Genomic DNA, 72,089 nt, shown 5'->3' on the forward strand with positions numbered 1-72,089 from the left:
GAATAACTTTGGAATCTAAGTTAATAAGATGCATGGAAAGATCCCAATAGGAATCTGGGGATGTCCATTAGAATGCCCATCTGCGATTATGTATTTCAATTGGGTGGCTGGATGAGGAGAGAAGGGCTGTAACCACATTGCATGTGGCCTTTGTGATGCAGAAAGTGCATAAAAATGCTGCTTTTTACTGTGCATGTTACAGTGTGTTATGGATCTCCCTTCCGAGATTGGCCTCGGGGGATGATCCCTTCATTAACTAGTTGCTGCATGAGTAAACATCTTCCACATGCCTGAGCTCAGCCTGCCTCCTGAGTCCTCATTCTCTGTCAGGGAAAGCACTTCTACACTATGATGACATTTCAATTCAATACAAACTTTTATTGTGTGTGAAATGATTACATTCAGAGTGATTTAATTTTCATGATAAAATTGCTTTACATTTACTTTGTTTGGTGTACAAGAAAACGTTTTGATTATATCCATTTGTTCTTTTGTTCAACCAACACTAAATTTTAAATTATTGTAAAGACTACAATGGGGGAAACGGGAACGAGTCTTCAGCTCAAATGTCATATGAAATGACTGTTTCCTTTTTTCAAACAATGTGCCCTCCAAAATGATTTTTATTTTCATTATAAGAAAAAATTGCTTGGACAATTGTTGACAATTTTCCTTTTCCTCCCATATTAGGTGTCAGTGAACAATAATCACAAAATTATGAGAATTCCTTTCTGTATCAAATGTCAGTGACTCTATATTTTGTTCACAATAATAGTCACTTTTATGGCCTAATTCTTTTCCTCCTAATTCTGAAATAAATATCGAAGCATTTATTGTGGTAAAAATTACATCAACAAAATTGGCATGACTCTTCAAGAAAACCATTGGAAGCATATAAATCTTGCATTGCCTGCATTTTTAAATAAAATCATTTTTTTTCAATTGTTGCTGAATGATTTTTTTACATCATACAGCTAAGTGTTATGCTTTAATTTTCAGTTTCTTAATCTTAATGAATATCCAATCAACATCAAATCAAAGTGTTTTCAAAATATTAAGTCAATTTATCTGTCAGGATTCTAAAATCAATTTATCAATTACAATAATTGCACAGAAATTTAACATAGACTTTGTAAAAATGCAGTTTTTTAAAAAATTTCATTCATTATTTTTTATTAATACCTATTTGTTCAGGCCCATGCACATACCAAACTACCAATAATATCCCTTGCAAAATTCTTTGTAAATGTCTGATTTTTGCTCAGGTGAAATATAACAATTATCTCAGCTTTTGAAATTCAGAGAGCTCCAATTGCTTTTCCCTGCAATATTACTCTTCATTTCTACATATTACTCAGTCTAATATCAAGATGGGATATCTCATTATTCTCAAATTCACGAATATGATTTTTAAAATCCGTTTGTTGCTAATATATCTTATATCTAATAATTGTGCAATCCAGTAAGGGCTACAAATGTGGAATTATGCTTCAGTACAATAAATACTGCAAGGTCATTACAAAGTACAATCTCTCAATCATTGTGAAAATTGTATTTATTTTAAACTTGCAAACATTTTTAAAATGATTTGATTATAATTTATTTCGATGCTGACACTTACTGTATATACAATCACAATATCAGTAGATTATTTGGAGGTATCATCGTCCATTCCAATAATCACAGTATCTGCTATATTCTTTCTTCTGGTCACTCATAGCAAAATGTATCTAATTGCACTCAATCAATATGCCTCAGAAAATATTTGAGAATGTTGTGGTCATAAAGCTGAAATATACAAAGTCACGATAGTCATTAATTTTCTCTTGTTCTGTAGATCTTAGTTAAAACAACACAGAATTTTATGTTCCAGTGCTATAAATATGAGAAAAGATCACTTACATATCAGTAAAGTAAACAAATGTCACTTGCTATTATTTATCAATTAATAATTATTGGTCAGTTTATGAATTGTGTGAGATTTAATTTTAGTTTTCCAGTCATCTATTTACATTGAATGTGATATTGAAATGGTGAGAAAATATCAGGGTTTGTTCATTTGAAAGTTCAATTTGCATATCTCTCACTTATCCCGTTGATTGCATGATGGTTTAAGAACGTTTCACTCAGCAATCCTCGAAAAAATCAAAAACTGTCTGATTTTAAATCAGATCATTTGCACCCAATTATCACTTTGTTCTTAATTCATACAAATACCTCAATTTTATCGAACCCAATGTTAACACTATACAATACACACAAAGCAACACAAAGACTTCCATCGCCATCTGATTATTTTTCAGTAGAATAACCTGAGTAAGTACCTTATTGCTCCTGAAACCAATGACAACAGTAAACATTTGTTTACTATTCCATGCAACAAGTGCAATTGATATCTTCTATTTCAGTTCAGTAGTTAAAGATGATTTATGTTGCTTAAAACAATGCTTCTACTTTATTACGGATATTGACTGTAATACAATCATGCAAACAACAAACGTTTGTCATTCTAAAAATCTTTAAGTTTACTTATTTTAAATTTGTTTGCAAGAGATATTTCAAATTACAACCATTGTTGTTGCATAATTCAGCAATCCTAAATTTGAATTTGGGAAAGTCTTCATTTTTGCAAAACGGAAGTAGTTTTCAGTTTATATAACACATTAAATAACAGTTTTTTTTTCCAAATCACGCGCTCTGCAAAATGATTATTGGTTTCATTTAATTGTAAGAAAATAACTGTTTTGAACATGTCGATTCTTTTTGTCTTTTCTATACCAACACTATTCATCACTGTACAATAATGAACAATTATGATAATTCCTTTATGTACCAAATGTCATTGACTGCATCATTTGTTCACTTTCATGCTCACTTTCATTATCTATTAACTTGCTTCCAAATTCTAACACAAATGTCTGAACTCTGATCATAACATTAATCATCTAAATTAAAATAATATGTCTGTATGATGAAACCATTTGATAGAAATTCATATTTCTTGTGTTACCTTCATTTTTTAGCAATGAAAGAAAAAAAGTTTCCATAATCATTGAATGGCTCATTTTTTCTTCAATTCATAAAGCTAGTTACTATATTTAATTCCACAATTTACCAATTTTAATAAATATCCTATCAACATAACAGCAAAGTGTTTTTGATATAATGAATCATTTTAATTGCTCATATAACAACATTATCAAGTCATTGTCATAATAATAATTGCACAATTGTTTGAGAAAATCTTTTGAACAAGTGAGATTCACATTTTAATTTGACCAATTGTTTCTAAGTACCAACACTGCAATATGAAACTTTATTTTCAGGTCAAGTTTCCCACAATGGATCCAATGACTTCTCATCCAACATTAATTGTGAATGCCTAATGTTTGCTTATTTGAATGATCTCCATAACCACAGACTTTAAATTCACAAACCTGCAATTACTTTTCATTGCAATAATTCCGGTTTGTTTGCACATATTCCTCAGTCACATAGCAAAACGAGATTTCTCATTGTTTCTAAATTCATTTGTCGAATTTTATAATTCAGTTGTTGCTCAAACCTAAAAATTATTCAATCCAGTACATGCTATGAATGTGGAATTATGGTTCTTTACATGAATAACTATTGTAAGGTGCAATCTCTCAATCATTGTTAATATTAATTCTTATTTTACCTGCGGAAACATAGCTGAATTCATTTAAATATATTTCACTTTGATGCGAACATTTACTATATTTCTAACCATAATAAGATTTAAGTATTTTTCATGACACAATATCATGTAAAATTCCTGCGTTTTGTTAAGTCAAATGAAAAAGAATTAACATTTCTATTTTGTTTCATTAGCAATGACAATGCATTTTGCATTTTTCGAAGTTGAGCATTTTTGCAAAGAAGGGATATTGCCTTCAGCTGAATAATAACATTGAATGACTAATTCACAGAATCTGCTGTTTATTCTCTTCGAGTTCCCAAGCAACCAAATTAATTAATTCTGCTGGTTCTAAATTCCTGGAAAGTATTTGATATTGTTGCAGTCTTAAAGCTGAAGAAGTCAATCTAATTTTATTGATTTTTTTAATTGGAAAAAGCTAATTCAAACATTTCAGGCACATCAATTTCTATTCTGCAGTGTTACAAAGATGAAAAGCAAGTAAATTTAATCATCAGTGAAATAAACAAATGTCAATTTCCATTATTCTAAGTTAGCTAATTCCCAAATTTTTAATTAAACAATGCAATTCACGTAAATATTGTTGTGCCCGTTGATCACATTAATTTTCTCATTATTGTACATTAATGCTTTGTCAGGGGTTTTTATTTTTTGTTTTCCATTCACCTATTCATATTGAATGCAAGATTGATATGCTTTGGCAACATCAGAGAGTGTTCATTTGAAATTTGACTTTGCACGTCTCTCACTTAACTCACTTCTTGCATGGGGTTGGGCATTGAGAACAGAGGATCAGTGGTTAGTACGCCTGTCTTACAGTGTTATGCACTTGGGTTTGATTCCATCCTCGGCCACATGTTTGCGTGGAGTTTGCATGTTCTGGTTTTCTCCCACAATCCAAAGATATGCAGGTTAGGTACATTGGCCATGCTAAGCTGCACATTCTGTTCAGGGATGTGTAGGTTAGGTACATTAGTCAGGGGTAAATGTCCAGTAATCTGAGAGCAGAATGGTGCTGAGTGGATTATTCTTTGGAACGTCAGTGTAGACTTGTTGGGCCAAATGGCCTGTTTCCACACAGTAGGGATTCCATATAATTAGAATTGTGTTTTGCTAAACAAAACTGACAATTTTTTGAAATGTTGCATTTAAAACTTATCTTTAACTGTCACTTGTCAATCTTGTAAAATATCTCAATGTTACTGAAATCAATGTTCAAACAAAACACTGCACATAAAGCCACACAAAGATCTTCACGACCATCTAATTACTGTTCAGTGGAATAATCACAGTAAAATTTTATTGTTACTGAGATCAATCCCCACTATCACAGTAAGGATCTGGTTATCATTCCCTTCAATAAATGTAGTAGTTGTCCTCTGGTATTTCAGTTCAGTCGTTATACACCATACTGGTTGTTCAAAGCATGGTTATTCTTTATTATGAATGGCCAAGGGTTCTAACGGCAAGAGATGTTGTTCGACCTGATTTGTTGCATGTTCTCAAACAAGTTTTCACGATAAATATTGTAAAAAAATTTGCATTTATTTGGTCTTGTTCAACTGCTGATGCTAACATTTTCAGTTCATGTTCATTAAGCATATTTGGAGAAAGTGAGGAAAGCTGTGGTGTTGGAAAAGTGCAGGCACATTCAAAGAGCAGGATTATTCAGTGTATCGAAAAGATTCCTGATGAAGGACTTATGCCCAAAACGTCGATTCTGCTTCTCCTTGAATGCTGCCTGACCTGCTGTGCTTTACCGGCACAATGCTCGTGCCATTAGAAATATTTGACTGAATATTCAGAGACAATACTAAAAGTTACTTCTGTCAATTTAATTTACTGTGCTTTCTATTCACTGAAGTTTTCATGTTAATTGCACCTCTTTTTCTTCTTAAATCTGATACAAATTTTAAAATACAGAACACATTAAAATTCACATGAATTATAAATTTACATTCTCGACAACAAAACCAATGGAAGGCGTGAAAGAATGCTTGAACAGCCTACATATTTGAATGAAAAAGCAATTCCTTCTAAAAAATGTTTCCACGTCTGTATCTTTTTCTAAATTCAATAATCCTGCAAGTAGTTTATAATTGTCAGTTGATCTTTCTGAATGAGTACCTAATCAATGTCAATGTAACAGCTGAAACATTAACAACAGATGGATAACTGGATGTTAAAGACCTTATTTGAAGCCAACAAATGTTTGGTCTTTACTAGAATTCCACCAGAAAACATTCTTGAATCATAATAAAAGAAGTGAGATATGTGAGAGATGTGCAAACCTTATTTTTAAATGAACAAACTCCAATATTTTCAAAGCATTTCAATCTTACGGTCAAAATGAACAGGTGAATGGGAAAATAAAAACAAGTTTCTGACAATTCATAAACTGAACAACAGTTACAAATTCACTTTCATCAAAGGACAGAGTAATATTTAGATGAATCACAACATTTAGTTACAAAGTAGATAATCAGCTGACTGACAAGTAATAGGTGGTAGCATTCGTTAGTTTACTGAAGAAGATATCAACTTTATTTCAAATTTATAGCACAAGAGAATAATGTTTAAAGTGTTTCAATTGTTTGGACTTGCCCCTTTGCAACAAAAAAAGATCAATCTCATTACTTAGACATCGTAATCTTTAATTCTGCAGCATTTTCAAATACTCTCCAGGAACTTATAAGCAACAGAATTAGATACAGGTATCCCCACTATCCGAAAGTCGAGCGTTATTATGAAACCTTACATAAACTGAAAAGGGGTAAATCGAAGAAGCATTAATTTATATGGGAAACACCTCCCCTTTTTTCGTAAAAGTGAAAATCCTCTTCAGATTTATTTCAGTTAGAGAAAAGAGGGACAGATGAAAGTCTTTTGTAAAAGCAAAGTGGCTAAAACGAATTTTCCAACACATATTTCTTGGTAACCTGACTCAAATAAGTATCAGATTTTGTGATTATTGATATAATAGATAAAAGCAGATCTAATGTTGAATTGAAAAGCAGTTCAATCTGTGCTTAGGTACTCTCTAATCAACATTCAGATAGCTCTTGATATATTTGTGTTGAAGGTGTGATTTGAAACCTTCCCTCGGGTCTAGTAATAGAGACACTGCCACAGCTCCACAGGCTCCTTTCATAATGTTCCCACTCAGGACGGTCAGAACTGCAATATTATGTTTAATGTGGTTACACAAATGAAAACTAATCAGCTGTTTATTGTAGTAATTCGATTGGGAATTAATTCGTTGGTTTCTGTGTGTAATGGACTGGAAATTAAACAATATTTTACAATAACAATAGAATAAATGAATGATAGTCTTAAATAAAGAGGAATCTCATGGCAATTCTTTGAAAGACAAATTGACAAAACTGCATGATCATTGTACTTTAATTTTAAATATACATCAGTCATTCAATGTGAATATTCAGCTGACGACAAGTTCCCTTCCTTTCAACAATGTACAACTTCCACAATTTCAAAATGAACAGTCATTGATAAAGGAAGGAACAAGGAGATGTTAATTCTATTTTCTTCACATAAACGTGTGATTAATTTAAGTAAGTTTCATATATGTAAAAAGGAAACTCTTATTGTTGTCCTAAATGCAATAAATGTTAGCATGAAGTGAAATATAATCAAATGAATTCAACTGTGTTTTCTCAGTTAAAATACCGTTCAATATTCAAAGTAGTCGAGTGATTGTACACTGCAATATCTTTACAGTAATTCAGTGCTGAGACATAATTCCACATTTATACGCATCATAGTGAAGCAAACTTGTGCCAGGAGTCTGAGCAGGTTGGTGAGGTCTTTAATGAGTACTTTGCTTCTGTATTCACGAGTGAGTGGGACCTTTTTCCTTGTGAGGACAACATGAAACAGGCTGATATGGTCGAACAGGTTGATGTAAAGACAGAGAATGTGCTGAAAACATTTAAAAATAATGGGGATAGATACGTCCCCTGGGCCATAGTTTGTTATGAGAAGGGAGGCAAGTGATTGCTGTGTTTTGGCAATGATCTTTGCATCCTCACTGTCCACTGGAGTCATAACAGATGATTGGAGGGTGGGAAACGTTATTCCCTTATTCAAGAAAGGAAATTGAGATAATCCTGGGAATGATTGATGAGTCAGTCTTACATCAGTTGTGGGCAAATATATGGAGAGAATTCAGAGAGACAGGATTATGATTCTTTGGAAAAGCTTAGATTGATTAGAGATAGTCAGCATGGCTTTGTGAGTGGCAGGTTATGCCTCACAAGGCTCATTGAATTATTTGATGTTGTGGCAAACACATTGGTGAGGACAGAGTAGTGGGTGTGGTGTATAAGGATTTTAGCAAGGTGTTTGATAAGGTACCCCATGGTAGGCTCATTTAGAAAGTAATGAGGCATGGGATATAGGGAAACCTGCCTGGTTAGATAATAAATTGGCTGACCCATAGAAGACAGGGTGAGATTGCATAGATAGTTTTCAGCTTGGAGCACGGTGACCAATGGTGTTCTGAAGGAATTAGTTCTGGGATCTCTGCTCTTCGTGATTTTTACAAATGACTTGGATGAGGAAGTGGAAGGGTGTGTTCGGAAGTTTGCCAATGACACGAGGGTTGGTGGAGTTGTGGATAGTGTGGAAGGCTTTTGTACGTTGCTGGAGGACATTGACTATGCAGAACTGGGCTGAGAAGTGGCAGATGGAGTTCAACCTGGGAAAATGTGAAGTTATTCATTTTCGAATTTCAAATTTGAATGCAAATTTTCAGATTATTTGCAGGATTTTTGACAATGTGGAGGAACAGAGGGATCGCGGGGTGCACGTCCATACATCCCTCATAGCTGACATCCAAGGTGATAGGGTTATTATGACGGTGCATAGTGTGTTGGCTTTCATTAGTGGCGAGATTGAGTTTAATAGCCACGAGGTTATGCTGCAGCTCCGTGGATCCCTGATGAGACTACACTTGGAATATTGTGTTCTGTTCTGATCACCTCATAAGACATAGGATGCGGAAGCTTTAGAGAAGGTGCAGATGATATTTATCAAGATGTTGCCTGGACTGGAAGGCATGTCTCATGAATAAAGATTGACAGAGCTGGGGCTTTGGTCATTGCAATGAAAGAGGATGATAGTTTACTTGATAGCTTTGTGTAAGATGATGAGAGGCATAGATAGAGTGGATAATGAAAGACGTTTCCCCACAAAGTGGCATAATTTTAAGATGAATGGGGGAAGTTGTGGGGAGATGTCAGAGATAGTTTCTTTATAGATAGTGGTGAGTGTGTGGAATGCACTGCCAGTGGTGGTAGTACGTTCAGATTCATCAGGGACATCTAAGCGACTCTTGGATAGGCACATGGATGATAGTAAATGAAGGGCATGTTGGTTAGTTTGATCTTAGAGTATGATAAAAGGTCTGAACTACATCGTGGCCAAAGGGCTGTGCTGTACTGTTCTATAGTCTATGGATTGAAATGAACAATTATTATATATTAGCAACATAGAGATTTTCAAAATTCTACTGGCATACTTAAGAATAATGATAAATTTCATCTTGCTATTTGACTGTGCTATCTGCAAAAAAATGAACAGGAATTGTTGCAGGGAAAAGTAAATAGGATTTTCTAAATTTATAAGGCTGGGATTACACAGATCATTCAAATGAGCAAAAGTCATATTTTGAACAGTGCGCATTGCATCAGAAATAATGGATTCTTTTGTAGGTGTGTTGATTGGAAATAAAATGGAGTTTTATATTACTATATAGGTACTATGGAAGATTGGATTAAATTCAAATATAAACATCACTGTAGTTGTTAGCAAAACTAAACTAAAGCATACTATAATTATTGTCGTACAAATGCCTTAACAATTACTGTTAGAATCCTGAAAAAAGGATATATTGTACCAATTTTCAAACAATCAATAAATTAAATTGTAAACCTCAGTATACTTGTTACCCAGACCAATTATTCTGCAATTGTTGTAATTGTAATGACGTTATAACTAATGCTAAAACCTAAACAGATAAATTGTTTCAATACTTTGTCAGCATGTTGCTCTGAAATTGATTGGATATTTATTAAGATCGGTAAACTGAGGGACAAAATATAATAGCTCACTTGATAGAATTGAAGGAAAAAATGAGACAGTGTTTATTGAACACAATGGATTTTGTTTAAAAATGCAGTTGATGCAAGAATAATATATTTTCCTCGATTGGTTTTCTAATAGAGACATGTTTTTTTAAAAAAAAATTGTCATGATTGTCAGAGTCTGCAAAGGGGAGAGTGAGAGAGAATGAAATTCTAAAAAAACAAAAAGGAAAGGAATTGGCGAGCAGAGGATCTCCAACTGTACTGTCTCACCCTGCCAACATCTTCTTGGGTGAGCTGGAACGCAGACAAGTCAAGCAACAAGCCGACACAGTCATACGCACAGAATCATAGCTTACAATGTCCTAGACACCATCGTCACCATCCCTGTATGTCCTGTCCCACCGGCAGGACATGGATGTCACTGAAATACTGGAACATGCAGGGTAATGGACTAAGATGTGCAGAATGTGATCAATGTGATTTATTTGACATTTCTCCAGAAATTTAAACTCCAGTCCAAATTGAAAAGTTACTAGCGTCATCAGACTTGAACTACAAATGCCAGAAAAAAAATTATCAGAAAATGACAGCACACTTGGCCAATCCTGGGTAAGTGTTGGCTGAAATACAACTCCCCAGGCGTTACAGCTTTTTTACTCATCATTGAGAGCAAAGATTTCAGACTGAACTCTGCCCTCTATGCTTTTATAATCTGTTTTTTAACATATTCCTTTGGCAGCTGCACACCTTATTTCCTTGTTTCTTTCCCAGCTCTAACTCCATTCTCCATGGCCTTGAGGGACGACCATTTCTGCTGTTGAACCTCTCCTGCCTTCCCCCGTGTGACAGACTGTCTTTGTGTCCTTGTCTCACCCCCACCTTGCTCACAACCTCTTACATTTCTGATGGTTCCGAGACCTCTGTAACTTTCACTGCGCCCCCTGGGTCAGTGGCGTGAGTTTTGAATTCTCTTCCTCCTAAGAAAATCAGAACTTTTTCCGGTTGCAGTGTCCCCCAGATTTTATTTTGAAAAGCAGAGCATTTGTGTCAGAGTCTAGTATTTGTGAGCCATCTTCCACAATTCTCAGCATTTGTATGTAATTTGTGACCTTCCCACAGATGTGTAACGTCACTGGATTGGCCATGCTAACATGGTCGCAGTGTGCAATTTAGGTGGGTTGAGCTAGCCATGGTTAATGTGGGGTTATGCGGGTAGGGTAGGTGAGCAGGTCATTGCAGACTCGATGGGCAGAATAAACTCTTTCTGCACCCACGGGATTCTGTGATTCTAACTAGTTTTGATTGTTGTTCATTCAACTCAGATACATATGATTCCTTTATGATTCTGTGGGTGCTCACTCACTCATTTCCTTCAGTTTTACATCAATTTCACACTGTATGTGAGGGTGGGAATGGATTTGTAAATATAAATACTCCAATCAAAACCCCTCACAGGTCAGGAACTGTTTCTGCTACTTTCATCACTCACAAGGAAGAGGAAAATAAAGGTTCAGTCACAAATCTCACAGGAACATAGCGATTATAATCACCAGGAAAGGCTGAACAGGTCGAAACGCTTTTCACAAGAAAAGAGGAGCCTCAGAGACAGCCTGGTACAAACAGAAAGCATTGTGTCTGTGTTTTCAGAGTTTTGAGGTTGAAATCTTTGGGTTGGAAGCATGTTTCATTGCCCCAGATCATCAAAGGTGATATCTAAATGTGCATCTTTCTTTCTATCTGTCTGAGTTAACAATCAGTTGGACAGGTCAATGTCTGAGTGTCTTACCAAATCCCTGATTGAAACTGTCTCCGCCCACAAACTCAGCTGCCTCACCACTCACTAGGTCATGGAGAAACTCTGCTGTTACAATGAGAACTGTCTTTGCTGTCACCGCTCCTCATGCTTCCACCTAATCCCCACTTCCCTTCATTAAATCCCAGCTACCTCTAGTCCACCCATGTGGACATGTTGAAGAGCATGACAGGAGATTGGATTGAAACCAAGAGTTCAATAGCCAGAATGAAATAGGAAGAAGTCAATAAAAGGTGATTGTGGATCCTAGGGGATACAGACTCCAGGATTAGTCTTTGTGGGCATTCCTGCAGTAATACACGACAGTATTCCATGATGAGAGTTAAACCCGGGTGGCAGGAGAGGGAGCCACTGAGCATTAGTAAGTTTATTTCAAACACAGGAGGTTTGTTCAGTCAGTAACAATGTGTTCGATATGGAGGTGAATTGAGCAGTGACGGGAAATGTTACCACAAGCTGACAATGGAAAACTTTCCTTGGAACAGGAGGAGGCCATTCAGCCCCTCGACTTTGCTCTGCCATTCATGATGATCATAGCTGATGTGTGACATAACGTACAATTTTCAAAACCCTCTAATTTCATCAATAAACTCCTCTGCAACAGACAAGATGAGAATTGGAAAACTAAACATCTGCACATGCTGGGAAAAACTGAAAAAAATAAAAGAAATTGCTGGAAAAATTCAGCAGATCTGGCAGCATTTGTGGAGAGTGAACCTTTCAGGACCAGTGATAAGTCAGGTGACCAGCCGCAGCTGACCATTCTGCCTGTTCTGGAACACTCTCTGGAACAAGTTCTGGTGTGAGATTGTCAATGATAACTGAGAGAAACAGGAGGACGGGCTCAATCAGAATAAGGAATTCACTTCACCCGAACAGTGGGACACTCACCGACACAGTCACACTGCAGAGAGGCATTTCACCTGCCCCACGTATGAGAAGGGATTTACTCGACCTCACAATCTACTGAGGCAGATCTCATTCAGATGCTCAGTGAAGAGAAGGGATTCAGTTATTCATCCCACCCCCTGAGACTCCAGCGTGTTCACACTGGGTAGGAGCTGTTCACCCCTCTGTGTGACAAGAGATTTGCTGCGTCTTCAACACGATTGAGAGCCCAGTGAGTGCTCACAGGGAAGTGGTCATCCCCCTGCTCCATGTGGACTGCAGGACTCTGATTCTGATGTTACTGTCCATCAGAGTCAGGAGTGGACCTTGTACATGATGACACTGTTGGAGTATTGATGTTGTTGTTAACCACATTAACTGGGCTGGAGGTGACTGAACTTACATTGCCACTTTCTGAACCTCAGGATGTCTCTCTGGGCAGTAAGTCCCCACAAACAGCAATGTGACAATGAGCAGGGATCATCTGTTTTGATTTAAATTGTGATTGTAGCACAGCTGCTTCACAGCATCAGGTACAAAGTTGGAGTCCAGCCTTGTCCAACGGCCTGTGTGGAGTTCCCACATTCTCTCCATGATAGTGTGGGTCCCCTCCAGGTGTTCTGGTTTCCTCCCATAGTCCAAAGATGTGCAGGTTAGGTGGATCAGTCGTGCTAAATTGTCCACAGGATCCAGAATTGTACAGACTAGGTGGATCAGCCATGGGAAATGCAGTGTTACAGTGATGGAGTGCTCTGGGCGTGATGTTCTTCGGATGGTCGGTGGGGTTTGATGGGCCAATGCTCTCCTCCCACACTGTAGGGATTCTATTCTATGATTGAGGATAAATGCTACACAGAAGGGTGTCCTTGGAAAAGGAGCATGTGGTGTGGATCAATGCTCTCGATGCCTTTAGATAGAAGTGGGCACCGCAGGGGATATAGTGCTTTATCTCCATCGCTGCCCCCTCCCCACAACTCTACTTTGATTTAGTCCCTTCTCATTCTGACACTTGTAATGGTTTGCTTGGCCCGAAATGGGCTTTGTTTGGAAATATTCAATTGGTTACACAAATGGTTGACTGCTGGTGATTATATGTCTAGATTAGAGTGGTGTTGGAAAAGCACAGCAGGTCAGGCAGGATCTGAGGAGCCGGAAAATCAACATTTCAGCAAAAGGCCTTTTCCAGCATCCCTCTAATCTAGGCTCTTGTTTCCAGCATCTGCAGTCCTCACATTTGCACTGCTGGTGATTATATGTTAACCAAAAGCAAAATGGCGTACTGATGATTTTGATGGTGGGTAGATTGCTGTGCTCACATTTCTGGGTCGGAGAAATGGGGAAAAAGAATGCTTCACAGCTAACAGAACGAGAACTGAAAAGCAGTTAAATCAAACCAAAGGTTCAGACAGGGAGGGAATATTTCCCTGGAGTTTGAGTAGCTGGAAAGTGATTGTGTCCAGGAATAGACAGGATTTTGTTTTACAAGGGTTGAAAGTTTTAAAACTGTTATATTCAGACAGTTTACGTTATTTTCTTTAATTTTATTTGCTGTGCAAAATAACTTTTACAACATTTTAAAACCAAAATTTACAAACCTTTTGTTAAAGATAAATGTTAAATAAAATCCATCAAACCATCCCTCACTGAAAACTGTTGTGGAAGTGCAATCTCCTGGAGAATCCCTGCGAACTCCTTCCTGCCCAGGCTCCATGACTATATACAGACCTGGGGGATAGCAGCAGGAGGAGACCATTCAGCCTTTCAATCCTGCTCCACCATTCAATGGGAAACAGCTGACCATCCAGCTCAGTCTCCTGCTGTGTTCCAATCCCTTTTCATGACTTTACCTTGAAGAACTATATCTAAGTCCTCCTTTGGCTTCACTGCCTTTTGTTCCAGTGATGTTGCTGTGTTACTGTGTGGGTGTAGGCAGGGGTAATGTGATGGTGCTACCTCCTGGAGGATGCACTCAGCGTCCCTCATCATCCTGCAGGAACATCAACTGGGGTTCAGCAACTAGAGATAGAAACCATTTCCAGGATATGGGCATCACTGGCTCAGCCAGCATTTATTCCCCATCTCTAGTTACCCTTGAGAAGATGGTAGGGAGCTGCTGTCTTGTACAATTCACAGTCCATTTGGTGCAGAGAGATCGAAAATGCTGCGATGAGAGTGTTGCAGGATTTTGGCTGAGTGATTCTCTGTCTTTGCTTCTTCAAATGCTGGTTAACTTAATCATGATCTGCACATGACTTTGAGATTTCAGTCTGCAAATCTTCACCATCTAGCACCCTGTATAAAGGAATATGTACATGTTAGAAATTCAGAGCAGACAATTCTACTTACTCTTTTTCCCTTTCTTCCCTCAAAGCTGTAACCCTCCAGCCCACTTACTCTCTCCCACCATTCTGACTCTGCTACCCCCTAATGTACACCCTCCACATTCTCATGGAGTAACTGATAAACAGATCCATGCCACCACTTCCCGTCCCTGGTTAGACTCTGCACCCTTTCTGGGTTCACTTCCTTTCCCTTCAGTTGCTGCAAGTGAATAATGTAACAGCAGAATGAAACAAAAGGAAAGAAAGGGAGGTGGCAGATCCTGGACAGAAGAGGAACCTTCAATCTGGGAGAATGGATCAGATCCTTCTTCGTTCCCCATTAGTTGATTCCGACCATTACAATGAATTGGGGATGGAGAGTGGTCCTACATGGATGTAGTGATACTTTGACCCCCTCCCCCAACAGATCAATACTATGAGTAAATACGTTCCTCCTCCAGCCAATCACAGTGTGAAAAACTTTCCGCAAAGCATATTTACCCAAAGCACATGCTCCAAAACCCGCACACATTTTGTACATGTACAGTGCCGTGTTTCCCCACACACGTGTGGTCCCTGCCTCAGGGATTGTGGGAGTTGTAGTCCCCATGACGCCATTGGAGCCCTGTCTCTGGAAAGTCAACGAAAAGTGTAGACTGGAGGGTGTTGTGTATCTGATCCCCATTCAGACACACATAACATTTGGATTGTCTCTGGGTTTTATTGAAACATCTGCTTCCACAACCTGATTTTCTGATGTAAGGAATATAGATTCAGCCAACTGGGGTGTGGCGAGAATAATAGGAGCAGGAGATTTTAAGCAGAGGTGACTCAATGGTTAGCATTGCTGACTCACAGCGTCAGAGACCTGGATTTGGTTACAGCCTTAGGCAACTGTGTGGAGTTTACACGTGCTCCCTGCGTCACTGCGGGTTTCCTCTGGGTGCTCGAGTTTCATCCCACAGTCCAAAGATGTGCAGGTAAAGTGGATTGGCTATGCGAAATTCCCAGTGCCCATACCTGTGCAGGTTAAGCCATTAACCATGGGAAATACAGGGAATGGGTGAGTGTGAATGGGATGCTCATGATAGGGTTGGTGTGGACTCCATGGACGATTACCCTATTTCTGCACGGTAGGGCTCCTATTCCATTCTCATATAGAAGAATGTACCTATCTCAATGTGCTGTGTATCTGTGGAATTCCCTATTCAAAATGCGGTAGATGCTAGGACAATGAGCAAATTTACTGAAGAAATACAGATGTTGAATTTGCAATGAATTGAAGGGTAAGAGAGAGCAGGCAGGAAAATCCAGCTGAGACCGAGGTGAGCTCAATCAGCATGGTATTAAATGGTGGAGCTGCATTGCCTCTCCTGTGCCCAGTGCTTATCTTCTTGCGGTAATAACGGAAAAGCTGAATCCAAAACTCACCACCTTCACCAAAGGAGATTTTTGGAAAAAGCAGGATAGTCAGGTGGATTAGCGTTTCAAACTTCGAAAGTAAGGAAGCATGTGGGAGAAAATGATTTTTCAATTTTAAACTGAGGTGAGTTAGACCGGTTATAGTCCAACTTATTTAATTGGATCATGATGAAGGAGCAACGCTCCGAAATCCAGTGTGCTTCCAATTAAACCTGAGGGACTATAACCTGGTGTTATGAGATTTTTAACTTTGTACACCCCAGTCCAACACCGGCATCTCCAGATCATGTAAACTGAGGGGAGACAGTGATTTATGGTTTTAGACTGTTCAGTACATTCACACCGTCCAGAATACTCTGTTTTGAACATCTATCCTGTACTTTATTACAAAGCCAAGGTCTCTGACAATGAAAACCAAAACATCCAGGTAACATGGCCTCACCTCGTAATCTGATAAAAGACTTGTGATAAATCTGGTTGAATTTAGAATACAGTTGGAAAGCGGGAAGATTAAATCCAATCCCAAGATCCTGTGTTTAAACAAAGGAGACTACAATAGGATGAGGCAGGAGTTGGCTAATGTAGACTGGAAGCAAAGACTTTAGGGTGGGACAGTTGACAGACAATGGAGGAATATCAAATAATCTTTCAAACTGCTCAGCAAAATTATATATCAGTGAAAAGGGAGGACTGTAGGAAATGGAATAATCTGCCGTGGGTGGATAAGGAAATAAGGGAGTCTATCAAACTGAAATAGAAAGCATTCAAATTGGCAAAGACCAAGAAGAAACTAGGAGATTAGAAAAACTTTAAAGATCAACAGAAAGCTGGATGGGATTGGGGGAGAAAAGTGATGAGTAGCTATCCCCAGGGCTGGAATAGCAGTTTACACTGCTAGAGGGGAACCTATTATTTGGGGAACATATGGCCTCTGTAATTGTTGAAGCACTTAACTGTTACCATAGAGATAATCCTGATCAAGTGCAAAATCTCAGCACACTCCAAAAGCTTGTACTTCCAAATAAACCTGTTGGACTATAACTTGGTGATGTGTGGCTTTTAACTTTGCCCACCCCACTCCAACACCAGTTCTTCCACATCAGAATCCTGATAGACAGCCCCACGGAAACTGAAGTGCCTGTCAGATACCTGACTGAGCCACAGGGCCGTGAGGGAGGGGTATGTGGTTTAACCACAAAGTGCTGAGCTGAACTCGACTTTTTTAACTGCCGTTGCCATGGAGATAATATTGAGAGACAGCGTCCATTCAAAACACAAACCACAAAGGTATAAGAATGGGAGCGGCACATCGGACAGGCGGGGAGTTACCTGATGCTGCCTGGAGGTGTTCTGCATGTACACTATCCAGGTAACTGCCATGTCTCATCAATAAAGACTCAAAGAAGACCTCTCAGAGTTCTGTGCCCAGTTATTCCTATCCAGCAGGGTTCAGGAATATGAGTACACAGCAGTCAGTCTTCACAGTGGAGGATACGAAGAACATGCCAGTAATTGATAAGGAGACTGAGGAAGGTGAAGACCAAGGAACAACCATTATCACGAAAGTGTTAGAGCTGGGCAAGCTAATGGAGCTAAAGGTAGACATGTCTCTTTGCCAGGATGGAATACATCCCAGGGTACTACCAGAGGTGGCGGGAGAAATAGAAAATATATTTGGAGTCAGAGTCCTACAGCAGAGACAGGCCCTTTGGCCCAATCTGGCCCATGCCGGCCAATATGTCCATCCACGCGAACCCATTTCCCTGCACTTGGCCCATCTGCATCTGACCCTTTGCTATCCATGTATTTGTCCAAATGTCTTTTACATGTTGTTAATGTACCCACCTCAACCACTTCCACTGGCAGCTCAGTCCATATACATACCACCTTCTATGTAAAACAGTTGCCCCTCAGGTTCCCTTTCATAATTTCTCCTCTCACCTTAAACTGATGCCCTCTACTCCTTGATTTCCTGGGAAAAAGACTGAGTGCATTCACCTTACCCAAGCCTGTCACAATATTATACACTGCCAGAAATAGATCTCCCCTCTGTTTCCTCTGCTCTAAACAAAAAAGAATCCTCGCTTGTCCAACCTCTCCCTCTAACTCAGACCCTTGAGCCCATTTCTTCTGCACCTTATCCAGTTGAATAACCGAAATCTTCACTGCATTCATCACATTTCCAGTGTCTCCCCACGGCGCTGGAACAGACGTGACATCCCCAACGGATTACAAGCCATGATCGAAAATTAACCCCATTACAACAATCCCGTTTTCATTGTATTTTCCATGGTGCAGGTATCCTTCTGTCTTTCTGGTTGCATGGTTAATTAAAAACTTGTCCTCATACAAAACAAATCTGTAACTTCATTATTCCTGGGAAATGTGACATGTATTTTCAGACTTTTAAAAACAAATGAAAGCTCTCTCCACATTCACCACGCTGACATGGACTTGGCTGTGTCTCAGTAATTTTTCCAGTCACATTGACACTTGAAATATTCGCCCACGGACAGAATACACACCTTTCTTTCCACATGAAAAGGCCAATGATATTCAGATCGGCACGGATTAAGTAACTGTCAAAACTGAACATGAAGTTCAATCTGAATTTCTCATTCACAAATCTGCCCTTTCAGTACCCTACAACAGAGAAAACAAGTCACCACCATTAACACAGGATGGAAATTCATAAGACAATTATAGTATTAAATTGTAGTTTCTTTGTTCCCCCAAAGCTTTAATTCTCAGTCTCACAATTTCTCCCTTCTGTGAACTGAAATCCAAACCAATCTCCTCACCCCTTTCCTCCACACCCAGTTCTAATGCTCTCTCCTCTCGTTGAATTCAGCTTCTTAGCTCCTGCCTGCAGACTAAGGACCAAAACAAAGGTGTGGCACGATGGCACTGCTGCCTCACAGCGTCCGTGTGGAATTTGCATGTTCTCTCCGTGTCTGCGTGGGTTTTCTCCGGGTGCGCCGGTTTTCTCCCACAATCCAAAGATGCATTGGTCAGGTGAATCGGCTAGGCTAAATTGCCCATAGTGTTATGTGCATTAGTCAGAGGGAAATGGGTCTGGGTGGGCTACACTTCCGAGGGTCGGTGTGGACTGGCTGGGCCGAAGGGCATGTTTCCACACTGCAGGAAGTCTAATCTAATCAAATCAATGAATCTGACTCGGAGTCTCCTGGGTGTTGGTGAATCCTCCCCCCACCTCCCAAGGTTTCCTAGTCAGACCAACATTGATTTTTTTTTCCAATCTGGAACCTCTTATTTATTTCCTCCACACCAACCCTCTGATAAGAACCATCCTGCACACACTGGACAAATCACATCTGGTTGAACTAAAATGAACCAAATTAGAACTTTAATTGCAGGCCTACATTTGTTCCTTTCCATAACATTCCTGAATCTTCACCTGAGTTCTGATAACTTTCTGCAAAATGCTCCCCCCACCGATACGCCGACCACTTGTCACGATACCAGGGCAGGGACCAGTCCCCTGGGTCCTGTTCTCAGAGGGAGGAAGGGAGGGAGCAGCCAATGACAGATTAATCCCACACATCCAAAGCCTCCCTCGCTGGCACTGACCCATACTGCACATACGCCAACAATTGGCCAGCACTGCGCCCGTGCACAGGTCTCCCCTCCTACAGAGCATGCTCCAGATCACACAGGTGCCTGGGTGATTGACAGCAGCTGTGCCCAATAGAGTGGAGGGGGAGGGGCTGCAGGACTGGAACAATGGGATTGTAAACAACGAATGAATGTGGAGGACACTTGGGGATGGACAGGTCAGTGAGGGACAGGAGCAGTGCAGCAGCAGGAGGGAATACTGGACAAACTGAGCAATGGGAGAGCCTGACAGGAGAGAAACGACAGGATGGTTCTGTTTGGAGACTCAGGCAGGGACAGCTGGGAGACAGTATGGCCTGGTGGCTTGGGCATGATTTCCAATCAGCCTCTTCAAAGCCGCTGTTACCAAACTCTGAACCCGATTCTCTTGGTCCAGAGGTAAGGACACTACCGCCATTTCTTGGTGGGCTAGTGGAAAGAAGGGAAGATTTTCTCAATCTCACTCACATGGAAACTCCATGAGCTCCTCCCACTTACTGTCTACGGTGGGAATGGAGGAGACAGAGCAACTGGAAGGGGGTTAGGGATATAGGGACTGCCTTTCAAAAGGAACTCATCTGTGTTGGTGTTATTAACAAGACTCAGTACACAGTCACCAACACAAAGCTGGTGTATGTGAAATTTATCCAGAATATTAACACCCATAACTGGGTGACGCAGACCCCAATGCACAGAGTTAAGTCCGGGATATTAATAACGGCTTTGTGTGTGAGAAATCACGTCTCATGAACTTGATTCAATTTTTTTGAAGTAACAACAAAGAGGATTGATGACGGCAAAGCGGTAGAAATAATCTACATGGACTTCAGTAAGGCATTCAACAAGGTTCCCCATGGGAGACTGGTTAGCAAGGTTAGATCTCATGGAATACAGAGACAACTAGCCATTTGGATACAAAACTTGTTCAAAGGGAGAAGACAGAGGGTGGTGGTGGAAGGTTGCTTTTCAGATTGGAGACCTGTGACCAGTGGGATGTCACAATGTATCGGTGCTGGATCCTGAAATGTTCATAATTTATATAAATGATTTGGATGTGAATATAGGAAGTAATGTTCGTAAGATGACCCCAAAATTGGAGGTGTAGTGGACAGTGAACAGGATTACCTCAGATTATAATGGGATCTTGATCAGATGGTTGAATGTGCTGAGGACTGGCAGATGGAGTTTAATTTAGATTAATGTGAGGTGCTGCATTTTGGAAAAGCAAATATTAGCAGGGTGAATACACTTAATGATAAGGTCCTCGGGATTGCTGCTGAGAAAGAGACTTTGGAGTACAGGTTCATAGCTCCTTGAAATGCAGAATCACAGGTAGATAGGATAGTTAAGAAGGTGTTTAGTATATTTTCCTTTATTGGTCAGAGCACTGAGTATAGGAGGTGGGAAGTCATATTGCGGCTGTACAGGGCCTTGGTTAGGTCATGCTTGGAATATTGCATGCAATTCTGATCTCTTTCCTATCAAAACAATATTGTGAAACTTGAAAGGGGTCAGCAAAGTATTACAAGCATGTTGCTAGGGTTGGAGGATTCGAACCAAAGGGAGCGGATGAATACACTGTTTTCCCTGGAGCGTCAGATGCTGATGGGTGACCTTATAGAGGTTTATCAAATCAGTAGGGGCATGGATAGGGAAAATACACAAGATCTTTTCCCTGCGGTGGGGAGGAGGCATGATGGGGGATGGGAGACAGAGGGGAGACACCGAGAGGGGGAGGGTGACCGTTATTTTGTAGATTACAACACAACCCTGTTCCTGTTCTCTCCCTATCCCCTTCAATCCCTCTGAAGGGCTCAGAACAAGTGTACAGTCCCTGGAAAGTAGAGCTTCAGGGTGATCAAGTGCTGAAGGTCAGCTACCTGACCTGCTGTGCTTTTCCAGCGCCACACTTTAACACAAGCTGGAAGAACAACACCTCATTTTCTACTTGGACATCCTGAACACCTCTATCAAATTCAATAATTTTAGGCCCTGAACTCTCCAATGTCCTAGCGCCCTAGCCTCTTAACCCACACACCAGTCCTTGTTATCATAGAGCATGCCATTACACACTACCTATGGTTCGCCACTAACAGTCCTCATAAACAGCTATTCACCCTCCCCCAGCCAGTTCGTTATCCACTCCGTTGTCCAACTGCTCCCATCTCTTTCTTTGGACTCTATCCCCACCTATCATGTACTCCTTAACCCCTACCTTCTGCATAAAAAGCGACATTTCTTTTCAGTCACATCGGCTCTGAGGAAGGCTCAGCGAATCCAAAATGTTAATTCTGATTTCTCTTCTCAGATGCTGCCAGACCTGCTGAGCTTTTCCAGTACCTTTTGGTTATTGTGAGATTTACAGCATCCGCAGCTCTTTTGGTTCTAATTTACCAGGAATTTCTAATTCAGGTCTAGCCACCTAAAACCGTGTGTTTATCAACATTCCCAGTCCATACAAACTCAATTTCTCTCCCAATCTCTGCTGTCTCTCTCATTCCCTTCACACTCACGGAGTACACCCGCACCATAGTGACAGTGCACCTGCACAGTTTATGGTCACATGTTGGCCCACTGGACCCACCCCTCATTCACTCCCATTGTCTGGAGGATCACATCAACTCTCCTATTGGTCTGAAGCTGCCATCAATCTCACCGGCCCCATTGTGACACGAGTTGTGCGCTCCTCCCAGGAGTATTGGAGGCTGAAGGGTGACCTTATAGAGGTTTATCAAATCATGAGGGGCATGGATAGGATAAATAGACAAGGTCCTTGCCCTGGGGTGGGGGTGTCCAGAACTAGCGGGCATAGGTTCAATGTGCGAGGGGAAATATATAAAAGGGATCAGAGGGTCAACTTTTTTCACAGCAGGTGGTGTGTGTATGGAATCTTCTGTCAGGGGAAGTGGTGGAAGTTGGTAAAACTAGACCATTTGGCATCTGGATGGGTGTATGTATTGGAAGGGTGTAGTGGGATGTGTGCCAAGTGTTGGCAAATGGGACGAGATTAAGTTCGGATATCTGGTCAGCATGGACTAGTTTGACCAAAAGGGCTGTTTTCATGCTGTATATCTCTATGGCTCTGCACTGGCATGAGCTTCAACATTCAGTGAAAGGGGGCAGTATCACAGAGTAGAGGGACTGGGGGCTATTCAGCCCATTGGGGCTGTACTCTCTCTCTCTGGAGATGGTGCCAGTCTGTCCCAACTCACCTCCCATTTGCCTGTAAGAAATCTGCTCCTAGTTGAAATCACTGCTTAACTTTCTGAGTTCCAAGGAGAATTATCCGACCTTCTGCTAACTCTCCACATAGAGAAACGTATCTTATTTTAATGTTTCAGTGTTATCGAGATGTACAGCACAGAAACCAACCGTTTGGTCCAACTTGTCCATGCCGATCAGATATTCTAAATTAATCTCGTCCCATTTGACAACACTTGGCCCATAACCTTCTAAACCTTTCCTAATCACTTACCCAATCTTTTAAATGTTGCCTTTTAAATGTTGCAATTGTTCCAGCCACCACACTTTCTCTGGCAGCTCATTCCATACACATAGCACGTTCAGCTTGAAAACAATGCCCCTCAGATCCCTTATAAATTGTTTTCCTCACTCCTTAAGCCTGTGCCCCATAGATTTGGACACACCTAACCTGTGAATAAGATCCTGGTTGATCACCCTATCCATGTCCCTCACAATTGTATCAACCACTGAGGTCATCTGTCAGCATCCGATGCTCCAGGGAAAACAGCCCCAGCCTATTCAGCCCATCCCTATATAGCTGAAACCCTCAACCCTAGTAACATCTTTGCACATCTTTTCTGAACCCTTTCAAGTTTCACAATATCATTCCGATAGCGGGGAAACCAGGACTGAAAGCAAAATTTCAGAAGTGGCTGAATCAATGTGCTGAACAGCCACAAAATGCCGTCACAACTCGTGTACTCAATCCACTAACCAGTAAAGGCAAGGATACTAAACGCCTTCTTCACTACCCTGCCTATCTATGACTCCACTTTCAGGAACTATGAACCTGCACTCCAAGATCTTTGTTCAGCAACGCTCCTCAGGACCTTTCCATTAAGTGTATTAGTCCTGCCCTGATTTGATTTTCCAAAATGGAGCACCTCACATTTTTCTGAATTAAACTCCATCTGCCACTCCTTAGCCCATTTGTTTGAAGTCCCATTATAATCTGAGGTAACCTTCTTCCCTGTCCACTGCACCTCCAATTTTGGTATCTATGTAAAGTCACTGACCATGCCTCCTATATTCACATAGAAAACATTTACATAAATGAAGAAAAGCAGTGGACCCAGAAACGATCCTTACAGCATATTGCTCATAGAACATAGAACATTAAAACACAGTACAGGCTCTTCGGCCCTCAATGTCGCGCCGACCTGTCATACCAATCTGAAGCCCATTTAACCAACACTATTCCATGTACGTCCATTTGCTTGTCCAATAACGACTTAAATGTACTTAAAGTTGGTGAATCTACTGCAGGCAAAGCATTCCATACACGGACTACTCTCTGAGTAAAGAAATTACCTCTGACATCTGTCCTATATCTATCACCCCTCAATTTAAAGCTATATCTCCTCGTGCTCGCCGTCACTATTCTTGGAAAAAGGCTCTCCCTGTCCACCCTATCTAACCATCTGATTATCTTGTATGTCTCTATTAAGTAACGTATCAACCTTCTTCTCTAACGAAAACAGCCTCAAGTCCCTCAGCCTTTCCTTGTAAGACCTTCCCACCATACCAGGCAACATCCTAGTAAATCACCTCTGCACCCTTTCAAAGCTTCCACATCCTCCTTATAATGTGGGGAACAGAACTGTACACAATACTCTAAGTGCAGCCTCACTAGAGTTTTGTACAGCTGTAGCATAACATCATGGTTCCGGATTTCGATCCCCCTGTTAATAAAAGCTAAAACCCTGTATGCCTTCTAAACAACCCCGTCAACCTGGTGGCAACTTTCAAGGAAATGTGTACCTGGACACTGAGATCTCTCTGCTCATCTACACTACCAAGAATCATACCATTAGCCCAGTACTTTGCATTCCAGTTACTCTGACCAAAGTGAATCACCTCACACTTGTCCGCATTAAACTCCATTTGCCACCTCTCAGCCCAGTTCTGCAGCTTATCTAAGTCTCTCTGTAACGTACAACATCCTTCGTCACTATCCACAACTCCACCAACCTTCGTGTTGTCTGCAAATTTACTAATCCATCCTTCTACGCCCTCATCCAGGTAGTTTATGAAAATGACGAACAACAGTGGACCCAACGCCGACCCTTGCGGTACACTACTGGCAACTGGACTCCAGGATGAACGTTTCCCATCAATCACCACTGTCTGCTTTCAGCGAGCCAATTACTGATCCAAACTGCTTTATCTCCCACAATCCCATCCTTCCGCATTTTGTACAATAGTCTACTGTGGGGAACCTTATCGAACGCGTTGCTGAAATCCATATACACCACATCAACCGGTTTACTCTCACCTATCTGTTTGGTCACCTTCTCAAAGAACTCAATAAGGTTTGTGAGGCACGACCTACCCTTCACAAAACCGTGCTGACTATCCCTAATCAAATTATTCTTTTCTGGATCATATCTCTTATAACCTTTTCCAACACTTTACCAACAACTGATGTAAGGCTCACTAGTCTATAATTACCAGGGTTGTCTCTACTCCCCTTCTTGAACAGGGGAACCACATGTGCTATCCTCCAGTCTTCTGGCACTATTCCTGTAGACAATGATGATTTAAAGATCAATGCCAAGGCTCGGCAATCTCTACCTTGGCTTCCCAGAGGATCCTGGGATAAGTTCACTGGGCCAAATGGGTTTTATCTATTTTCACACTCTGCAAGATTTCTAATACCTCTTCCTCATGAGCCTTAATCCCACCTAGTCTAGTAGCCTGTATCTCAGTAATCTCAACAACATTGTCATTTTCTAAAGGGAATACTGTTGAAAAATATTCATTTAGTGCTTCCCCTATCTCCTCTGACTCTACACACAACTCCCCACTACTATCCTTGATTGGCCCTAATCTTATTCGTCATTCTTTAAATACCTATAGAAAGCCTTAGGGTTTACCCTGTTTCTATCCGCCAACAATTTCTCATGTGTCCTCCTGGCACTTCTGAGCTCTTTCTTTAGGACTTTGCTGGCTATTTTGTAACCCTCAAGCGCCCTAACAGACGCTTCACATCTCATCCTAACATAAGCCGCCTTCTTCCTTTTGAAGAGAGATTCCATTTCCTTTGTAAACCACAGCTCCTGCACTCTACAGCTTCCGCCCTGCCTGACAGGTATATACTTATCTCGGACAAATAGGACCTTTTTCTTGATCTTTGAGGGTCCCTATTCTCTGCCTGCTTACTCGTTTATCCTTAGTGTATTTCTGGAATCTCTGGATTCTCTGGGAACCTATTTCCCAAAGCTCTCTCATGTCCCGTTTTTGCTCTCCTGGTTTCCCTCGAGGAGACTCCGACTGCCCCTATACTCCTCCAGGAATTTACACAAACCCAGCTGTCTGCACCTGCCGTATCGCTCCTTCATTTTCTTGACGAGACTCTCAATTTCTCTCGACAGGCAGCATTCCCTACACTACCTATTAAGGCCTTAACAGGAACATACTGTCTGTGTACTCTCGTTGTTGCAGGCCTATGGACGCAATGGCAGATGAGGACAAAGAAGCAATCATTCTCAGTAAAGAGGTGGTGTTGGGAAAGATAACAGCCGAAAGGTAGATGGGTCTCCTGGCCGTGATGGAGTGCATCCCAGGGGACGTTAACAGATGGCAGTGGGTAAATAGCAAATGCACTCGTGATAATTCACTAAAATTTGCTGGACTCTGGGACAGATCTGACAGATTGGCAAGCTACAAATGTGATGCGAATATTTTAAAATGGACCTGTTAGCATAACTTCTTTGGTGGGGAAAATGCCCGATCTCTTAAGGAAGAAATAGTGAGCTATGTGGATAGAAATTATCTCATTGAGCAGACACAGCATCGATTCATGAAAGGTAGACTTCACTAAGATGAGTGGTAGAGCAATGTGTGCCGAGGCCACTGTAAGTCTGCACAGGGATACAGATAGGCTATGTGAGTGGGTAAGGATCTGGCAGATGAAGGACAAGATTGGGAAACGTGAAGTCATCCCTTTTGGTCAGACTAACAGCAAACTGATGATGAAATGGTGAAAACTTGCAGCATGCTGCTGTGCAGAGGGAGCTGGGTGTCCTTATGCACGAATCACAGCAAGTTGGTTTTCAGGTACAGCAGGTAATTAAGACAGTGAAGGGAATATTGTCCTTCATTGCTAGAGGGATGGTTATGCTGCAGCTGTACAGGGTGCTGGGGAGGCTACACCTGGAGTACTGTGTACAGGTTTGGTCCCCTTACATTCGCAAAGATGTACTGACACAGGAGGGAGTGTAGAGGAGGGTCACTAGTTTCAGTCAGGATTTCAGAGGGTTGGCGGATGCAGAGAGATTGAGGAAACTGGTAGTATGCTCATTGGAATTTCGAAATATGGGAGGTTGGATGGGAAAAAAAATAAAATTATGAACGGAGTAGATAAGATAGAAGCAGGGAGGTGATTTCCGCTAGGGGTCACTTAAACTAGGGAGCAGAGCATCAAAATAAGGGGGTATCAGATTTAGGACTGAGTTCAGGATGGACTTCTTCAGCTAAATCTGTGAATCTGTGGAATTTGCTGCTGAGTGCAGCAGTTTAGGTTATCGACTTGACTATCGTTAGGTCAAAAGGTAGATTTGTGAACAGGAAAGGAATTAAGGGTTATGGTGAGAGAACAGGAAAGTGGAGCAGAGGCCATGAAAAGATCAGCCCTGATCTTATTAAATGGAAGAGCAGGCTTGAGGGGCCATGTAGCCTACTCCTGCTCCTCTTTCTTATGTTCTTATGTTCCCACTTTCCAGCCTGGGAATAGCAAAGGAATACCTTGTACTGTCAAAATTCGCCTTTGTCCAATTTAGAACACCATTTAGATCTGGTCTATTATTTTCTGTAACTATTTTAAAACTAGTAGAATTATCAAAGAACCCTGACAGCGTGGAAGTAGGCCATTCAGCTCATCACAACCACACGGACCCTCAGAGACTCCTACCTTACCACTGCATTCCCCATGGCTAATCCACCTAGCGTGCACATCCCTGAACAATATGGGCAATTCAGCCTGGAATATCCACACAACCTGCATATCTTTAGATAATGGGAGGAAACCAGAGCAAATAGACGAAACCCACGCAGTTAGTAACAACAAGGTGATGATCCCTTTCTTATTTCCCAGTTCCACCAAAATAACTTCACTGGACGTACTCCCAGGAATATCCTCCCTCAGCACAACTGTAATGCTACCTCTAAACAAAAAGGCCACTCCGCCTCCTCTCATGTCCCCCTTCCTATCCTTCCTCTTGCATCGATACCCTGGAACATTACGCTGCCAGTCCTACCCATCTCTGAGTAACGTTTCTGTAATACTCATGATATCCCAGTGCCACATTCAAAACCATACCCTGAGCCCATCTGCTTTCCCTGTCCGGCCTCTTGCATTGAAGTAAATGTAGTGCAACTTGTCAGTTCCACCTGGTTCTGTGCCTTGCCCTTGCCTGTCTTGACTGTCTGACTTCTGAACTGTACCAGCCTCAGACTTACCTCTTTTCTCACTATCTCTTTGGGTTTACCCTCACTGGATTAATGCCACCTGAGTAACACTAGCAAATCTCCCTGCCTGGATATTAGACACTTTCTAATTCAGGTACAATCCATCCTTCTTATGCAGGTCAACTCTACTCCAGAGGAGCTTACAATGATCAAAAGATGTGAATCCTTCTGCCCTACACCAGCTCCTTAGCCAATCATTCATCTCCTCCATCCTGCTATTCCTACTCTCACTAGCATGTAGCACCAGAAGTAATGCAGATATTATGGTCGAGGACCTACTTTTTTATATTCCAGGCTAATTTGCTATATTCTCTCATCAGGACTTCATCTCTTCCCCTTCCTATGTCATTGGTACCAATGTACAATGACCTCTCACTGGTCATTCTTCCCTTTGAGAATATTCTGCTACCTGTCCGAAACATCCTTGATCCTGGCACCAGGGAGGTACCACCCCATTCTGATGTCTGTCAGCTACAGAAAGGGCAGTCTGTGCCCAACTACAGAGTCCCTTATCATCCTTGAGCGTTTGGAATCCGATATACCTCTCATTATAGTTGAGCCAGTCTCAGTAGCAGTAACTTGGCTGTCAGTGCAAAATTCCCCTGAGAGTCTATGACCACCTACATTATCCATAATAGTATACTTGTTTCAGACGGGGATAGCCACAGGAGACTCCTTCTCTACCTACCTCCCTCTCCTACCTTTCCGAGAGGTAACCCATCTACCTGACTGTATCGGCAGTTTTTCGGCCTGAAACTGCCACCTATCACACATCCTGACTTTTGTAAATTCTTCATTACCATTAAGCACCGCTCCATCTAATCCATGTGATCCAAGAGGATTTGCATCACTTCCTGTAGGCTATCCTCAGGATCATTCAAACTCCCCCTACTCTCCTCCAGGAAGTGCACATCACTGTACGAATGGCCATCTCTGCAGCTTAATCTGTAGACCCAGAAAAAGGCAGAGTCTTACAGCTTTACAAAAGACTACTCTCGAATACATTAGTACCTGTATTTTACATTTAAAACATTCAACCAAAAGATCATAACAGAGGCACTTAAACTAGTAAACACTCACCCTACTGAATGTTGCAGATTTGAAAAAGTAAAACAGAGTAAGATTTACCTTTGAAGAGACTGAAACCCACTGAGCTGATCCCCGGCTGTGAGTCACAGACATACAGCACGGAAACAGACCCTTCAGTCAAACTCGTCCATACCGACCAGTTTTCCGAACCTAATCTCGTCCCATTTGCCAGCACTTGGTCAATATCCCTCTAAACCCTTCCTATTCATATACTCATCCAGATGCCGAATAAATGTTGCAATTGTACCAGCCTTCACAACTCCCTCTGGCAGCTCATTCCATAAACACAACACCGTCGCATGAAAAAGTTGCCCCTTAGGTCCCTTTTATATCTTTTCCCTCACGCTAAATCTATACCCTCTAGTTCTAGACTCCCCCACTCCAGTGAAAATCCCTTGTCTATCTATCTGATCCATGCTCATGATTTTATAAACCTTTGAGATCACTCCTCAGCCTCTGACGCTCCAGGGAAAACAGCCCCAGCCTGTACAGCCTATCCCTATATCTCAAATTCTCCAACCCTAGCAACATCCTTATAAATCTTTTGTGAACCTTTCAAGTTACACAACATCTTTGTGATAGGTGGAGAACAGAATTGCGCACAATATTGCAAGAGTGGCCAAACCAATGTCCTGAACAGCCGCAACATGACCTCCCAACTCTCTTACTCAATACTCTGACTAATCAACGAAATCATACCAAACACCTTCACTATCCTATCTACCTGCACCTCTACTTTCAAGGAGCTATGAACCTGCACAGCAAGGTCTCTTTGTTCAGCAACACTCCCCAGGACCTGACCATGACGTGTATCAGTCCTACTAAGCTTTGCTTTTCCAAAATGCAGCACCTCGCACTTATCTGAATTGAACTCCATCTGCCACTCCTCAGCCCATTTGCCTATTTGATCAAAATCCCATTGAAATCTGAGGTAACCTTCTTCACTGTCCTCTACACCTCCAAGTTTGGTGCCATCTACAAACTTACTAACTATACCTCCCGTGTTCACATCTAATTCATTTATATAAATGATGAGAAGTAGTGGACCCAGCACGATCCTTGTGGCATTCCACTAGTCACAGGCCTCCAGTCTGAAAAATAATCATCCATCACCACCACCCTCTGTCTTCTGCCTTTGAGCCAGTTCTATATCCAAATGGCTACTTCCGTGAGATCTAACCTTGATAACCAGTCTCCCATGGGGAACCTTGTCGAACACCTTACTGAAGTCCATATAGATCACATCTACTACTCTTCTCTCATCAATCCTCTTTGTTACTTCTTAAAAACCAGATCGAGTATGTGACACATGATTTCCCATGCAGAAAGTTATGCTGACTATCCCTAATCAGTCTGTGCTTTTCCAAATGCACGCAAATCCTGTCGCTCAGGGCTCCCTCCAACACCTAGTCTAGCACAGCATCTGTAGTTCCTGGGCTTGTCCAAACTGCCTTCGTTAAATAGTAGCGCCGTATTAACCAACCCGCAGTCTTCTGGCACCTCAGCTGTGACTATCAATAATACAAAAATCTCAGCAAGAGGCCCAGAAATCACTTCCCTCGCTTCCCACAGAATTTTAGGGTACAACTGATCAAAGCCTGGGGATTGATTCACCTTTATGCGTTTCCAGACATCCCGTACTCTGTAGTATGGACATTTTTCAAGATGTCACCATTTATTTCCCCACATTCTACATCTCCCGTGTCCTTCTCCACAGTAAATACTGATGCAAAATATTGCATCTTGATAAAACAAACGAGGGCAGGACTTACACTAATTAAAAGTAAGGCTTTGAGTAGTGATATGGAACAAAGAGACTGAGAGGTACAGGTCTTCTTAGTCTGTGTCACATGTAGACAGAGTGATTAAGAAGGTGGTTAGCACACTTATCTTCATTGCTCAGACCTCTGAGTACCAGAGTTGGGAATTTAGGTTGAGGCTGTACAGGATGCTGGGGAGGCCTCTTCTAGAATACTGTGTCCAGTTCTGGTTGTGCTGTGATAGGAAGGATATTATTAAATTGGAGCGGATTCGGAAGAGACTAACCGGGATGTTGCCATGAATGGAGGGATTGTGTCACAAGGAGAAGCTGGATAGGCTGGGATGCTTTTTCACTACAGCGTAGGAGGTTGAGGGATGACCTTAAAGGATTATAAAACCATGAAGCGTGTAGATAAGGGGGAGGGGGGGATTCAAGACCTGGGTGCATACAATTTGAAAATAGAGGAGAAAGGTTTAAAAAATAAATTGGGGATTTATTTTTACCTTTACATGTGTGAAGTGAACTCCCAGAAAAAGAAGCAGCTGTGAATACAATTACAATGTTTAAAAGACATTTAGACAAGTCCATAAATAGGAAATATTTGGATGAATGTGGACCAAGCGGAGGCAGGTGCGATTAGATTAGTTGGGAATTATGGTCAACACGGACTGGTTTAACCACAGGGTCTGTCTCTGTTCTGTATCATTTTAGGACTCAAACTCTCGCTATCTCTGAATTCCTCCATGCTCACAACTCCCCAGATCACTGTCACCTCATCCAGACTAAACTCTTCCTTATCTCTAGAAATCCTCTCTCGCCTCAGAACCATCACTATCTCTGGTATCACAAGCATCTCTGTAACATCCTCCAATTGCCTCCCATCTCATCACCCACCCTCACGATCTCTAATCTTGACAACCCCCACAAATCTGTCCTTCTCCACAGTAAACACTGATGCCACTCGTTTAGTATCCCCCCAACAACCCCATCTCCTGTGTCTTCACACATAGGCTGCCTTGCTGATCTTTGAGGTGGCCTATTCTCTCTCTAGTGACCCATTTGCTCTTAATGTATTTGTAAAAACCCTTTCCCTATTCGCCAAAGCGGTCTCCTGTCCCCTTTTTGCCTTACCGATTTAACTCTTAAGTATATACCACTTGCCTTTATACTCAAAGGATGTTTGTGATTTTTGGATTGGAATAAATGCGAAATATTACATCTTGATAAAACAAACGAAGGCTGGACTTACACTGATTAAAAGTTGGGCCTCGGATAGTGATATGGAACAAAGAGACCGAGGGGTTCAGATCTTTGAACTATGTGTCACATGCAGACAGGGTGGTTCAGAAGGGGTTTAGCACATTTGCCTTCATTGCTCAGATCTTTGAATATAGGCGTTGGGACATTATGTTGAGGTTGTACAGGATGTTGGGGAGGCCTCTTCTGGAATACTGTGCCCAGTTCTGCTTGTGCTGTTATAGGAAGGATATTATTAAATCGGAGCAGGTTCAGAAGAGATTTACCAGGATGGTGATGGGAACGGAGGGATTGAATTATAAGCAGAGTCTGGATAGGTTGGGTCCTTTTTCACTGGAGCACAGGAGGCTGAGGGGTGAACTTATTAGAGGTTTATAAAATCCTGAAGAGTTTTGGTAATGTGAACAGCAGGTGCCCTTTCCAGGAGGGGGCGCGATTCAAGATTGGGGACATCCTTTTCTCAAATTAAAAAGTAAGGCTTTAAAAAGAAGTTCCGATGTTATTTTTTGTTTTTGCACAAGAGTGGTTCACATGTGGAATAAACTTGCAGAGGACGTGGTAGATGTGAATGCAATTACAATTTCAGGGTGGCACAGTGGCTCAACGGTTAGCACTGCGACCTCTCAGCACCAGGGACACAGGCTCAATTCCTGTATTGGGTGACTGTCCATGTGGAGTTTGCATATTCTTCCCCATGTCAGCGTGTGTTCCTCCAGGTGCTGCCGTTTCCTCCCACAATCCACAGATGTACAGGGTAGGTGACCTGACCGTGCTCAATTGCCCATAGTGTTCAGGAATGATTGGGTTGAGTGAATTAGTCGGGGTAAATGTAGAGCAAAAGGGTAGGGGAATGGGATTCTAATAGGAAAACAACATTTGGACCCGTATATCAACAGGGAATGCTAGGATGGACTTGGACCAAGTGGAGGCAGGTGCGATTAGTTCAGTTCGAATTTATGGTCGACACGGACTGGTTGGACCACATGTTCTGTGTCGATGCTGTGTAACTTTATGACTCGTTACCTCTGTAAATTCCTCAATGTTTGGAACTCTCCCTATCAGTGCCATCTCATCCAGCCTTACAAATATTCCTCATCTCTATAATTCCACTCCAGCCTCAAAATTCAAAAACCTCTATCACAAATATCTCTATCTCTGTAACATCCTCCATCCTCACAATCCTTTCCAACTTGCATCTCCTCCAGCTTCATTATCCTCCCCATGTCTAATCCCCTCCAGTCTCTCAAAGCTCTGCTATATGTGCCTTTCTTTATTTCCAGCTTTCAGGATGCCCAATGTTTATTTCTCACTTGCCCTTTACAATTCCTGCGCTGAGCTTCTGAATTTCCTCTTAAATCTCTGCGTCTCACTTTCCTCCCAAGAAAATCGACCAATCATGTGTCATCTATTCTAGTATCACCGTTTCTGACCTGATGTCCAATGGAGCCTGTCATATTCCTATAATAAACATCTCAGCGGTCTACAGAACAGAAAAACGCTCTGGTGGTCCATCGAATCTGAGAGAAAGAAAACTACGACTGAAAACTACCACCATACTATTAACCTCCTCTATTTTCCAGTACATGTGGAAAAGTGTCATCTATCATGGCATAGCAAGTGCACACTAAATACATCTCAAATGATTTCGGGATTTGTGTCTCCCACCCTCACAGACAGTGAGGTTTAGTGCAAGTGTTGCTCGATGATGACATCACCCACAGGAACACAGAGCAGCTGGGTCTGTGCAAACCAGAGTTTGCCCACACATTGGGAAGGATGGCAGGGTCCCTGAGAGGGGGCACAGGAGAGTTACCAGGATGGTTCAAGGAATGGGGGATTTTAGTTGCAGGGACATGGGTGTTGTTAATACATATCAAGAATATCCATCTACAATAGATGGACTCTTGTTCTCAACCTCTCCCCTTGCCTGGGCTGTGGTAACCTTCAGGTTAAACCACCACCAGACATCTCTCCCTAATGAGAGAGCAGCCCTATGGCCTGGTAGGACAATGCTGACTTTACCTTTTACACAGTGATGCCACTGTGCATCGGAGGTGGAGAGAGGGAATGCTGAAGGTGGTGGATGGGACACCACTCAGGCACAGTGCTTTGTCCTGGAGGATGTTCGCTTTCTTTAATACTGTTGAGGGCTGCACTGATGAAGGCAAGTGGAGAATGTTCCAACACGATCCTGATGTGTACCTTATAGAGAGCAAACAGACACTGGGGAATCAGGGGTTTGGGGAAACTGAGGTGTTCTCGTTGTAGCAAAGGAAATTGAGGGGAGCTGAGAGACAAGTGCTTACAAAACATATACAACAGGATGTTAAACCTTGCACTCATCAACTCATCATAAAAGGATTACTGGACACATATTGAAGATTTTGGGGAGATCTATTGAGGGACGGTTTGATTCAAAGGAGAATTTTTATGCAGAAAATGGAATTGAGCTGGAACAAAATACTCACACACAGTGCAAATATCCAGGTCCTGAGGTCCTGATGAATGGAGTAATTCAATCAGAGTTTGGCATTACAGTTACTGAGATTGCCATCTGAATATCCACCTGCAGTATCCTGTAATACAAATTTATAAAATCTGTCACTGTCAGTTCAGGTTAGAAACTCACACCATCCCCTCCTCCTGGTCCAGGATGACTGTACATATTACCCCTTGTGGAGGTCAGTAGTCAGTTCAGGGGGAAATCTGTGTGGGTTTCTATGATTTTCCAACTTGGGACTTCATGTGACTGAACAGGGCAGATCTTTGACACATGGGACAGAATGTTCCAAGTGTCAGTGAGATTTGGAGAGCAGGATTTCCTTCCTTTTCTTTCCTTCCGTTCTGCCGCTGTGCCTCATCAATAAGACATGGGGGGGGGGGGGTGAAAGGCTCATGCAGCTCGATGGGCAAGTTGTCTCCATTCTGACCAAAGGGCAGCAAGATCCTCCCAGTCATTCCAAAGAGTCTCTCTGAAAAGACAGCAACTCAGCATGCTTCACACTGCCCGGTGCTCCCTGGAAAGATTTAGAAGAATGAGGGGGGAGTCTCCTAGAAAATGTAGAACAGTAAAATTCCAAAAGGATTATAAACAGTTTACAGAGATGGATTCGGAGAAGTGGACAAGTTGGTAAATGGAGCATAACTTGGGATAATGTGAAGTTGTTCATTTTGGAGGAGGTAATAAAAGAACAGAGGACTATTTAAATGGTGGAAACTGTAGAAAGCTGCAACACAAAAGGGACCCAGGGGGTAACTGTACAGGAAACACAGAAAGCTAGCACACAGTTACAACAGGTCATCAGGAAGGGGAATGGAATATTATTCCTGATTTCAGGGGATTTGCAGTATAAGAGTTTGGAGTATATACCTGAGAGCCACTTTATATATGCGAGTGAGACCACATATGGAGTAATGAGAGAAATTTTGGTCCCTTTATTTAAGGAAATACATCACTTCATCGGAAGCATTCAGAGAAGATTTACTGGGATGATCCCTGGTTTGCAGGGACTATCTTTTAAGAAAAGGCTGAAGAAGTTGGGACTGGACTCATTGGATTTGGGGGAGAATGAGAGGCGATCTTATTGAAACATAGGCTTATTAAGGGGTATGTCAGGGTAAATACTGAAAGGATGTGTCCCATCATGAGGGAACCTAGAACCAGATTCTGGGTCAGTTGCAGAATCAAGGGTTCTGTTTTAGATTTGTCAACTTTAATGCAACACAGACATGGGTAAGGGGTTTCAGTAGCAATGGAGCTGGGGTGAGGTGGAGAAAAGCAACATTTTAGTGATTGGAGTTCCTGGTGTTTGCAAGTGTGTAGATGTCTGATCAGAAGGTTACCTTGGGGTCAGAATATGAGAGCAATATTGTTAAGTTCTGCCTCAGGCATTTCCCAGTAAGAGGGAGGGGCTGAGCAGTAAGGGAAAGTAATTTGTAATAGCAACTGAAGGCAATGGGTTTAACCATTGCAGTGTTTCAGTGGAGGAAATTGCAGCCAATCGAGTGGTAAGCAGTTTGATGAATGAGTAACAGTGGAGCAATGGAGAGGGATGATCGGGAGAGAGAGCTGGGCATCGTCAGTGTACATGTGAAACCGATACGATGTCACCTCCTGGCAGTATGTAGGTGAGATACAGGAGGGGACAAAGATAGATCCTGGATGGACACCACATATGAGGAATTCAGAAAGGAAAGGGAGAGTGGAGATGGAGCAGGATTTTCCAACAACCTTGAGGTCAAGTATTAGTTCTTAGCAGAATTGGAGAGAAGGACATAACCAGAAAAGACAGACAGGACAACGAACAATATTTGTGAATTGGGGAGGGGGAGTGATGAGGAGGGGCCCGACTCCAAAACTGCTATTTCTACATCAGTGACATCACCCAACTCCACCCTAGTCTCAGCTCATTTACTGAAATACTCGTCCATCCTTGTGTTATCTCCAGACTACGTTATCCAAACACAGTCCTGGCCAGCCTCCCACATTCAACTTACATATAATCTCAAGAGTATCGAAAACCCTCCTGCCCGAGTGCTCACTTGTACCAAAACTTGTTGATTCATCAAAAGGCTCCTTCCAAGCAACAATTTAAAATTCTCTCCCTTGATGTAATTCCTGGCTGTGAACATCCCTGTCTCCCTGCACCACACAACCTGAGAGACCTCGACAACTCATTTTCTTTCAGACTCCCAAAGATGCATTTATGTATTGCTTCACCAGTCTGGCTGTTTCGACACGGTCAAGGGAACAAAGTCTGGAATTCGCACCCTGACCCTCTCAGACTTGCTTTCCTCCTTTAATGTATTCCTGAAAACCTGCTTATTTGGCAATACTTTTGATCACCTGACCTAATATCTCCATCTGTGGCCTTATGTCAGAAATTCTCAATTTCTGTGAAATTATAAAAATGATAAAAATACAAACCGTTGTTGATTTGCACACACATTGTCAACTCTACACTGTCACTGAGTGAATAATCTGTAACATCTCTTACCCAAGTCACCACACCAACTGCAGCTGTACAAGGAAGTCAAACATCACCCTCTCCACAGGCAATGGGGCTTTGGCATTAATCACTGGTGTCTGTGGAGAGAGAAACACATAGTTGATATTTCAGGGAGTGCTAAATGCATTACAGGAAGTGAGAATGTTGCAGAATTTGATGGTCAGAAATGGAAGGAAAATGCACTCTTTTGTTGCAAAAAAGATTTATTCACTGGCAAAGATACTGTGGAAAATTTAGTCCGTTGAGAGAGCAGCACATTGTCAGGGGTTGGGCAGCAGAGGAAAATTAACTTACAAAAGGTCTGTGAAAGTAACAGTAAAACACTAAACAAGCCAAACAGCCTGTGCCCAAAGACTTTAACTCCCTTCCCGCTCCACCAAAGATATGCAGGTCCTGGGCCATCTCCACCGCCAAATCCCAGGCATCTGATGCCTGGATGAAGAACGCCTCATCATCTGTGTTCAGATCCTCCAATCACATGGGATCAATGTGGATTTCACCAGTTTCCTCATTTCCACTCCACCCACCTTATCCCAGATCCAGCCTTCCAACTCGGCACTGCCCTTTTGACCTGTCCTACGTTTCCATCTTCCTTCCCACCAATCAGCTGCTGCCTGACCTGCTGTGCTTTTCTAGCATCACACTCTTTGACATTGAAAACATCCTGACTCTGACACTGTGTAAATCCTGCCGTATCACTCCCTGCCAAGGAAGGCTGTGCATGCGTCCCCCTACAGCTTGCCCCTCTCAAAGTTGGCAGCCACACACATGTCCCGTGGATCACTGCCCCCAATAAAGATGGCGGCGATCACTCACACCTTTCACCATTTGAAGCATTTTCCCGTTTGCCACAAACACAGGCCTGGGATTTTCAAATTTGTGTTTTCCGATGTGCACTAAGTTCTGTAAAACGTCTCAGCCCGTTCCATTAAAATTTCCTTCTCTTCCTGATCAATATGTCTTTCCTTAACCATGCCCTGCACCTTCACACATTTCCAATGCCTTGATCACAACATCACAGTGCTGCCAGTGAAGCTTATCACGTGGTATCACTTTATTCCTGATGAAGGGCTTTTGCCCGAAACGTCGATTTTGCTGCTCCTTGGATGCTGCCTGAACTGCTGTGCTCTTCCAGCACCACTAATCGAGAGGCTTATCACGTGGTTGAGTGTAGCCACGCCCCTCATTCACTCAGACCAACCGGCACTACCTTGTCTTTCAGCCCCGTCCCCATCCTTTTATTGGTCCTGCACTGAGATCAATCACCAGAGGCCCTTTGTGGGCTGGAGCATGCTCAGTGCTTCCTGCTTTTGCTGCTGTTTATCAGGTATAAGAGAGAGAGTGTTCATTCCTGTTTCTCCTAATGTCAGACATTAACAACAACGACCTGCATTGTATGGAGCCTTTCACACTGACAAATCTCCTAAAGTGCTTCACGAATGCTGGAAATGTTGATTAAAGAGAACAACTTTAAGATACATCTTTGAGGAGTATAGAGGGGGTTGGGAAGGATATTTAAGAGATTTTTAGATCAGACAAACCGTCTAAAGAGCAACCCACCCAGACCAATTCCCCTACATCTAACACGACGGGCAATTTAGCATGGCCAATTCACCTAACCTGTACATTTTTGGACTGTGGGAGGAAACCGGAGCACCCGGAGGAAACCCACGCAGACACTGGGAGAATGTGCAAACTCGACACAGACAGTTGCCTGAGGTGGGAATAGAACCCGGGTATCTGGCGCTGTGAGGCAGCAGTGCTAACCACAATGCCACCGTGCCGCCCATCTGCAACTCTGTCCTCTGCAGCTCCAATCATGGAGTGATGTCTGTGGAGAACAGCTTACGACGGAGACAGTTAGTGGTTAACCGTAGTTTAGCAACCCCATGTCCTAGCCCCCCTACCCCACACACCAGTCCTTGTTCTCACAGCCTGTCATTACACACTACCTATGGTTAGCCACTAACAGTTTCCACTAACAGCTAGTAGCCCTCCCCCAGCTAGATCGTTATCCACTCCTTTATCCAACCCTTCTTCTCGCTCTATTCCCACCTATCCTTTAATCCTTACATCCTCCCCTAAACCCTTCCCTCTGCATATAAACCAACATTTTTTTCTCTCAGTATCAGTTCTGAGGAAGGGACACCGGATCTGAAATGTTAACTCTGATTTCTCATCACAGATACTGCCAGACCTGCTGAGCTTTTCCAGAACCTCCTGGTTGTTTTTTCTGATTTACATCTTCCACAGTTTTTTGGTTCTAATTTACCGGGAGTTTGTAATTCAGGTCCAACAGCCTCTGTCCCAGTCTCTGCTGTCTCTCCCAACCCCACCCAGTGACACGGCACCTGCACAGCTCATGGACCTGTGTCATCTTGCTGGCCACACCCCTCATTCACTCCCATTGGCTGCAGGACCACACAGACTCTCCTCCCATTGGTCTGGAGCTGCCGTCAATCAGCCAGGCCCCATTGTGATGAGAGTGGAGGGCTAATCCCTCTCTCTGCCCTGGGATGAGCTTCATCATTCACAGTGAATGGGGCAGTACCACAGAGCACAGGGCCTGGGGGCTATTCAGCCCATTGGGGCTGTACTCTCTCCCTCTGGAGATGCTGCAAATCTGTCCCAAATCCCCTCCTATTTGCCCACAGCCCCCCAAATCTTTCCTTAAAAATTAAAATTCCAAGTCTCTTTCAGAATACCTGCTGAATCTGCGTCATTCAGACTGTTCCAGATGCTCAGAACTTACTGAGTACAATAATGTTCACATTTTCACTTTGTATTATTTGCCAATTACTTGAAAGTAGTTACTAAAAGTTATGACAGTGTTAACAATTCCTCTCTCTCCTCAAATTCAAGACCTTGGAACCAAATCTGCACCAGGTCAAAATCACTGCTTCACCTTCTCAGCTCCAAGGACAATTATCTGTGCTTCAGCTTGCTCTCCACAAAAGAGGAATGCATCTTAGTTTATTAACGTCATAGACATATACAGCACAGAAACAGAACTTCGGTCCAATTCATCCATGCCAACTAGGAATCCTAAACTACTGGAGTCCCATTTGCCAGCTATTGGCCTGTATCCATCAAAACCCTTCCTGTTCACGTACCCAATCGGATGCCTTTTAAATGTTGTGATTTTATCAGCCTCCACTACTTCATCTGGCAGCTCATTCCATACACACACCACACTCAGCTTGAAAACGTTGCCCTTAGATTCCTTTTAATCGTTGCCCTCTCAACCATGTGCTCCAGTTTTGGACCCATCTAACCTCAGGAAAAAGAACCCCGTCTGCTCACCTTATCCATGCCCCTCGTGATTTTATAAATCTCCATGAAGTCACCTCTCAGTCTTGGACTCTCCAGGGAAATTAACCCCAACCTATTCAGCCTCTCCCTGTAGCCCAAATCCTCCAAACCTGGCAACGTTTTTGTAAATCTTGTCCGAACCTTTTCACGTTTCACAACATCCTTCCCAGAACAGGGAAAATCAAACTGAAAACAGAATTCGAGAAGTGGCTTAATCAATGTATTTTAAATGTTGTAATTGTACTCTCCTTCACCCCTTCCCTTGGCAGCTCACTCCAAACATGCACTGCCCTCAAACTGTCCAACTCTGGCAAAGTCCTTGCAAACATTTTCTGAAATGTTTCAAGTTTCACAACATCATTCCTGGAACAGGGAGATTGGAACTGAAAACAGAATTCCAGAAGAGCCTTAATCAATGTCCTGTACAGCAACAACATGACGGAGAGCAGAACAAACGCTGCATTCACTCCCTTACCTACCTGTGACTCTACTTTCAAGGAACTATGAACCTGCACTCCAAGGTCTCTTTGTTCAGCAACACTTCCCAGGACCTTACCAGTAAGTGTATAAGTCCTGCCCTGATTTGTCTTTCCAAAATCCAACAGCTAACATTTATCTCAATTGAACTCTATCTGCCATTCCTTGCTCCACTGGCCCATCTGATCAAGATCCTGTTGTATTCTGAAATAACCTTCTTCGCTGTCCACTCCACCTCCAATTTTGGTGTCTTGTGTAAAGCTACTAACCATATCTCACATATTCACATCCAAGTCATTTATATAAGGACCCAATAATTGATCCTTGTAGCACACTGATGCTCACAGTCCTCCAGTCCACAAAGCAAATCTCCATCATCACCCTCTGTCTCCTACCATCAAGCCAGTTTCGTACCCAAATGGCTTGTTCCCCTTCATTCCATGTTATGTAACCCTGCTAACCAGTCTGCTTTGTGGAATCTTGTCGAATGTCCATATAAACAACGTTCACAGCCTGGTTTAATCAATTTTCTTTGTCACTTCAAAACATTCAGTCAAGTTAGTGAGACACTATTGTGCACGTACAAAGCCACATTGAGAGCAGTCAATAATTATTCCTTACTTTTCCAAATAGATGGATATCCTGTCCCTCAGAATCCTTTCCAACAACTTGCCTGCCACTGACTTCAGGCTCACTATTTTCTTGTTCCATGGCCTCTCCTTACCACCTTTTTAAAATAATGGCACCTCATCTGTCGCTATCAATGATACAAATACCTCAGGAGAGGCCCAACAATCACTTCCCTAGATTTCCAGAAAGTTCCGGGATACATCTGATCAGGTCCCAGGGCTTTATTCAACTTGATGCAATTCAAGACATCCAGTAACACCTCCACTGTAACATGGATACTTTTCAAGTTCTCTCTGTTTATTTCTCCAAACTCTCGAGCTTCCATATCTTTCTCCAGTAAAAATGACGTGAAATATTTCCATATCTTTCCCACCCCTGGTGGTTCCATAGACAGCCTCGTTAATCTTTAAGGGGTCCTATTCTCTGGTCCAGTTAATCTTTTGTCTGTGATATATTTGTTTGATCTCTTTGGATTCTACTTAAACCATTTCCTGAAGCTATTTCATGTCAAACAGCATCAGCAGCAAGCAACAGAGCTAAACGATCCCACAACCAATAGATCAGATCGGAGCTCTGCAGTTCTGCCACACCCAGTTGTGAACGGTGATGGACAATTAAATAACTCACTGGAGGAAACATCACAGATATCCCCACCCTTACCGGTGAAGGGGTCTCACACGCCCACGCACCAGATAAGATGACAGCATTTGCAGCAATCTTCAGCCAGAAGTGCAAAGTGGGATGATCCATCTCAGCCTTCTCCAGTGATTTCCAACATCACAGATGTGAGTTTTAAGCCAGTTTGATTCAGTGAGAATAACATCAAGAAATGGTTAAGTAGTGCAAAGGCTACGGGCCCTACCAATATTCTGGCAATAATACTGATGGTTTGAGCTCCAGAACTTGCCACCCACCAAGCTAAGGACCGCTCCAGCCCTGGCATCTAGCGACAATGTGGAACCTTGCCCAGGGATGTTCAGCACAAAAACACAGGGCAATGCAACCCAAGCAATTTCCATCTATCAGTCCACACTTGATCAGCAGTAAAGTGATGGAAGATGTCATCAACAGGGGTACCAAGCAGCATCTGCACAGCAATAGCCAGCTGAGTGACACTCATTTTAGGCTCCACCAGGGTCACTCAGCTCCCGATTGTGTTACGGCCCTGATTCACAACCTGACAACCAGCTGAATCCCAGAGGTGAGGTGAGGGTGACAGCCCAGTCCCACTCCAAGATCACTATTTCTAGCTGATTCTACCCTTGTCTCAGCTCATATACTGTCATCCACCTTGTGTTATCTCCAGACGTCAGTATCCAAACACACTCCTGGCCAGCTTCCCACATTCAATCTCCCTGTAATCTTAAGAAAAACTAAATCTCTGCTGCCCAAGTACTCCCTCGTACCAAAACTTGTTGATCCATCACAAGGCTCCTATTCATAATCAACAACATAGAGCCACAGAGATGTACAGAATGGAATCAGACCCTTCAATCCAACCCGTCCATGCCAACCAGATATTCCAACCCAATTCCGTCCCACCTGCCAGCATCCGGCCCACATCCCTCAATTTAAAATTCTGACCCTTGATTTAATTCCTGATTGTGATCATCCCTAGCTTGCCGCATCAGACCTCCGTGAAGACCTCGACAACCCATTCTGTTCGAGACTCCCAATGATCTATTAATTCATTACTTCACCTGTGTGGCTGCTTTTACAGTTGCCAAAGCATCATTTTCTGAAATTCGCAGCCAAAACCTCACAGGTCTGCTTTCCTCCTTTAAGACATTCCTCAAAGCCTGCTTATTTGGCAATGCTTTTGGTCACCTGACCTAATACCATCAGTCTCTGACCTTATGTCTAAAGTTCCCAATAATATTTTTGTGAAATTATAAGCATGATGATAAAACTACAAACTGTTCTTGATTTGGACATTACCTTCAAATCATCACTGTTGCTGTAATGAATACTCTGTAATATCTCTTACCTAACCACATTGTGGGAGTACCTTCACCACACAAACTGCAGCTGTACAAGAAAGTCAAACATCACCCTCTCCACAAGCAACAGGACTTTGGCATTAATCACTGGTATCTGTGGAAGGAGAAACACAGTTGATGTTTCAGGCAGTGCAAAACAGATTACAGGGAATGAAAATGGTGCAGAATTTGATAGTCCGAAATGGAAGGAAAATACACTTGCTTATTGGAAAAAAGAATTCTTGAGTGTCAAAGATTTTCCAGAAAGAAAATTAATAAGCAGCACATGGTCAGGGGCTGGGCGGCAGAGAAAAATTAACTTACAAAAATGTCTGTAAAAGTAATCGTAAAATACGAAACAGACCAAAAATACACCCATTGTTTGATACTGAGCAAGCTAGATATTGACAAAGTGCTCATAAGGGAGCCCAGAGATGAAGTAGAGCTGTAGAAGCTGTTATGATCCCACAGTCATAGAGACGTATTGCACCGACACAGACCCTTCGGTTTAACTCATCCATGCCAACCCGGTATCCGAACCTAGTCTATTCCCATTTGCCAGCACTTGGCCCATATCCCTGTAAACGCTTCCTAATCATATCATGTGTCTATTTAGATGCCTTCAATAAGTTTTAATTGTACTAGCCTCCACCACTTCCTCTGGCAGCTCATTCCACCCACTGCATGAAAGAGTTGTTCTTTAGCTCCCTTTGAATTTTTGCCCCGTTAACCCTAAAGCAATGTCCTCTACTTTTGGACACCACTACTCCAGGGAAAACACCTTGTTCATTTACCCTGTTCATGCTCCTCATGATTGTATAAATCTCCATAACATCACCGCTCAGCCTATGGCACTCCAGGGAAAACAGCCCCAGCCTTTTATGCCTCATCCTGTAGCTCAAATCCTCCAACCCTAACAACATCCTTGTAAGTCTTTTTTGAAACCTTTCAAGTTTCACAGCACCCTTCTGATAGGAGGCAGGCCAGAATTGCACACAATATTCCAAAAGTGGCCTAATGAATGTCCTGTACAGCAACATGACGTCCCACATCCTATATTCAATGCTCTAGCCAATAAAGGAAAATACACTGAACACCTTCTTCATCATCCTATCTACCTGCAACTTGACTTGGAAGTACTGTGAACCTGCAGTCCAAGGTCTCTTTGTTCTGCAAACGTCTCCAGGGCCTTTCCATTCAGTGCATAAGTCCTGGGCTGAAAAACGTATTGCTGGAAAAGCACAGCAGGTCAGGTAGCATCCAAAGATCGGGATAATCGACATTTCGGGCATGAGCCCTTCTTCAGGAATTCTGAAGAAGGGCTCATGCCCGCAATGTCGATTCTCCTGATCTTTAGATGCTGCTTGACCTGCTGTGATTTTCCAGCAACACATTTTTGAGCTCTGATCTCCAGCATCTGCAGTCTTCACTTTCCCCTAGAGTATAAGTCCTGCCTTGACTTGCTTTTCCAAAATGCAGCATCTCACATTTATCTAAATTAATCCGTATCTGATCAATATTTCACTGTAACCTGAGGTAACCTTCTTCCCTATGCACAATACCTCCAATTTTGATTGACCTGCAAACTCAGTTACGATAGCAAGTCCTTTAAATGAATGACGAAACAAATCCAGAAATAAACATCCATTTCTCTGTGTTTGAATGTGCTCTGTGTAAATCCTGCCCAATGACTCTGTACCAGAGAAGGGCTGCACATGCGCCTGGCTGCACCTTGCCCCCTACAAAGATGGCGGCTGCGCACGTGTCCAGTGAATCGTTGCCCCGAATAAAGATGGCGGCGCTCACTCAGGCCTGCAGCCGCGCTGAGGCAATTTCCCTTTTACTACAAACACGGGACTGGGAAGTTCAAATTTGTGTTTTCCGACGTGCACAACATGCTTGTAAAACCTCTCCCCTCATAGCAATACAGTTTTTCTCCCGTTTCCCTCTGTTTATTTGTTTCTTTCCTTACCGTATCCTTTCGCTCCATAACTTCCGGAAAATTCATTACAGCGACTCTCCGCTGCGCGCGAGGGTAACCACGTGGTTTAGTCTAGTTCTGCCCCTAGTTCACTTTGATTGGTTGGAGGACCAACCTCCCCTGGTCCTCCAGTTCCGCCCACCGTCCTTTCATTGGTCCGGTGCTGACATCAATCACCCCTGGTCCCTTTGTTGGCTCGAGCATGCACTGTGCGTCCTGCTTTCGCTGATATGTTGGATAATGTGATTGGAGAGTTCACTGAGGGGAAGGATCCCTTTGTGTGAGCTCTGCAGTAGATTTCCATTATTCATGGAGGGAATTCCCTTCCCACTCATGACTGTATAGCTGTGATTGATGAACCAACGCCATCTGAACCAGTACATAAACACACCATTTTCACAACATCTGAGATCTTCAGCACATTGTATCACACTCTTCTTTGGAGATAAAAAAAGCATGAAATGGAGCCTCAAGGAACCAGAACAGGAATAGGGCATTCATTCCCTTCGGCTTGTTCCCCCATTCTATCAGATCATGGCTGGGCCAACCCAGACCTCAACACCTCTTTTATGCTTGATCCGCATATCCCTCAACTGCTCAATATTTCAAAAATCTATCTGGCCTCTTTTAGAATAATTTGAGACAGAATCATAAATTCCCTACTGTGTGGAAACAGGCCCTTCAGTCCAACAAGTCACACTGACCCTCTGATGACTAACCCAACCAGATCCATTCCCCTTCCACATTTAACTTGCACAATTTTTTGGGCTAGAAAATTCTAGCCATTCACTGAGAAAAAAATTCTTTACATTTTTTACAAAATGAATGTTCCCTTATGTAATGTTTAGTTTGAGACTTCATTGGTGCTAGAAGATCGAGTCAACATCTACCCTGTCAAGCTCCTCAGAACCTTGTTTCCATAAGATCACCCCTTATATTATGTGGGTGGCACAGTGGTTAGCACTGATATCTCACAGTGCCAAAGACCTGGGTTTAATTCCTGCCTCAGGTGACTCTCTGTGTGGAGTTTGCACGTTGTCTGCGTGGGTTTCCTCCGGGTGCTCCGGTATCCTCCCACAATCCAAAAAAAGTGCAGGTTAGGTGAATTGGCAATGCTAAATTGCCTGTAGTGTTAGGTGAAGGGGTGAATGTTGGGGAATGGATCTGGGTGGGTTGTGCTTCGTCAGATCGGTGTGGACTTGTTGGGCCAAAGTGCCTGTTTCCACACTGTATGTAATCTGTTTGTCGAGATTCTATTGAATAATGACCTAACCTGTTTAGCTATTCTTGATAGGTCAACCTTTTCATCCTTGAAGCGGCTAGCTGAATTTTTTTTGAATTGTCTCCAATACTGGTTTATCCCTTATTAAATATGGGAACTAACATTGTGTACAGTACTCCAAGTGAGGTCTCAGCAACAGCCAGTGTGGTTAACCAATCCTCACTCCATGCAAATAGGTTACCCCTGACACAGTGAGCTCCTGTATTATGCAATTAACTTTTCTATAGCACCTTATCATATGCATTTTTTAAAACCCAAATACAGAACATCATTGGATTGCCCTTTATCAGCCCTGCTTGTTATCTCCTAAATGAACTGTTGCAAATTTGTCATAGTGTCTCTTTCACAAAACCCAGTCTACAATGTTAAATGATAAGCTTTTCTAAATGTCCTGCTATTTATTACTTTAATATTCGACTCTGCCATATTACAAACACAGACATTAAACTAACTATAGTTTCCTGATTTCTGTCTCCCTTCCCTTCTTGAACAGGTGCATCAATCCACTGGATTTTTCCTGTATCCCCTGATTCTGGAATATTCCAATTGATGCCTTGAATATCTCTGCAGTCAGTTGCCCTAAAAGTGTTTGATCCAGGCCATTAGGTCCTGTCTGCCATTAGTCCTATTAGTTGGTCAATACTTTGTCCCCTGTGACAAAACTGTTATAACATTTTTCTACCCATGATTAACTTGCTTATTTGCTACCTTTAGGATGATAACGGTATCCTCCTTCATGAAGATCAATGTAAAATATAGGTTTAAATTATCTGCTGTTTCCTTGTACCCATGATCAATTCCACAGTCAGAACCTCCAAGGGTTCGATGCTGACGTTAGATACTCAATTTTTATATACCTGTACAACTCTTGTCATTCATTTTTGTTTCTTGTCAATTTAATTACATGATCAGTTTTCTCCCTTTTTAGTCATCCGCGGCTATGTCATTCTTTTCCTTGTGGGTACTGCTCTTGACTGCCTTTGTTACCCACGGGCGGTTCACCTTTCTCTTCGCGTTCTCCTTTTTGCTTCAAATTAACTTTTGCTAAGAATTATGTAAAACAAAACTCATCATATTACAGTGACTGAGCATGTGATTTTTTTTAAACATTGGATGCCTTAATGTTCTCATTGGGTTTTGCTGTTTCAAAGAAGATCTGAGATCAGCTGCAAAGGAAGTGACAGCTGATTCGCTGTTAATTTCCAAAATTAATTTGAATACTTGCAAAAAGAAATTGTTTGTATTACTGTGAGAGCAGGGATCTAGCCAAATACCTATTTTAAAAAGATAGCACAGTTGTGATGGTTTGAAGAGGGGCCTCCGATTTCAAAAGCACAATGTGATCCAAGTTGTCTTCTAATCTGTGCTGTACTAATTCTTTCTGATTGAGATGACTGGGTTGGCATGTGCGCAGGTTGTAGCAGGATCTCTGACTGCCACAAACCGATCTGGGGGAACAGTTCCTGTGTCAGTGACAGTGCTGTTGGACTAATAGAGGCAACAACATTCAGACTTCACGAAGCAACTGCGAACCAGGGCTGCAAACCCACAATCCGAAGAACTGCAGGTTAGGTGAATTGGTTATGCTAAATTGCCATAGTGTCCAGCGATGCACAGTTTCAGCGCATTAATCAGGGGTAAACATTGAGGAATAGGTTTGGTTGGGATACTCTTTGCAGGGTTGGTGTGGATTTGTTGGGCTGAAGGGCGTGTTTCCACAACGTAGGGATTCCTTGCTATGAGTAATTTTGGGGATCTAACAGAATCCTGGTATTCAGAGGGTTCTCTGTTAGTTAAAATAGTATTGTGCACTAAGCTTATGCTACCTTCTGAAGCAGTTTGAGGTCGACTGCTCTGTGCAATTTTACAGAACAGATGCTCTGGAACCAATCATGGAACAGCTATTTTAGACCTGATAATATGATTGATTAATGAGCTCAAAGTAAAAGACCCTTTTGGTAAGATGTAATGCAGCATGATAGAATTTAGCTTTAGGGTGAGGAATTTGACTCTTCAACTAGTATCTAAACTTAAAGGCAGTGACAAGGGGATAAGGTAGTAGTTCGCTAAACTGGAATGGGACTCTAGTTAGAATGTCAAAGCAGAAGAATATATTCAGTTATTTTATTATTCTCAACAATATATATTAACTTGTAAAAGAAATGCACAATGAACAGCGGTGCATAGCTGAGGGAATTATGAGTGACATCAAATTGAAAGAAAAGATGTACAAAACTGCAAAGATGATGGTAGACAAGAAAGTTTAAAAATTTCAAACTATCGAAGGATGAACAAAACAACAGATGGAAGATATTTTGTCCCTTGTCAGAGAGACTGTTGTAACATCTTTGCTCCCCTTAATACCTTGCTTATTTCCCAGCATTAGGATGGTAACAGCATCTTCCGGATTAGTAAAATAATTGGGCAAATTAACCCACCAGTCACTCAGCCTAAAACACAGTATTGCTCTTGTGATTCTGTGGTAGTGTCTCCAACTTTGAGCCAGAAGACCTGGAACTGTCCCACCTCCAGAGGTGTCATAATGCATTGAAATAGTTTGATTGGGAAAGCAATACTGAGACAAACTTCAGTAATTGAATGGACAATCTTGATGGTCTCTGAAAAATCCAAACTTGACTGATTTGTATCCTCACCTGAGGCTTGATCTCAATTAATCTGCCTCATTTAAATGGAATTGCCTTTTCTTGTGTTGAATATAATTGAAGTTTGCCCTGTCTGCATGCCCCCTTGTGCAAAACATTTTGCAATCTGTCAAAGAATAAGATTGAAAACTCAGATCAGCTGATAACCTGTTCAAGGGCTTAAACCAGTGGCCTTTTCCACTGGGACAGTAGGCGCTACAAAATTGATCCCATTTCCCATTAAACTGAGACAGGTGGTGGTGAGCTTCCTGGAATGTCTTTCACTGAAACATTTTTGAATTAAAATAAATTACTTTGGTTGCGGTGCTATTGAATTTAGAGATTTAGTGGGGAGTATCGACTGTCATTTCTTCATTTCATCGCAGAAGGAATGAGAGCAGCCCAACGCCAGCCGAAACTGCCAGATATTAAAATGCGTAACTCCACCTCATTAGCCAGTCTGACTGAGTCATACAGACTCAAACATCATGACTGGAGGTGGGCTTTTTGTGTTCACTGTGGATGCTTTTACAGAGTTCAAAATTAATGCAGAACATATTTCTTGAGAACTGAAAACAACAAATAATGAATATCACAGGAGGGAGCTGATGGCCGAGTGGTATTACTGCGAGGTAAAAACATTGACTGCAGATGCTGAAAACCAAATACTAGATGAGTGGTGCTGGAAGAGCACAGCAGTTCAGGCAGCATCCAACGAGCAGCAAAATCGACATTTCGGACAAATGCTCTTCATCGGGAATAAAGGCAGTGAACCTGAAGCGTGGAGAGATAAACTAGAGGAGGGTGGGGGTGGGGAGAGAGTAGCACAGAGTACAATGGGTGAGTGGGAGAGGAGATGAAGGTGATAGGTCAAGGAGGAGGGGATGGAGTGGTTAGGTGGAAAAGAAGATAGGCAGGTAGGACAAGTCCGGGCAAGTCAAGGGGACAGTTACTGAGCTAGAAGTTTAGAACTAAGGTGAGGTGGGGGAAGGGGAAATGAGGAAACTGGTGAAGTCCACATTGATGCCCTGGGGTTGAAGTGTTCCAAGGCGGAAGATGAGGCGTTCTTCCTCCAGGCGTCTGGTGGTGAGGGAGCGGCGGTGAAGGAGGCCCAGGACCTCAATGTCCTCAGCAGAGTGGGAGGGGGAGTTGAAATGTTGGGCAACGGGGCGGTTTGGTTTATTGGTGCGGGTGTCCTGGAGATGTTCCCTAAACTGCTCTGCTAGGAGGCGCCCAGTCTCCCCAATGTAGAGGAGACCGCATCGGGAGCAACGGATACAATAAATGATATTAGTGGATGTGCAAGTAAAACTTTCATGGATGTGGAAGGCTCCTTTAAGGCCTTGGATGGAGGTGAGGGAGGAGGTGTGGGCGCAGGTTTTACAGTTCCTGCGGTAGCAGGGGTAAGTGCCAGGATTGGAGGGTGGGTTGATTGGGGGCGTGGACCTGACGAGGTAGTTGCAGAGGGAACGGTTTTTGCGGAAAGGGGTGGGGAGGGAAATATATCCCTGGTAGTGGGGTCTGTTTGGAGGTGGCAGAAATGTCGGTGGATGATTTGGTTTATGCGAAGGTTGTTAGGGTGGAAGGTGAGCACCAGGGGCATTCTGTCCTTGTTACGGTTGGAGGGGTGGGGTCTGAGGGCAGAGGTGCGGGATGTGGATGCGATGCATTGGAGGGCATCTTTAACCACGTGGGAAGGGAAATTGCGGTCTCTAAAGAAGGAGGCCATCTGGTGTGTTCTGTGGTGGAACTGGTCCTCCTGGGAACAGATTCGGCGGAGGCGGAGGAATTGGGAATACGGGATGGCATTTTTGCAAGAGGTAGGGTGGGAAGAGGTGTAGTCCAGGTAGCTGTGGGAGTCGGTGGGTTTGTAAAAAATGTCAGTGTCAAGTCGGTTGTCATTAATGGAGATGGAGAGGTCCAGGAAGGGGAGAGAGGTGTCAGAGATGGTCCAGGTAACTTTAATTTCAGGGTGGAATGTGTTGGTGAAGTTGATGAATTGCTCAATCTCCTCGCGGGAGCACAAGGTGGCGCCAATGCAGTCATCAATGTAGCGGAGGAAGAGGTGGGGAGTGGTGCCGGTGTAATTACGGAAGATCAACTGCTCTACGTAGCCAACAAAGAGACAGGCATAGTTGGAACCCATACGTGTGCCCATGGCTACCTCTTTGGTCTGGAGGAAGTGGGAGGATTCAAAGGAGAAATTGTTAAGGATGAGGACCAATTCAGCCAAACGAATGAGAGTATCGGTTGAAGGTTACTGTTGGGGACGTCTGGAGAGGAACAAACAGAGGGCTTGGAGGCCCAAGTCATGGCGGATGGAGGTGCACAGGGATTGGATATCCATGGTTAAGATAAGGCGTTGGGGGCCAGGAAAACGGAAGTCTTTGAGATGGTGTAGGGCGTGGGTGGTGTCTCGAACGTATGTGAGGAGTTCCTGGACTGGAGGGATAGGATAGTGTCGAGGTAGGTAGAGATGAGTTCAGTGGGGCAGGAGCATGCTGAGACAATGAGTCGGCCAGGGTGGTCAGGCTTGTGGATCTTGGGAAGGAGGTAGAACCGGGCAGTGCAGAGTTCCCGGACTATGAAGTTGGAAGCTGTGGGTGTGATATGTCCTGAGGTGTTGAGGTTCTGTATGGTCTGGGAGTGGGGACACTGCTGGGCAAGGAACAGCTATATTCGAGGCTTCAATCCCACTATCTTGTGAGGACATTTCTTTCCCCTCTGATGTATGGTCCTCACTGAGACAACCCAGGTGGTCCCAGGTATCAATCTTGACCCATGCTGTATTAGTGATCCCTGTAATATCCTCCATTCCCGATCATCTTTCCTCTGTTTGGAATCTCTTCTAGTCCCCACAATGCTCTCTATCTCTGTCAGGTTCTCCAATCCCTAACAACATAATCCCTATACATCTCCAGTAGAAACTAAATTCCTTCATCCTGGTTAACCCCGAGAGTCCTGTTTATCCCTGTAAGCCCCTCCTACCAATACTGCCCTCCATGTAAATGTATTTGCCTTTAACCTCTCCATCCTTTCCTGTCTGGGTAAACGTCTCCAGCTCCTCCAAGTCTTCCTTGTCTGTGAAAAATTATTCACTCCATTGAGCTGTCCCGATCTTTGTAATCCCTTCCAGATCTAAATACCTCCCTGTCTTTGAAACGATGTCAGGCTCCTACCTGAGAATCTCACTATCCGTGTAATCTCCCAAGGAACCCCTGACTTCAGGAACCCCTCCACCTGATAACATTCTCCACGTCTGTAGAAATCTTCCAGCAACCGTCCCTATCATGGAACTTTGTCTCTATAATCCTAATGATGATGATAAACTCTTCCTCTCTAAAGCGCACTCAATCTCTGTAAACTCTGCTGGTCCCTGCTCCCCTCCTTGTGCATGTAATCTGCTTCAGTCACTACATATCTTTATATCTTTAACGTCCTCCCCATGTGACTACACTATTTATTTCCGTTACCTTCTTGAGCTTCCGTAATTCTCACCGACTCTCACCATGTCCCATCCCTATATCCCTCCGTTTTTCTGAAAAGTCCTCCTGATTCATAAAACCCTCCCTAAATTTGTCTCCTGTTCCAGCCTCCACATCTCTCCCTGGAGCAGTCAATGCTGCTCCAATAACCTCAAAGCCTCCTGGTGTTTCTAACTCCCTTTAGTTGTGAAACTCTCCCCATGTCTGTAATATATCCTGCAGTGTCAAAAGCTCTCCCTATATTTGTATGGTCCTCCAATCCCTACAATTGCCCCTGTTTTTGTAACATTATCCTGCACCTTGAAACCTCCTGATTGCCGAACCTTCTTCAGGCTCTGCACTTTCTCTATTTCTGCTACTTTCTCCTGCTCTTAGAACACTCTCTCTCTGTATGATCCCCTGCAGTCTCTGTAGCCATCCGTATCTCAAACCACAAGCTGCCTCCACAACCTTCCCCACACCTTTTCCTGCTTCCAGTCCCTTCAGCACCTTCTATAACTGCAAACTGCCCGTTTGCCAAGGCTACTCCAGTTCCTACAATGTCTGTCAGAATCTGATGCCCACACTCTCTCTAATCTGCAAGTGTCTCTGTAATCTGTTAATATCTGCAGCCACCACTACTGTCCGTAACTTTCTTCGGTCTTCCAGTCCCATTAAGCTTGTGTATCTTAGTACTGCCTAAAAACGTGCATGTCTATGTAAACTGTTCCAACCCCTCACTATCTCCATAAACACCTGCTACCCCTAAATCCATCTCTATTTGTATTCCCTCTTCTAGTCCTGTCAAAACCCCCAATCTATGGAGCCCATTTGATCTTCCCTTGTTGGGTAATCTCTTGAAGTTCCAGGTGATTTCCCAATTTTAGCAGTTTCCCCAATCTTTATGACTCTCCAATTCCGATCAGACTCACTTTCAATGCCAGTTTATCTAGTATCAAAACCTACCTATAATCTGCTTATTCTTCTCCAATTCTTAGAAATTAATCTCTTTACATTTCACCCTAGTTCTCCCCCAACCCTCCCAACCACAGGAACCTCTTTCAGTTTGAGCAACCCTCCCCATCTGTGTCATTGTCTCTAACCCAGTAACCTGGCATTCTCCATTGCCTTCCTATCTATGAGCCTTCAGAACCTAGAAGCCTTCGAATATCTGTAAACATCTTCCGTCACTACAACCTTCCATACCTCTCTCAGGACTCTTCTCTTGGAAACACCCCCTGTCTGTCCCTCTCAGTCTGCCTGCCTCACCCTACACCCATCCCAATCCCTATCTCCAGAATTAAATCCAGCTCCCTCTATTTCTGTAAATTCCTCAAATCCCCAAACACCTTTGTCCCGCTGACATTCTTGATCAGATGTACTCTGTTTAACTCTAACATCCTTGTGTCCCTGTAAGCCTCCCTATCTCTGTAACCTTTATCCATCTGTTCAAACCCCCACTACTGAGGAATGACTCCCTGTATTCGCCATAAGGGAGAAGGAAAGACAGTGAACAGATATGATGGAACTGTCATTCCGGAGATGTAGCTGCAGAATCACCATCGCTGGGAAGGGAATATTGAAGGGTTGTTGGGATCTATACAAAAAGGCAACAAGTTGTGAAGAAAGGATGAGGTTAATGCATTAATGAGACAGTCATATGGATCTGAAGATCAAATGTTGGAGTCTGTTTGGGTGGAGCAAGCAGCAACAACCGTTAGCAGGAATTATTTTATGGGCACCAGAAAATGATGGTAATGTCAAGATGGTTATGATCAGGACACTGAATATACTTGGAGCAAGGGCAGTATAGTTACTGTGGCTGACGGTGGTCTCCATCCCGACTGGATAACTAATGAATATCAGGGCTATAATGGATGGAATCCTGGATTGATTACGAGATGGTTTTCTCTAACATCATATCAAGGAGCCATCAACAAAATTGTCTATTGTAGATCAAATACTGTGTAATAATAAATATCTAAAAATCCTAATCTAAAGGTGTTTTTTTTGAGCAGAGACCCACAATGTTGTAATGTAGATGCTCAGTTTGAGCTAGGACCATGAGAAGTAGGAGTGAAATTAGACCATTTGGCCCATTGAGGATGCTCTGCCTTTCAATCTGATCATGGCTGACCTGATACTCTTCAACTCTACTTTCCTGCCTTTTCCCCAAGCCCTTGTTTCCCTGATTCATTAACATCTGACCATCTCTGCTGTAAATATTCTTAATGACCCAGCCTCGACATCCCCCTCCAGTCAGGAATTCCCACAGAGTCACTACCCTCTGAGTGAAGACATTCCTCCTCATCTCCATCTTAAATAGGTGAGCCCTTGATGGGATTTTAGGGTCTCTGGTTCCAGATTCTCACACAACTGAAACGAAGGGAAATGACAAAGATAATTATTGGAGGTGAAATGAAAATTGGTGGAGATGGGGTTAACGAACAAGAATGTCCAAGGTTGCAGAGCTTTACAGATCAGTTGGAAAGATGTGCAGAGAAATGGCAAATTGAGTTTAATCTGGACAAGTGTGAGGTGATGTCAGATTCAAGCGGAAATTAAGGACACTGAGGGAAGTTGATAAATAGAAAGATCTTGGTGCAAGACATTAACTCCCTGAAAATGACAACAGAAGTGTTTCAGACAGGAAAGAAAACAAATAGAACACTGGCCTTCATCGGTCACAGCGTTGGGTATAGTGGTTGGCATCTGATGTTGTAATTGTATTAAACTTCTGCTTGGCCACATTTGCAGTACTGTGTGCTGTTCTCATCTCCACGCAATAGGAATTATGGGGAGACTTTGGAGAGGGTACAAAAGGTGTTTATCAGCACGTTGCCTGTGTTAGGTTTTTCATGGTGTGTTAGGTGTAAGAGGAAATTAAACAAAGTTGGATTGTTTTGCGAGAGTATCAGAGGCTGACAGGAGACCAGGTACAGAGGATGTTTAAACGAGATGTGTATGACAAGTTTTTTTTAATATAGAGAGTGGAGGTTACCGAGGGATGTCGTAGCAACAGAATGTGAATAAAGTTTCAAAGTGGCATTTAGACAGAAACATGAACAGGGATACGGGATATGGACCATGTGCAGGCAGATGGTATGTGTTAGAATAGAATCTTGCACAGCACAGCCATGGTAGGCCGAAGGGCCTGTTGCTGTGCTCTACTGTTCTATTTTCTAACTTCACAGCATCTGCCCGATCAGAGACCCTCAGAATCTTGGATGGTTCATTCCATTTCTCTCTCATTATCTAAACTTCAATGGGTTCAACCTCAATCTACTTCACCTATTCTCACTAGAAAATCCCTCCATTCCCAGGATCAGCCGAGTGACCCTTCTCTGACCTGCCTCCAATGCGACAGTATCTTTCCTTCGGGCACTCAAACTGTTCATAATATTCTAGGTATTGTCTGACTTGAACCATGCCTAATTTTAGCTAGATCTGCCTATTTTTAGACTCCATTCCCTTTGTAATAAATGCCAGCATTTGATTTGACTTCTCTATTACCTGCTGACCTTGGAAGCTAACCTTTTTAGATTGATGAACAAGAACTCCCATAACCCTTTCTCCTGCCAGTCTGAAACCAAATAGTGTTAGCCTGACATTAAGTCGGGAGCATATTAAAATTGTTCGAAAGGATATTTTAAAATAAAATAACTGGCCACTTAGAAACACATTTTATAAAAAAGACTTTGTTTTTGAGCCTGTTGGATTTAATTGGTTTGTGTGAATATAAATGGCTGAATTGAATGGGTATAGAAGGGGTGTAGTGGTACAGGGGAAATGGTGTCTTTGAATTATCAGAAGCCTTTACACAAATTTCAATAAGGGCTAATGAGTAACTTGGTAGAGAATAGGGCCTCTGAAATATGAATAAGTTCGCCTATGTGTGGAACCAGAGGAGGTGGGTGAGATATTAGACAAAATAGTGTTGTCAGTATTTACTGTGGCGAAAGACATGGAAGTTAGGGAAAATGGGGAAGTAAATAGTGATGTCTTAGAAAGAATCCTCAACAGAGATGAGAATGTGCTGGAATCTTAAAACAAATAAAGTTAGATCAATCCTCAGTAGCTCATTAGGTGCATCCTAGAATATTGTGGAAATCTAGGGAAGAAATTGCACTGCCCCTAATAGAAATATTTATATTATCAACAGATGCAGTGCGGTGCCGGAAGACTGGAGGGAGGATAATGCTGTTCCATCACTTAAGAGCTGCAGGGAAAAGCCAGGAAATTACAGCCCAGTGAGCCCAGTGGTAGGGAAGTTGTTGGAGGAGATTATGAGAAAACGGTACCACATATATTAACAAAGGCAAGGGCTGATTAGAGATAGTCAGCATGGCTTTGTGAGTGGAAAACCGTGTTTCACAAATCGGATTCACTCTTTGAGGAGGTAGCCAAGAGATCGATGAAGGCAGACCAGTGAACATTGTCCACATGGACAGCAAAGCATTTAACATGGTTCGAAGGGATTTCGAACATCTTGTCAAGAGGAAGAAGGAAGCTTATTTTAGGTTGAGGAAGCAAGGGTCAGAAAGCTTTTTCGAGGGTAACATAGAGCAGAACGATGGCTCAGTGGTTAGCACTGCTACCTCATAGCACCACGGACTCCATTTTGATTCCAGCCTCAGGCGACTGTCTGTGTGGAGTTTGCACATTCTTCACGTGTCTGCGTGGGTTTCCTCCAGGTGCTCCGGTTTCCCCCCACATCCCAAGGATGTGCATGTCAGGTGACTCAGCCAAGATAAATTACCCATAGTATTCACGGATGTGTAGGTGTGGCGCATTAGTCAGGGCAATTGGGGAGTAATAGGGTGGGGGAATGAGTCTGGGTGGGATACTGTTTGCAGGGTTGATATGGAGGTGTTGGACCAAATGGCCTGTTTCTATACTGTAGGGATTCTCGAAAGTACCAGGAAGGAACTTAGGAGTGGACTTAGGACAGCTAGAAGGAGACATGAAAAATCATTGTTGGGAAGGATTAAGGAAAACCGTAAGGCAGTCTCCACTTAAGTGAGGAACAAGAGGATGGCCAGAGTGAGAGTAGGGCCTGTCAGGGATAATGGAGGGAACTAGTGCCTGAAGTCGGAGGAGGTTGGGAAGGACCTCAATGAATCCTATGCCTCAGTATTCACTGCTGAGAGGGACATTTGTGAGGACAGCCTGAAACAGGCTGATATACGTGAACAGATTGATGTTAAGAATGAGGATATGCTGAGAATTTTGTAAAAGATAAGGATAGATAAGTCCGCTGAACCAGATTGGATGTGCCCAAAGTTACTGCACGAAGCGAGGGAAGTGATTGTTGCACTTTGGCGATGACCTTTGCACCCTCACTGTTCACTGGAGTCGGACCAGATTAGAGAGTTGCAAATTTTATTCCCTTGTTGAGGAAATGGAATCCTGGGAATTACAGACCTGTCAGTCTTATGTCTGTGGTGTGCAGATTATTGGAGAGGACTCCGAGACAGGATTTATAATTCCTTGGCAAACCATAGTTTGATTACAGATAGTCAGCATGGCTTTGTAAGGGGCTGATCATGCCGTATAAATCTTATTGAAACTTTTGAGAATGTGACAAAATACCTTTTAGGCTCAATTCAGAAAGTACAGAGACATGGGTTGCCGGGAAACCTCTCTTTCTGGACATGGAATTAATGGCCCCCAGAAGACAGAGGGTGATTACAGATGAAAAACATTCATCCTCGAGCTCAGTGACCAGTGTTGTTCTGCAGGGAGAGGTGCGAGGACCTCTGCTCTTTGTGAGTTTATGAATGACTTGGATGTGTGAGTGGAAGAGTGAGTTAGTAAGTTTGCCAATGACACAAGCGTTGGTGGAGTGGTGAATAGTGTGGAGGACTGTTGTTGTTTGCAACGGGGCAATGACAGGATGCAGAGCTGGGCTGACAAGTGGCAGATGGAAGTCAATCTGGAAAAGTGTGAAGTCATTCATTTTGAAAGATTGAATTTGAATACAGAATGCAATGTTAAAGGCAGGATCTTTGGCATTGTGGAGGAACAGAAGGATCTTGGGTAACAGGTCCAGAGATCCCTCAAAGTTTGCCACTCAAGATGATAGGCTTGTTAAGAAGGAATATATTGTGTTGGATTTCATTAGCTGGGGGATCGAGTTTTAAAGCTGCGAGGTTATGCTGTAGCTCTATAGAGCCCTGTCTGGACCCCACTGGTAATATTGTGTTCAGTTCTGGTCTCTTCATTACAGGATGGATGTGGAAGCTTTAGAGAGGGTAAAGAGGAGATTTACCAGGATGCTGCCTGTACTGGAGGGCATGTCTTATGAAGAAAGGTTGAGGGAGCTAAGGCTTTTCTCATTGGAGTGAAGACGTGTGAGGATGACTTGGCAGAAGTGAACCAGATGATGAGAGGCACAGAAAGAGTAAATAGTGACAGACATTTTTTTTACCCTGACATAAATAGCTATTACAAGGGGGTGTAATTTTAAGGTGATTAGCGAGTATTTAAGGGGAGATTTCAGAGGTAGGTTCGTTACATACAGAGTGGTGGGCGAGTGGAATGCACTGCCAGAGGTGGCAGTAAAGTTAGACGCATTAGGGACATTAAATATATTTCTGGATAGGCACATGGATAATAAAATGAAGGGTATGTAGGTTAGTTTGATCTTACGTTTGGATAAAATATTGGCATGGCATCATGACCGAAGGGTCTGGTGCTGCACTGTCCTGTGTTCTTTGTTCCGTATGGTAAAGTGGGTAATGAGCTCAGATCAATGTAAAAGGATATGGCATTCAGGAGGAGTGAGGGAACTGGATACAAAACTGGGCTTGATGATAGGAGACAGAGGGTGATGAGAGACATATTGTTTTTCTGACTGGATGCATGTGACCAGCGGTGCAGTGGGTCCCCTGTTGTTTGTCATTTGGACTAATGGTTTGGATGGGAATATTGGTATCCTGGAAAGTAAGATTTTGTTTTTGAGTTATACTGAAATTTGTGGTAAAGTGGACAGTGAAGAAGGTTATCTGTGATTCTACAGGATGAACAGTACAGCTGGGATAGTGGGCTGAAGAATAGCAGATGGAGTTTAATTTGATAAATGTGAAGTGTGCCATTTTGGTAAAACAAGTCAGGGTGGGACTTGTAAAGTTAATGCTTGGGCCCTGGGTGGTGTGGTCAATCAGACCCAGGGATGTAGGTACACAGTTCTTTGAAAGTAGTGTCACAGGTAGACAGGCTGGTGAAGCAGGTGTTTGGGATGGTTACCCTCATTGGTGAGAGCATTGAGAGTCGGAGTTGGGATGTCATGTTTACTCTGTACAAAACATCGGTGAGGCCTCCATAAAAAAACATTGTTGATAAGTAGGAAGAACTCACCTGGTTCACTTACCTGCTTTAGGGAAGACCACTGACATTCTATCCTGGTCTGGCCTACATGTGACTCCAGACCCACAGCAATATGGCTGACTCTGAACTGCCGTCTGGGTAATTACCAGTGGGGGCAAAGAATGCTAGTCCAGGCAGTGACACGCACATCCCATGAATAAATAACTAAAAATACCCATGGCGCTCCCTACCTCTGCAAACCCCTCCAGCTGCAGCAATCCGTACTGACCTTGTAACAACGTTCAGGCCCTGACCACTCTCTGTAACACTCACCACCTCCATCCCCTTCATCTCTCCCTGTTCCTTTTGTGACAATAAGCCCTGACAATTGTACCCCTTCCATCTGACTTCCTCCTGCTAGACGACCCTTTGTAATTCCTTTAAAAATTACACCTAAACACTCCCTTATTGCAGAATTTGGTGATCCTCTCAGCCTGATAATCTAATATGATGCATTCTGTCCTGAGTGAGGGACCAGTGGGAATTTCTTGCTGAGGTTTTGTCTGTTTCAATGGAATGTCCTTTTGTTGAGTGTTTTACACTGTTCCTTCAAATGTTTTCCACTGTTCATTTACAGACACATATTTCAGTCTGTTTAGCCTGTTTACCTTGGTCACTTGTCTGCTCAAACACAAGTAATTGGCTATTTTCATTTCTAGTTGTAACTTGTCCTTTCTGTGAGTCTCTTTACATTATATTTCTTAAAACTGCACTTAGCACAATTTCCTAGAGGATCTCTTAAGGTGATATGACTCATTCACTAAGTTTCATCGCACAACGGTCAATCTGAGATCGTTACATTCCTAGCCAGTTGCCCAATGTGTTATTCAAAACAACACTGAAAAAAAATTCTTGGAACTCCTCTTCCAATATCACAGTTGTCCATCTGACTGTCCCAGGTTATGCGAAAATTGAAGTTTCCCAAAATTATCACAATGCCTTAGTTAAAAATTCCATTGAGTTCCTGTTCAATGCAGTGATGAGCAATGAAATACTGTTCGGTGGCTAAAAACTGTTCTGCTGCTTGTGTCCTTGGCAAGTAGTAGCCAGAATTTACATTCAGACTGACTCTACTTCATGATCTGCGGCCAAATGCTTTCTCTGTAATGCCTTTGTTATCCATTATTGTTAGCGTTACTGATTTTGCCTGAGTTTCCACAAGATTGTGAACCATTGAATATTTATATTTCACCTTTTGTTTGCCCTGTAACCACGTCTCCCTGGTGACGAAATCTCTTCTTATCACTGCATCACAAATCCATCTACCTTATTGATGAGAATTCGTCAATTCCAAAAAAAAGTCATATTTTACTCTTTCCCACAATTTCCTGTCACAAACCGATTCCCTGATGTACAGTTTTAGTTAAACTTTGTCCCATCCTGTTCCTTTCTGCTTGTCTTTAGCCACATTCCCATGCTGTTCCGGTGCTTCACCTTTTCTTTTTGGATTTGGAAAGCTCCTTTCACCTGAACCCTGGCCCTGCATCCTCTCTGTCAGTTTAAAGCCCTGTCCATAAACCTACCGACATGATTGGCCAGGACACTGCTCCCAACCCAGTTCCAGTGGGACCATCCTAATGGACGATTTATTAAATCAGTTATGGGATGTGGGTGTCTCTGGCTGACCAGCCTTTCTTGCCCAGCCCGAGCTGCTCTTGAGCTGAGTAACTTGCTCGGCCATTTCAGAGGGTAATTGAGAGGCAAGCACTTTGCTGTGGGTATGTCGTGCCGACCACGTGAGGATGGGCAGATGTCCTTATCTAAAGGACAAGTGTTTGGGTTTTTTGTACATCAGCAATGGTTTCATACTTACTTATGGATTCTTACTTACTATTTTTGAAATTATTCATTTGAAATTCCCTATTTCTGTGGTGGGATTCAAATCTGTCTCCCCTGAACATTAGCTGTGGTTTGGGATACATGCTCTAGCAATAATACCACTAGGGCATCACTTCACCTGCTCACTGGTTGCTCATCCCTGAAACCAGTGCATCATGAAGCTAAACCCATGATTCTGTGATCCCAATACCTTCCAGCACTCTAGTGATATCACTCGGTATCTCTCTATGTCGTATCTCTCACGGTGTGGGTCTAATTGCAGTCTCTGTCAGTGCTTCCTGCTCTTGCAGTTAGTCTAGATCCTGGGTCAACAGATTTCTACCTCCAGAAAGACACAGCAACACAGAGCAGGGATGGAGTTTGGGATTTTCCAGATCTCTGTGGGACTCAGTACCATTCTCCTTGTGTAACCCTCACTGCATCAGTCTAATGTCCCATTCTGTCTAATGTCCCATTCTGTCTATTTCCCTGTCTCCTGTAGGTACTCGGGAAGTTCCTGGCTCAATAGACTTCCCAACTGCTTGGTGTCTCGTCTGTCACCACATTGAAGATGTTTGGTCAGCCAAAGAGACAAAGGGAAGAGAGATCTGGAGCCTTCAATAAATCCTGCAGTGAGGTGAGATCACTCACAGTGCACAGAGCAGGGAGCAATGAGTGGGCTCCAAACACCGGCAAACAAGACATGACACAGATGCAGTGCTGGAGGGGGAGCATTGTACAGACACACCCCAGGCTCAATCACCACATCTACTTTAACTTACGTTGTGAGACAGCATCGGGAGTTCAGAGCTATCAATTCAGGCCTCTGCTGTCTTAGTGAGCATCAGTACAACAGAGGTTAAAGCAGGCCTCCCACAAGATGTTTGGAATGCTGCATGGGATCTTTCTCTTCTGTGTTCTCCCTCCAACACTGCACTAAGACTCAGTACCTGTAACACTGTATCTGTGGCATGGCTTGTGCACCAGTGTCTTCAATAATTTGTAACTCCTAGAACAGTTCCTGTCCCTGTAACCTCCTCCCTTCCCTGTACTCCCCCTGCATATTTGAAAGGTACTGCATTCTAGATTACCATCCCTATTGCTGTAAAGTGCTTCAGTGTCTACAACATGCTTTATTTCGGTACTCTACTCCTCTTTAACTGCATACAGAGTCATACAGCACGGAAACAGAATCTGTGGTCCAACTCCTCAATGCTGCCCAGGTTTCCTATACCGAACGAGTCTCATTTGCCTGCATTTGGCTCTTTTCTCTTCTGACCTTCTCCTCTCCATGTACCTCTCCATGTTCCTGCCCAAATGTCTTTTCCATGTTGTAATTATTCTTGTTTCTCCCATGTACCTCAGGCAGTCCATTCCGTCTATGCACCATCCTCTGTGGATAACGTTGCCCCTCAGCTCCCTCTTTAAATCTTTGCTCTCTCACCTCCCGTTTATAGCCTCTAGTTTTAGATTCACTTCCCCTTGGCTATTCACCATTCTTAGGAGCTGTATGGTTTTGTAAAACTTTATAACGTCACTCCGTAGCCTCCTCTGCCCAAGAGAACTATTTAGGACAATGTTACAAATATCTCCAACGTATCTAACAAAGCGCTGGACAATGACGGCAAGTGTCCTAAATGCCACTTTCGCCATCCTGTCCATCTGTAACTGTACCCCTTGGTCTCTCACTGTTCGACAACACTGGCCGGGGCCCTCCCATTAACTGTGTCATTCATCCCTGGTTTGTCTTAACAAAATCCAAAACCTGAATTAAACTCCATCTTTCATTCCCTGGTCCACTTGCCCAGTTGGTCAGTGTATTCACTGTATTCGATAACTGTACTCACTGCCCACTACACCATTAATTTGATCATCTACAAACTTATTAACAATGACTCCTATATTCTCAATCAAATCGTTTGTGTAGGTGATGCATATCAGTGGACCCAGCCCTGAACCTTCTGGCACACCGCTGGTCACAGGACTCCAGTCTGAACAGCAACCCTTTCTCACCGCCCTCTGTCTCCTATTGTCAAGCCAATTTTGCATCCAGTTGGCTAGTTCCCCCTGATCCCATGTGAACTAATCTTATGAACCAGTATATCTTGCTAAATCCTGTCAAAGACCCTGCTGACTTTAGTGTAGACAATGTATGGTCACCACTTCAACAAAAGTATCAAGTTAATGAGACCTGACTTTGTCTGCACAAAGCCGTGCTGACTATCTTTCATCAATCCTTGCCTTTTCCAAATGAATGTGACTCCTGTCTGGCAGGATCACATCTACAACTTACCCACCATTAGGCTAATTGGTCTTTAGTTCCCTGGTTTTCTATTGCAGCTTTTCTTAAATAATGGAATTAACCCATATCCTTGTCATAGAGCCATAAAGAATGGAAGCTGACCCTTCACTTGATACCCACCATAATCTCAAACTAAACTTATCCCAGCTGCCTCTTGCTGGCCCAAATCCCTCCAAACCATTCCTGCTCACATACTCATGCAAATGTCTTTTAAACGTTGTAATTGTACCCACATGCACCCCTTCCTCTGGAAGTTCATTCTACACTCAAACCACCCTCTGTGTGACAATTTGCCCCCATGCCTTTTTTTTTAAATCTCTCTCTTCTAACTTTAAAAATGTGGTCTCTCCTCTTGAGAATCCCACACCCTGAGGAAAAGGCACCTACCATTAAATTGGTCTATATATCTAATTTTTTTCATAAAAAGGACTCAGCCTATCCAGCCATTTTTCAATCTCGAGCCTTCCATACCCAGCAACATCCTGGTTAATCTCGTCTGAACCCGTGCAGCTTAATAATATCCTCCCTATAACTGGGCGGCCACAACTTGCATGGAGTATTGCAGAAGAGGCCTCACCAATGTCCATACAATCTCAACATGACGTCCCAAAACCTCCAATCAATAGACTCAGCAATAGTCAAACATACCAGGCACTGTCTTATCCATCCTGTGATACAAACTTCAAGAATTATTTCCCTGAACCTGGAGGTCCCTCTGCATTAAAACACGAACTGAGGCCCCGAACATTAATTGTATAAGTTCTACCCTTGTTTGTTGTACTAAATGTATTCGTTGCATTTATTCAGATTGAATACCATCTACGGTTTTTCAGCCCATTCACCCATATTATCAAGGTCCATTTGTAATCTGAGTAAACCTCCTTCACTGTCCACTATGCCACCCTCCAGCCTTCCAGCACCTCACACTTGGTTGTCAATGGTACAAATACCTTTGCTAGGGGCTCCACCATTTCTTCCCTAGCATCCCACAATGTCCTGTGATACACTTAATGAGGTCCGAGGGCTTTCCATACCTTTGTGTTTTAAAACCTCCAGCACCACCTCTTCTAAAACATACACTCTTTTCAAGTCATAGAGATGGATACCATGGAAGCAGAGCCTTCGGTCCAACGTATATATGCTGACCAGAAGATCTAGCACATCCCTCCCATTTATCAGCATTTGGCCCATGTACCTCAAAACCCTTGTTATTCATGTTCCCATCCAGATACCTTATAAATGTTGTCATAATATCAGTCTCTGTTACTTTCTCTTTCAGCTCATTCCATACACACATCACCATGTGCATGAAAAAGCTATCCCTTCAGTCCCTTTTAAACCTTTCCCCTCTAACCTTAAACCTATGCCCTCTAGTTTTGGACTCCCCAACCCCTGGGAAAAGACCTTGACTGTTTACCCAATTCATGTCCGTCATGTTTATATAAACCTCTGTCCGGTCACCCCTCAGTCTCCGATGCTCCACTGAAAATAACCCCAGCTTATTCAGCAGAAACCCGGGCAACATTTTGTAAATCTTTTATGAGCTCTTTTTAGTTTCACAACATCATTCCTATAGCAGGGAGACTGGAATTGCAGAGAAATCCAATTGTGGTCTAACCTATTACTCTTGTTCCCTGAGTTCCCCAGTCTTTGTCCACAGTAAGTTCTGGAGTGAAAAATGTGTTTAGGGTCTTAGGAAATATCCTGCAGTTCCACACATGAATTGCCTCATTGATATTTAAGGGCCCCAATTTTGGCCTGAGGTACTCGTTTACTTTTAATATTTTATACAATCACTTTTGGATTCTCCTTATCCTTCTCTGCCGAGGCTTTTTCATATATCTTTTCTGCATTACTGATTTCTACCCAAAGTGTATTCCTACAGTCCCTATGATTCTCAAGGATCCCCTTGATCCAGCTGGCTATACCTGACATTTGCCCCCTTTTCCGTGACCAGACCCTCAATAGACAGCCAGCATTTCCAAATGCTGTCAGCATTGACCTACACAAAAAACAGGAACATGTTGGCGCTGAACGCTCAAATTATCTCATTTTTAAAATATTCTCACTTGCCAGAGTTCCCTTTCATTGCAAATACACTCCCCTGTCACCTTTTGAAAGTACCTCGCTAATACTATCAAGATTGGGGTGGCCCCGTTTTATAAACTGAACTTCTGGATCTGGCCTGTCCTTTTCCAGAGCTATTTGCAAACTAGTAGAACTGTGGTCACTTTCGCAAAATGCCTTCCCACTGACACCTCTGTCCCTTTCCTGATCTTGTTTCCCAAGGAGTGGTCAGGATTTGTCCCTTTCTCTTTTTAGGCCGTTCATATATTGACTGGGAGTTTTTTGAAACGCAATTAACAAATTCATCCCTTGCAAACGCTGAACACTGGCAGTCCCAATCTAAGTTTGGAAAGTGTAAAAAAATCCCTAAAATTACAGACCTATTATTCTGATTGATATTTGAGATCTCTCGACATACTTGTTCCTCAATTTGCCACTGGTTATTCGGGGTTAGTAGGACAATTGTATCAAAGTGATGACACGTTCTTAATTCTGAGTTCCACATAGTTTCATTGGGCGATGCTTCAGCAATATCCTCTCTAAGTACTGCTGTGATGATTCATGCAATCAAAACCCACTACCACGTGTCCTCTCTTGCCTCCCCTTCGATGCTTCCTATAGCATCTCTACCTTGAAACAATGAGCTGCCAGTTCTGCCCCTCCCTCAGCTTTGTTTCTGTAATAACTATAATATCCCAGTCCCATGTTCCAATCCATGTCCTGAGTTCATCTTCCTTAGCTGTCAGGCTCCTTGCAATGAAATAAATGCAGTTTAATCATCAGTTTCCCCCCATTCCCTGTTATGTTCTTGCCTGCCTTGTCTATTGAAATCACTCTCTTTAACGTGTGCACCAGCCTCAATCTTCGATCTGACCTTACAACTGTTTAAGGTCCAATACCCTGCCAGACTAGTTTATATCCTCTCAAGCAGCTCTAGTGATTTACCCCATCAAGATATGGGTCTCCCTCCCGCTCCCAGTTCAGGTGTCTTGCCCACCCTGTCTACCTGTGCTGACCCCTTCAGAGATCAATGGACTTATCCACCAAGGTCCCTGTGTTCCTCAGTACGCCGCAAGGACTGACCATTCATTGTGTCTGTCCGTTGCTTATCATACCTCCCACAAGTTATTACCTCACATTGATCAGAAATAAGCTCTGCTCAGATTATCATCTGATTGACATCGGACTGCAGCCTGAGACCATCTCCCTCACTGTGGACAACACCCTCCCCTTTCATGGCATCTGGAAACCAATTAATGACACCTTCCGCTTTCACATCCAAGTCATTAATGTACATCATAAACAACAGAGGTTCCTGCACAGATCCCTGTGGTACACCCGCTGGTGAAAGAATTTCAAACACAAAGACGTCTATCCGCTAATTTTACATCCAATTTGCCAACCTGCCTTGGATCCCAATGGCTCTTTACCTTTGGATCAGCCTTCCATGACGGACCTTGTCAAAGGCCTTATTCAAGTCCATGTAAACAACATGATCTGCACTGCCCTCATCAATATTCTTAGACACCACTTCAAAATCTGAATTCCACTGACAGTATCTTCCTCTACTCAATCCGTGATGACTAAGCTGAGTTGATCACTGCCTTTTCAAGTGTTGATTCATCCTCAGAATTGATTCCAATAATGTCCCTCCCCCTGCTGTCAGACTCCCAGTTCTGTCATTCCCTGGCCTACCCCTGTTGCCCTTCCTGAATAAAGATGAAAATGCGTTGCTGGAAAAGCGCAGCGGGTCAGGCAGCATCAAAGGAGCAGGAGAATCGACGTTTCGGGCATCAGCCCTTCTTCCAGAATCTGCAGTTCTCACTTTCTCCTCCTTCCTGAATAAAGGAACCACATTAGCGATCCTCCAGTCATTCGGCACTTCACCTGTGGCCAGCAAAGTATTAAATATATCCACTAGGGACCCAGCAATCTCCTCCCTTACCTCCCATAGCAGCCTTGGATACATTTCATTGGGCACTGGGAATTATCTCCAAATTTACGCCAAAGAAAACATTTAATATCTCCTCGTTATTGATCGTACCATGTTATAGAACCTCACCATCCAAAATGAAGTCCGTGGCTACAATGTCTTTCTCCTGTGTGAATACAGATGGGAAGTATTCATTGAAGACCTCAACTACTTCCTCTGGCTCCATGCACAGTTTGTCCCTTTGGTTTCTAACAGGCCCCAGTCTTTAGCTGGGAATCCTCTTCCTCAAACTACACTCATAAAATACCTTGTGACCTTTCCTTAACAGTATTTTACTGAGGATATTTCATGGCCATTCTTTGCTACTCATTTTTAAGGACCCCCTTGCACACTTGATACTTCTGAAGAGCTTCGCCTGTTTCCATCGTTCCATACCTCCTTTATCCAGCTGACAGTATTGCTTGACCAGTATTTGCTGTTCAGGGATCACACCGGCCCTGAATTCTCACTGTATCACTTTAACATACTTCCTCTTTCCGAATGTGAACGTAACTGCAAATAGTTCCTCCGTGTCTGTGTTTGCCAGACCCTGTCTCCTGATAGTGAGAATGCCCAGTGACAGTCAGATTAGAACGATTACGGGGCTTCCCCAAATTTGGCCTCTTCACTTTGGCACTATTCTTTTTCCAAAATGACTTTGAAACCTAGTGCTATGACCAGCATCGCCAAAACATTACAAAAATCCTTATGTTTGCCATCTTGTCCAGCACCTACAGCCCAATCTGTCTGTAACATCCAGCCCTTACTGACCTCCCCATCTGCGTACTTTCCTCCAGCCTCTCCAGCACATGATGTCACTCTAACCTTCTCCAGTCCCCACAGCACTCCTCTATCCTGTCCTACAGCATCCCATTACTTCTAACCTTCCACCATCCATTTCACCTCCCTTTATGTACAGAGTCCTTCAGTTCTGTAGCGTTTCCTGCCAACCCTCCCTTTGTGTAACGTTCTGAAGCCACTTGAACTGTCCCAATATCTGTAACCTTGCCCTCTCTTTCCATACCTCTCTGTCTCTGTAACAAACTCCCTTCTCTACAATGTTCCTTACCTCTGACCACCTCCAGTCAGTACTAGCCTTTCTAGCTCTCGAACATCCTGCAGCCACTAAAACCATTCATGTGTCTGAAACCTCCTCTCAATTGTTGTAACAACTTTCATTCACACAACTGCCTCTGTCTATAACCTCAGCCAGTCCATAGAATCTTTGCTAACTCTGGAACCTCACCCAGTGTGTACATCTCTGAGTAGTACTAACTTCATTCAGTCTCCCCAACCGTCCCTACCTCTTATTGCCTGGAGATTCCACAGCCCTCCCTATTGCGTTAACCTCCTCCAGTCCCTCTCATGGACACCATCTATGTAACCTTGTCCTATTCCTGACTATATATTCCTCCTTTTCCAATAAACCCTTGTGAACTTTGGAACCTGGTCTAATGTCTGCAGTGCTCTGTATAACACAGGGATGGCTCAGTGGTTAACACTGCAGCCTCACTGCGCCTGGGACCTGGCTTCGATTCCAGCCTTGGGCGACTGTCTGTGTGGACTTTGCATGTTCTCCCTCCGACTGTGTGGGTTTTCCTGGGCGCTCTGGTTTCATCCCACAATCCAAACGTTGCACGATCGGCGGATTGATGATCGTAAAGTGTGGTTTAGATGAGTTAACCATGAGAAATGCAGGGTTTAATGGATAGGTAGCGGGGTGGGTCTGGGTCAGATGCTCTTCAGGGGTTTGGAATGGACTGGTTGGGCCGAATGGCCTGGTTCCAGGTTGTGGAGATTCTGTTCAGATTTTTGTCCACTCCTGCCAACCATCCCTGTCTCTTGAACCTTGCCTCATCCCCAGTATTCTTCTTAACACTGTAACCTCCTCCAGTCTCTAAGACACTCCTTTCCAATGTAAGCTTCTCCAGTCCTTACAAAGATCGATATATCTGTCACCTCTTCCTGTTCTTAGAACCCTACCTATAACTATTGCCATTTGTTACACCACTCCCAATCACTGTTCCCTCCTGAAACTCCCATGAACATTCAGATCTCTGAAACTCATTTGAATTGTCTCAACTTCCCTTTGACAGTTATGTGCTGAGACTTGCTCTATATCAGTGAAATAATTAAGTCTTGGTCTCTCTCATTATTGTAACCTCCCTCCAGCCTTACAACACTGAGGGTCTGTAGAAGCTCCTTTCAACTGGACAGTCATCTCTGTGTCTGCAATCTCCTCCACTCCCCATAATACATTCTCTCTGAGCTCCTCTGTAGTCCATGAAACACTCCCTAACACTGTCTTTATCAGTGTAACCTTCACCAAAACACAACCTTCCCTATCTGTGTAAATCACTACACCAGTCCCTATCCCTCTCAGCTCTGTCTAACAATATAACCCTCCATGTCTGTGTATTCACCTTCAGTCCCTCCTCACCTCCCTATCTGTGTAACCTTCTCCATGCATTTTTGCTTCACTCTCTTCAACGGTTCCTGTCACTGTAATCTCTTCCAGACCTGAAAACTCTCCCTCTCTTTCACTTTCTCAGACCACACAACCCTCACTATCTGTGACCTACTCCTATCTGAGAAACCTCCCTCTGTGAACTGCTCCAACTCTTCAACTCTCCATAAGCTCCTGCAGCTCTTACATCCCTCCCTATCTACCAAATCTCTTCCAGTCCCTAAACACCAACAGTCTGGGGAGACCCGACCAGTATCCCTATCAGTGTAATCCTCTCCAGTCTCTGCAGTAATCCTGATCTGTCGAACTCACTCCATGCCTGTGACTCTCCCAATCAAGTTTCTACAAAATCCAGTATCTATTTAACACTTTCCTGTCACTATCATCCCCCGTCAATATTAGCTCCTCCACTGTCTCCACCATCTACCCATCTCCATAACCTTGTCCAACTCTTATACCCCCATCTGTGTAAACATCACCCTCCTCTACAACCTCCTCCTGTTAGTGCTGTGCTCCCTTATCTGTGAAATTGTCTCCAACCAAACTTCCTGCACTAATCTCTGAAAAATATTCCAGATTCCACATCCTCCATGTCTAAACAACCTGCAGAACCTAAGCCTTCCTATATCTATAACCATCTTCAGTCACGATACC

At 43.0% G+C, this 72,089-nt stretch overlaps 1 long non-coding RNA gene across 4 annotated transcripts; it reads right to left on the reverse strand.

The window, feature by feature from the left end:
- Positions 1-14,007: 14,007 nt before the first annotated feature.
- On the reverse strand, positions 14,008-46,129 carry LOC140483985 (uncharacterized). Of its 4 annotated transcripts, none has more exons than XR_011962146.1 (7): positions 46,045-46,129; positions 44,081-44,187; positions 37,663-37,751; positions 35,134-35,241; positions 31,912-31,950; positions 18,756-18,873; positions 14,008-14,779 (listed from the first exon to the last, which is right to left on the reverse strand). It is a non-coding gene; the product is annotated as an uncharacterized lncRNA (long non-coding RNA). The 4 variants fall into 4 exon arrangements; XR_011962145.1 differs by lacking the exon at positions 31,912-31,950 and adding an exon at positions 34,688-34,867; XR_011962144.1 differs by lacking the exon at positions 31,912-31,950.
- Between the last annotated feature and the right edge of the window lie 25,960 nt (positions 46,130-72,089).

This window comes from Chiloscyllium punctatum, chromosome 12 (assembly GCF_047496795.1).
Source record: "Chiloscyllium punctatum isolate Juve2018m chromosome 12, sChiPun1.3, whole genome shotgun sequence".
Lineage (NCBI taxonomy): Eukaryota > Metazoa > Chordata > Chondrichthyes > Orectolobiformes > Hemiscylliidae > Chiloscyllium > Chiloscyllium punctatum.